Here is a 72,089-nt window from a genome sequence, read left to right as displayed (position 1 = left end):
AGAAATGTGTAGAGAGTAAGAAACCTAAACCTTATATTGTAAACTCATACATAGTTAGAATATATTACCTATATGGTAAACCTACATATGGTTAAAATCTATTACACAGTAATAATATATTCTACGGTCAACTTAGAAAATACATTAGGAAATATATAAATACATTAGGAATACATAAATACATTAGGAAATACAGCTTGGTTTTCATTCAACTAAATCACTTCCTTTATTTCTTTCTCATTAGCAATGCTGATGGAGGTTTGAGCCTTCAGGTAGTGAATTAAATGTTGTTTCTTCTTTGAACATTTTTAGAAAAAAACCAAATATGTAACACCTACGAATAAGCCTAAGCAAATGATGAACATTGGTCTTCAATATTTATCATCCTAAATAGGGTTAAGAACTATTTATGGAAATGGAATGCTATCAACTCCAATCAATATTTAAAGACCACAATTCTCTAACAGACTTGGTGTGGGCAAATGAGCTCCCATCCTTTTTATAGGCAAATGATCTTATAATGAAGGGTTACAATTTATACACGTTGTCTATCCAACCCTAATTTTAATTTTAGAATAGAGTTTTAAATACTCTAAAAAAATTTCTAAGGATATTTACAAGGCTACTATTTAACTCAAAATAAAATATACAACTATAGAATATGCTAGAGAACGTTACACACAAGTCCAAGTCCAAGCACATACAACTTTAAATAAGTGTAGAGAATTTTAGAACATCTTGCAATACACAACATTTTCCATAGAAAATAAAAATATTATAATAATTTGGGATCCCTTGCTTCTTTTTCTTAAGGAGCACATATGTTTCGTTGCAATGTAGGAAATGTGAGAAACATGTACTAAGTGGTTCGGCCAGCAAATATGTAAGTCCCAAAATGGATTAATTATGATGTTCTGTACTTAGAGAGAGAAGAGGTTTGAAAACATTTATATGTGTGAACGTTCCTTAATTCCTTAATTATACAGACACATTTTAAAAATTGTGAGCACAAAAAAAAAAAATAGTGCAAAGTTGTCGGTATCTACACAAATTCAACAAGTTCTGACAAACTTTTTTTTCTCCTCTATTTTAGTTTTTCTACTTCTCTCTTTCCCCGTCTTCTTGCGTCCATCATTCCTATTTTCTGTGTCTTGTAGGTTCTAGGACTGATCAACAAGTGTCTTCTAATGCCACATCAATTTAATCTTCTTGAAGATTAATACATATCAATGAGCTTTCAATTTAATAGTAGAGCTTTTTATTTTTTATTTTTTATTTTATCATGATGTTTATTTCATTTTGTTCAAATGTCACATCTCACTAGATATAGGATAAAGTTAAATTCTTTTATCTGTGCGTGCTTAGGATGTCTTTTATAAGCATCTTATAGGTCATTTTTATATTAAGAATATATATATGACACTATTGAACGAAAATGTATAGCAGATTACAATATTTTTTTAAAAAAAACTATACATACAAAGGGCGAGCGAGATACTTCAGCTCTTGGTGTGGAAAAGTAAGTCTGGCCAAGTTGACTTTTTTCTCACCTACACTGGACGAGCCAGATTCTTCGGCTCTTGGTATGGTGAAAGGGACAATACCTTGAGAGCGAGTGTGCTTGAATGTGCGACTGGTATGTAATGTCAAATAGTATTTCAAATGAACAAGGATATATCAAATCAAGATTGTTGAAAGATTAGAAATCACCCCTTTCTTAAGGTTCTTTTAATGCCGTAATCCAGACTTGACACTTTCAAGCACAACCAAAAGTGAATATATGCAGCAAGTGCAACCGAGACTTTATTGAATTAATTTCAATTAATATTTACTACAAGATACAAACAGAGCAACCAAACACAAGGATAGACAAAATGATTAAAAGGCCTTTGAATTCAATATATATATATAGACAAAATGATTAAAAGGCCTTTGAATTCAATATATATATATATATATATATATATATATATATATATATATTCTAACTTCCGAAAAATATATATATATTTTTTATAATTAAGAGAATTATCAACTAGCATTGTCATATTGTTATCAAACATTTTCAATCAGACTCAGGTCATGAGCACATCAACATTATCAACAGGATTTTTAAGGGCTTAGATTATAGTGGGGATTGTCAATCCATCAGACTGATATTAGCTGGGTTTCCATAGATTGAATTAATGTTTGAACCCTTCAAAAATTTATTAGATGGTTCTGATGATGATTGGTCTAATTTAAATTATGTTCAATTTTTATTTATTTATTTATTATTATTTTTTTTGTGATAAATAAATACAGGGCCTAATTTTTTAAAATTGGAGAGTCTAAATTACACTAGATCAAGTGTTACTCGTCCGGAACTGTCTAATCATTTATCCCATTGAGTTGTCGCTAAGGGTTGAATATGGGTGAAATTTAAAGTGGATTTGGTTCCTTTTCTATGAGCTTCTTTTCCCTTTAAATAATCTTTAGACTGAATTAGAAGATCTAAATTAAATTTCAAAATTACCTTTTACTATTTAGCATTAGTAGAGTAATTTACATTGACACCTCTTAGGTTTGGGTTTATTGTAACTGGCAACAATTTGGACACTATTTGAATAATTAATGAGACCCCCAAATTTGTAAAATTGAACAATCATTCCCCAACTACTTTGACACAAGGTAAAAGTACATTATTGCCCTTTAACTTCTGAATCAACTTGTGAGTCCATTGGAATGTTAAATTACCCATTTAACCTTCTACCTATTATTAATACACCAAACTAAGGTCTTCATCACTACACAAAACATATATGTATATAGAAAGAGAGAGAGAGAATGCTTCTGTCGCATTGACATATTTTTTTGGTTTGATGTGTTGTTGCGACTTGCCTTGTGATTTCTATTTATCTTTTGGACTTCTGCTCAGTGTTTGGCAGATGATGTCCTTTTCTATGTAGGGGTTTCTTGTGATTGATTGAATTATGATTCTGTGTCTTCAATTGGATTCAGTCTAGATAACAAATCAAGTAGACCGTGACATGAGATTGTGATTCTATTTTCTTATTTGGCAAAGACTGAATCAAACATTTCCTTCCATTGTTTTAGAGCTTTAAAATGATATGTAGTTCAGATTATATATGCTCACCTATATATGTGTATTGTTAATTTCTTCCGGAGCCTCTTCAAATCTCTGTCTACTTATCTAAATTTAGGCAGGTGATTTTTATTGCATTGTAACGGAAACCAATACCCTAGTTACTTACAAGCTTTAAAAAAAAAAAATTCCCTGGCAGAAGAAAGTACATTGAGAGGAGTAAACCAGAGGGACATCGTCCTCAACAAAACGAACGAGCCCCGAGGGCAACAAATTCCAATCTGACGCAGACTGAAAGGCCTTCTTAGCAATGACATGGGCAACCCTATTACAAGCCCGAGGAACCCATTAGAACTGAATCCTCATAAAAGAATCAGAGAGCAGAAGAACATCTTTAAGCACCCTAGTCGACAACTCATTGGTAGCTTTCCTCTCGGCAATAGATTTACAATCCAACTCCACAACAACTTTGGGACACCCCAACCGCAACAGGGACCTAACACTCCCCCTTAGCATGAGAGCTTCCGCAACTTCGGCGTTGGAGATGACAGGGAAGAAGGAGGAGGATAATAGTGGACCACCATGATCCCTAAGAATCATTTATCATTCCTCCACCTGCTGCAAGGGACCGAGAATAATAGGAAGCATCACAGTTAAGCTTAAAACTATTCAAAGCCGGTGGAATCCAACAAAAAGGTCGCGGCAGCGGAGGCGGAAGAATGGATAAGAGGGTTTCTCAATGACAGAAAAATCTTTGAATTCATAAAAATTCGACAACGCTTTATCCAAAATGGCTGGCGGATCCCATTTGGATTTTTTGAAGACCCATTCATTCCTGATTTTTCATAATTGCCAAGCTAAAAATGAACCCTTGCTAAGGACATCAACCGAGTTGTGGGAGTATTTGGCCATGGTTAACAACCAAAGGAAGACTTAATTACTGCAAACGCTGCAAGTCAAGTTGGGTTTTTAGTGAAGTACCAATATACCCTGGTACTAATCAGAGCGTACTATATCACAATAGTGGCAAAAAATATATACCCATGATGTATATATGTTCATTGAAATGATGGCTTGAAACAATGGAGAAAGTCTATTGTGCACGGGTGACTGGCATCTTGTCACCAACCGATTATATTTTGTCACGTAAGAAACAATACATTCGGTGTTCAGTCTCGGTGTATAAAATTAGTCGTTGGGACCAGTCAGTATCACCTGATCAAAGTTCTTTGGATAATTTGGCTTTTATACAGGAGGATCACATTTTCTTTGGATGTCGCTTCTTTGTCATTTTGGAGGATGTCTAAAGTTTGGGACCCATTAACACGTGAGGAGGGTGCATGTTGTCCATTCTACAAGGGAAACAGATGGTCATTTTCAAATTAATCTTCACCAATCCTTCTCCACCAACTATGATCTATCTCCTGGCCCCAACCCTTTGCCTCACACACTTCCTAGGTCATTCATTGTCCATTATCGTACTCACAAACTCACTCTTATGTGTTGTTTATACGTTCTATTCCTTTTGAAGTGTAGTGTGTTTGTGACAATCAGAGATATAGTATCATGGGAGACTCCTCTGCTTCATACATACACATGGTAATTGAAATAGGATTTTAGTACGTATTCATTTTGATCATTTATGTCTGATTTCTGTTGATTGCTAATTGTTTTTCTTCTTCTTTGATAACCCTGGATGTCACTGGTTTTGCCCTGACTAATAATTCACGGGACCCGTGCAAGGTGCCCGCATTCGGATCAAGTAAAGCTCGGACTATAAACGAGGGCGTGTTGTTTACACCTAGGAGGAATCGATCTTGAGGCATGATGCTTCATGAAGCACTAGAGTCCAAATCTTTTCCAGCTAGGCCAACCCCTTGGGTTTACTATTAACTGTTTTTATTGTTGTTAAATTCTTAATGCGTCGTATTTCCTGTTTTGTAGTTGCAGCACCTGATAGAGAAGTGTCTGACCTTCGGCATGACAAAAGAAGAGTGCATGGAAGCCCTTCTTAAACATGCGGACATCAAACCAGTCATCTGGTTAATTACTTCCTTCTCACCTCTCCTTTTCAGATTCTCTTGCATTTCTAGTTTCCATTTACTTATCGGCGCACACATGCACAGATACACACCTATGTTTTATTTATTTTAATCATAAACGTTTGTATCGATTATATCTCTATATAAATTGCATTCATGCTATCTTAGTGATATGTACGTTTTCATGTGTATTATGTTTGGTTCGGTCATACATATTCTGTCTTCATGCAAATTCATGGGCTTCTTGTTATTGTTTTATACGTACATTTAAGTCTGTTCTTCTGGACGTACTTCTATAGAAAAAATAGTCATTAAGACAATACTCATTATTTATGTATGATAATTTAGAAAAGTTACTTACTAAGACGGTACAAAACAAAATATTGGGTGGACTAGCATTTTTACACTACCAAAGGATATGTTTTTTAATTTCGACAGTAATGTATACCATGAAATGTGTTTTTTTAATGTTTTTTTTTATTTTTTATTTTTGAATTCTACATTTTATTTTTATATAATTGTGATGATGTATTTTATATTGGTCAGTTCTAACTAGCAAGTATATGTTTTATTATTATCAAAACTATATTGATAGGAAGAATATACATATATAGGTGACGTAAAATTGAAACTTTCTTTTTCAATGTGTCGCTCATGCCGTGGAAAATAAATATGATTGAAGATGATCAGTCTAGGGGTACTTTCTCACATTTTAAAATAAAATATCCAATAGGAACAATTCGGGTGTATAAATTTCAACAAGGGAAAAAAGAAAAAGAAAAAAGGAAAGGTGCTCATGGAAAAGTATGAATTATTAGATGTGTACTTCCAAGAGAAGTTAGCATTTTCATGCTCTCCAAAGACAAATGAAAATACGAAGACCAAAAGTCTTTTTGGTTGGTCTCTTTGACTAGTTTTTTATGCATATATAGCACCCTCATTTTCTTTATAGTTATGTTCTATATTGTTGTTTTATTAATTCTGTTTATGAATAATTGAATGGGTTTTCAATGCTTCTTAGAAATCTGCAATTATACAAAATCCCCCGACATATATATATATGTATATGAGTTATATATGTTGAATGTTTGATGCAGTGTGGAACGAGCTAGAGAAAGAAAACAAGGAATTTTTTGAGGCATACAATCAATCCCGGAGCAAAGACGATCGAATGTCCGAGAAGGAGATGACCCAAATGATCAAGAAGATGATATCAGAATCCAAGTCCGATGACTGAGAAGCTATATATATATATATATATATATATATATATATGAGGTCTGGATTGTGGTTGGATAACATGGTATGGCAGGCAGTTAGTACCATATCCAGCAGTCAAACTCAATTCAGTAGTACTTAGATAAGTATGTGGTCCTCACTCAACTTGAATCTATATGGTCCATGTATATTAAGTACTGTATATCGAGTAATAAGGAAGAAGAAGAAGAAGGTTAGCCCATCGTTTACGCAGGTGGTGATTCGAGAGTTTCCATGACCGTCTATTGGTCTCGTACCACATGTAAGTACAACCTAGTTATTATATACTTTCTCTTGATTATTTGGAGTACTTTTTATAGCGTCGTGTGTTTTATTGGACTAGACTGGACAATAACTATGTTTGAATCGAATAAAAGTAGGGAAACCTTTGTTTAAGCAGTTGATCATTAGAGAGTTTTCATGATGATCTATTAACCGGGATAACACAAATAATTACTGCCCAATTATTATATACTTCTCTCATAATTATCTGAAGTACTCTTATGTTTTATTGGACTGGACTATGTTTTGTTTTATGTATAATAACGATCTTGTCTACATTAGAAGGATACACTTAAATTTTCCATGTAAATGAGGTTTGGGCTCCTTAAAATTGTTTTGCACGAGGGTCCCAATTCTCTTTGTGCACAAATTTTTGTATTGTATCTTGTTGTGTAACCGGTAAAAAAATAATAATTTGATGGTTAAAAAAAATCTTGTTGTGTAACATTTTTATTTAACACTTTAACCAAAAAAAAAAAAAAAAAACATTTTTATTTAACAAATGTAACATTTTCATTACCTACCACTTTGCTATGAGAAGTAACATCCACTTCTTACAAAAAGTTATTTGTACAAAGGAGAATATCCTTTATTTGCATAAACAATATTTGTCTCCTTACTCATAGAGAGGAAGTTATTTTGTATTTGGATTGGAAAAAAAAATGAGGAAGTTAAAATTAATTAGCTAATTTGGGATCCATTTTGTAAATTTTCATTTTGTATTTATAGAATTATAAAATTTCAGACTTGCACTTCTAATCATTACACTCCAACTTAATCTCGCATAATTTTTTTTTATTTATCCATTTATTATTATTATTATTTTTTGTCATCGGTAAGAAATACATCCCTCACTCACACGTTCACTTTATCATTTTGGAGATCGAATCTTTATTATTTACTTTGAGAAGAAAAGAATGGGAAGGTATTTAATGTACTTGGTGCACTGTGCATCAGGCACATCAGAGTCATCCCTGTACAAGAAGCACGGACACAACAAACACATCATGCGAAAAAAAACAAAGGACTCTAATGATTTCGTGCACTATGCAATAGGCATACCAAACCAAATATATTCAGACCCTTAATAATGCCCAATCCAAATATATTCAGACCCTTAATTAATCTCTTATCATTGGATACTCTATATCTCCATCTGTTACTCTCTTTTGTTTTTGGTCACCATAGTAGATACTCAAGCCACAAGACCAGTAGTTCTGTCTAACTACCTTTCTCCAACACAAAATATCCTAAAGTATTTATGATTGTACGACACAATATCTTGAGTATCTACAATGGTGACCGCATTCGCAAACATACAATCAAGTCATCTTTTTTTCTTCCTTGTATCACAATCTCTAAGAAGAGACGAAAAAAATCTTAAATACAATATCTTTGTCTATTTACATGAAAATCATGAATACTAGAAAAAGGTGAAGACCCATATTATAAAATGCGAATTCCCTTATTTTGCTTGGTTTAATTAAGTATCAATTAGCTTATGATTTAGAGAATATAACAAAAATAGTTAAGTTTTCAAATCAAAGATAGGTTTCATTCATTAATTTTTAATTCTTGTAAGAGAGAATTTTTTAAATTTATTAAATCATAATTAATTTAAGTTATTGAATTTTTTTTTTCCAAACATTATTCATTATAAGAGGAAATGAGGGATATAATAGAACACATTCACATATTTGAACTTTTTATTATTATTATTTTTTATAATTGTACTGTATGACTTTTATATACAATAATATTAATTCCTTCAATTTGTTGAAAATCTTGTTTAATATAAAAATTCATTAAGGACAATTATAAATGTAATAAAAATATTATCAATCAATATTAAGTTCTTATATTTATTATTTTAATTTTTTTTATCTTCAATTTCTTTCATCTTATTACTTTTCAACGTTGCCCCCTCAATTAAATTTCTGGCTCTATCACTCTAATTAAGGGCTTATTTGGCGACCATTTTTATTGTGTGTTTCATGTCGCGGGTGATGTATTATATATAACGAAGCAAAACACCGCAACACGGTTGTTGTCATTTGAATGATACTACATTTGTTGTCGAAAAGAGACCAAAATAGAAAATATCAAATTGGTATTTCCTAATATTTTTACACTATAGCAAAAAGTAGAAGTGAAAAAAAAAAACTAAATTGTAGGACTTTTTTACCTAGCCATTTTATTACCTAAAATTGTAACATTTTTTTGCTGACACATTTTTTAATGTTTTTACTTTAAAAAATCTTATAACAAATTTTATGTTATCGAACAAATTTTCAATTACAATTTATAAACGAATACACCCACAACAAAAAAGCGTTGTTTCTGTTTTAAATATTAACAAAATTGCAAAACTAAAATGGTTGCCATTTGGCAAATATCTAATGTATGTGTTTGTGTGTGTGTTTCTTCAAAGAGTCCAATTATATGGTGACACGTCATTGGTCCCAAGCATGTACCCCAACGAGCGCGTGCCCACCAGCGAGTGCTTCATGTCTCAATTGCACGCTTGCGATGGGTTCGTGAGGACACGAGAAGGCACGGTGGGCGTGATAACTCGACGGGTCGCACAACCTTCGTGCCAGCGACGCATCATTCAAATATCTGTCCTATCAACTTTTGATGGTATGATAGGATAGTGCCGTATTGTTACAGGTGTCCCACGTCGGATCCGAATGGGAGGTGAAATGGGTATAAACGTGTGGGTATGCAACATTATCCAATAGTTTAAACTTTTGGGTCAGCAAACAAATGTTCACCCATTACAGTTGATATCAGAGATAGATCTATTTCTTGATCTATCGTCATGCCAAGCGCCCGACCCGAAGGAGTCCGGATTGTCACCCCGACTAGTCAGGGTGTCCCGATCACAGTGAAGGCGTTGCGAGTTCGGGTAATGGGTGAGTATGCAACATTACCTAATATTTTAAACTTGGCAATTACCCACCTGCGCGTGACACCTACTATGGTGGTGATGGGTGGCTACCACATCCAAGGCTGGCTCACCCATCCGTGACACCTACAATGGTGGTGAGTGTACGATACGCTGAAGTATACATACTTTTGTAGCTCGTAGTTTAATATTTAAGTTTAGTTCACAGTTCATTGTTTGAATCCTCCGCTGTTAGGTGTTATAATTTTTCAAGGCAATTATATTTATGTCAACTACTTAACCCACCAAGTTAAAGCCTTAATTATGAAGGGGTTACAGGTTCGAACCTTTTCGCTAAATCCTTTTGATCGGTGTTTGACCCAGTTAGCGCTGATCCGATAATACTTGCTGGGTAGACTCTGCACGCCTGGGTCTCATCCTCGGTGTCCAACGCCATTTCCGGCTGGGTTTAGTTGACGTGCTTGGTTAGACCCTTAGTTCCGACGAACAGGGTGGACGTTGGCATTGAGAATTTTTCGGGCTTTGGGGGATTACCAGATTTCTTTTGTGAAGGGAGATTCTACTATCCTATTGGACGACCGGACGACCTCGTTGCTTACCGGAGGTGCCTTTTGTTCAGTTCACTGCTTGTTGGTGGGCTTTGTTTATGAGTGCTCATTTCTCTTTGACGCAAATCATCGAACATCTTGTCTGCAGTCGATTCCTTCCGTCGTGAATGAACAGTCTCAACGCGTTCCACCTCATCTTCTAGTTCGAGGCTGCTGAGCTGTGGGTCCATACGGATGGATCCTGCCTTTTCTGCTCTCCGGTTGACGTTTGTTGTGATAACCCTGTGGGCGGGTGTGCCGTGGGCAGGTGCGAGACACTGACAGGCTACCACACTAGCGAGCTACGAGTGCACAATCTCACATCGCTTGGGAAAGGGAAAGATAAAGTGCTTATATGTAGGTGTGTCATTCCAATTGATATGAGACCTTTTGGGGTAAAGCCCAAGAGCAAAACAGTGCGGGCTCAGGCCCAAAGCGGACAATATCATACCATGTGGTGGAGTGGGTCATTACAAATGGTATCAGAGCCTGACCCAGCCGAAAGTGTTCCGACGGGGACGTCAAGCCTCCAAGGGGGGTGGATTGTGATGACCCTATGGGCGGGTGTGCCGTGGGCGGGTGCAAGACACTGACAGGTTACCACACTAGAGAGTTACGGGTGCATAATCCCACATCGCCTGGGAAAGGGAAAGGTGAAGTGTTTATATGTAGGTGTGTCACTCCAATTGGTATGAGGCCTTTTGGAGTAAAGCCCAAGAGCAAAACCATTCAGGTTCAGGCCCAAAGTGGACAATATCATACCATGTGGTAGAGTGGGTCTTTACATTTGTTGGCTTCGCTCTCTGATCTGCTGCTAGTAGGCGAGGGAACGGCGACACGTCCCTTCGTTCTATCCTAGATATGAGCTCGGCATTCTCCTGTCGCAGAGTCTCAATGACCTGCATCAGCTTATCGTGCCTCACCCACTGGTCCTTTTTTTGTTGGTGGGAACCTCCTTCTCTGATCATGGTTCCCAATCGGAGTTGTGTCATTCGTTATTGAAATCGATATATCTTTCCTTCGTTCCCACAGACGGCGCCAGATGAAGATGCAAGAAATAGTTCTCTATATTATAAAAGAATTTTCTTACATTCCAAACAACCTGCCTTTCGTTCCCTCTCTAACTTCTATTTATAAAAGTTTATATTTGCCCTAAAATCCCTCTCTTGGCTCTCTAGCCTAAGCCTTTTCTGGGTCGGTTCCTCTTTTCGGGCCACGAAGGGTGCGAAGCCCACATGAGATACGGGTGAAATTGGGCCTGGTATTGGCCTGATAGTGACTACGGTTGAGTGGGCTGATCCGCTGGAGTCCTTATGAGTCCCTGGACCTTTGGTTGGGTTGACTCAGAGCCAAGAATAATCCTTGGCCTCGTTGACCGACCCAGGGTTACACTTATGGTGGTGGACTGGGTCGTATCCAGCCCAGTGAGATTTCTGCCCTTTCACAGCCAATCTTCACAATCATCCTTATCAGTTACTTTTTCGGTTTAAAGTAAGATTCTCATGGTACCAAGGCATTAGTCTAATTGCCTCCACTTCACTCCCATCAGTTACTTGAAATATATATATATATATATATATATATATATATATATATATATATATATATAACGGAGCAAACAGATTTTAAAAAAATGGAGTAATATTTTTCCAACGGTGGCATTGGAAACTCTAATTGTTCTATAACTGCAGAAAGAAAAATGCATCAGTTCAACCTCAAACTAAACAGATCTCTAACTGCTGTAAGCGAATTTCCGTACAAAATTGGCCGCTGCAAATTCATGCCAAACAATAGGAATATATTATTGTAAACAAGATTAAGACATTTCTTATAGTGTAAAAAAATCACTTCATTTATGATTCAATTTGATCAACAATAATTGAACAACACCGTTTGTAGATGGATGAATCAAATAAAAGGTCTATGATAATTCGAACCTTAATTAAAATGCCCATGATAAAAAAATAATAATAAAAAAAAAAGAAATTTCTCTTATGCAACTTTTTGAGTCTAGTGTAAAGACATTTCCAGTAGCACCAGAACCTTATCTCAAGAACAATTCCTGTTAAATTTAATCAATCAATGTCACTTACAAATACTCGGAACTAAGAAAAGTAGTTGCAAATTAATTATGCAATTTTGAGTCCAATGTAAAGATCTTTGTGTATTTTGGTAAAACTAACTAACATATCTTTAACCTCAGAAGTGTTATTTCTTCAAGACAACCAACATTTTTAACCTCAAAAGTGTTGAGATTGAAGAGTGATGCTAGAGATTATGGACATGGCTGCAATGGAGGGGTCTGAATGGTGCTTGAAGAGGTTGCCATGGGCCTCATGAGGAAGTCTTATTTTTGTGTTTTGGTAGCAAATAGCTGTTGTCAAAGCGTCTAGCACTCTGGTAGACACTACTTAAGGATATGAAAGTAGTCTTGCCGCGCTCAATTAGAAAGGCCATAAGGGGTACCCCAAGGAGGAAGTCCATGAAGTCCTTAATTCCGACCTCTGCAAACTGCAGCACCTTCCTCGAATTCTTGTAGCTTCAACTTTATTTTTGTAATTTTTTTTTTTCGGTGAATAGCTTCAAGATTATTTTTGTTGTTGTGCCCATTTGAGACTGATTGGTGTTGATATACGTGCCGCGACGTCTACTCGAGTGGCACCATATCTGAAAATAAGCACACTTGGCCAGTACTTATCTGGCGTGCTCCTAAAAGGACTAAGTATTCTCGAGCTACTCGTCCTATAACTGAACTCACTGGCCGAGGAAGGGGTCGTTACCCCCCCCCCCCTTTTTTTTTTTTTTCCTAGTTGGGACTCACACACACTACCTCCACTAAGGTTTGAACCCCTGACCTTCTTTTGGAAAGTAGGAGCCTTGTACCGCTAGGCCACAGGCCTGTTGGTGGGTCACTACCCTTCCTCTCCTGTGGACTCGTCCTGCTCGAGTCGGATGGGCCCCCCCTCCCTTCCTTTCCAAGGTTGCTTCCTGCAGGCGTAACCTCGGGCATTTTTCTCTTCTCGAGCTCCCTTTTAATTGTAGGGACCTCAAGGCGCAAATCCAGGATAGAGCCTACGGGGCCGAGAAGGCGGAACCCTAAGGAAGGCTCTTTCCCTATCTTCATTTGCTAGAATCTGAGTATCATTGGTTAGGTGGCTGAGTTTCAAGGAATCGCCTCACTTCGAGGTCTACACAAGAGGCCAGGAGAAAATGTTTAATACCCAATAGCTGAGCTCCAGTAATAGAGACCACATAATACATTAAATATATATCTCACAAAATGACCATTGGATAAAGAGGGAGTTACCATCGTAACCAAGGGTCTTTACCTACGTAAAGCGACCATTGGATAAAAAGGGAGTTAGCTTTCATGACCAAGGGTCCTTACCCAAATGAAAGTAGTATAAATAGGGCTTAACTCTCTCCATTTAGGAGGTGGAAAAAAAATACATATGCACAACCATAACGATAGAGAATGGTCTTCCAGGGCTCGAGCTACCATAGGGTGCTAAACAAATCTGCCTTCTCAATCTCAATCTCCTTTTACAGAGAATCCCTTGTGCTAGCTTGGAGCTCTACTCAGCCTCTGATCTTAGCATTCCCGACAGACGTAGAATGATCTCCTCACATCATCAAAAACTACCTTCAACAACTGGTTAGCAGATATTGTGAATATATGGATTGTTAGACTACTAATATTGTTAGGGGAAAGGAGTGAGCTTGGAGAGAACATGCACTTAGCAATGTCCAAAATAGGGGCAGAATCTATCGTTTATATAGTTTTGCAGCAACATTTGCTCTTTAATATATTACTGTGCCTATTGTAATTTTTATGTTTCTCCAAACAATAATGTTTGAAGTGCTTGCCACAGCTTTATTACTTCTAAAAGCCACATGTTGATTCAATTTTAGTACAAGTCCTATTTGTCAAATGTGTAGACTGAAGATTGTAGAGCAAAATTCACATGGCATCCTAGGAGAAAACTTGATTGTTAAGTAAAATAAAAATAAAAAAAGAAGTAAAGAAAAGATAGCAACTCCTCTGGTATCAGAGCTTAGAGCAATGTTATTCAAAGTGAATAGTGAATAGTCAGGGGCGAGTAGTTTGACCTAATTATTACTATCATCAGATGTGTTAAAAGTTGGTTCTATTAGAAACTTACCTTAATACATCTTTAGGTTACATTTATATTTAATATATCTTTTTATTTCCTTGATGAATCAGAGTGTGATGGATTTCAACCTTGCGGAGAAGATGATGAAATTAGAGAAGATTGATTGGTGAAATCGATTCGTGACTATTGTTTTGTGTCTTTAGTTGATTCAGTTGATATATATACAATATATACACACTGACACCGAGCTACTTCGTAGCGATTTTTGTTTTGATTCATTCTATATATCTATATATAGATGTGTGTATGTGTGTATTGACACGGCCCGAGTTCATGAAAAAATTGACGAGCTAAGCCCAAGCCTAGCTAGGTCAAGCTATGCGAACTGAACCCGAGTAAGCTCATTTGCAGCCCTACTAGCAAGACTGCCAGGGGTGATCTTTGAAACATTGGCTATTCGGCCCCATTTTGTCTCACCTTCTTTGAAATACCGAACTGTTTTATGGGACGGGTCTAAAATCCTAAAGGCCCCATCCAAATCAACTTTGACAACCAAATGGGCCAACAAAATCATAATTTTGAGAACCCAATCGACCAAGCTTAGGTCAAGGCATTTTAAGTTCAAGAAAAGTCAATACCAAGCTTGCCTTTGTGTCCATGAAAAAGCCCAAAAGAAACATACCCTCGTCGGTTGGAGGGCTATTTTTTCCTTTAAAAAGGGTTTTTAATGAAAATATTGACAAGTTAAGGGGTTTTTATGCAATTCATTCAAAAATATAAATAAATAAACCTAGTAAGACACAAAAAAAAAAAAAAAAAATAGTTCGTTCAAACCCAAATTGTTCATCCCGTTTCTCTCGCGCAATATAATACCAAATTGCTCTCATATTTTCTCCATCCAATAAAACAAGCAAAATTGGTCTGTTAATGAATGTGCCTGTTTGTTTTATAGACAAAAATCCTCCCTTTTTCCTTCTGTGGTGGAACAAAGCAAGCGATTCTGGATATCTCTAATCTGTTCATCTTCTCCTGCTATCTCTCGGATCTGCTGATTTATGGAGAAAACCACGAGGCCCAACTGGATATTTAAGAAACACAGGGTAAACCATCTTTACTTATGGTTGAATTTGTTTGTCTCAATTTATTTATTTTTAAGTGAACAAATTGTTTTACAAAAATTGAGCTGTACTGTGGAGTTGTTTCTTTGTTTTTAATCACACTTTCTTTTAGTAATTATATTTTCTTTTACCTTAATTGCAATAATGAGAAGGTTCATAAAGAAGGATTGTGTTTGGAGGATCAAATTAGCGGGCTTCCTGATGAAGTCCTTGTTTCAATATTGTCACTATTGACAATGAAAGAAGCCGCAAGAACTAGTCTTCTATCAAAGAGATGGAGGTATATGTGGACACACATTAAAGGTTTGAACTTTGATGCTTTACATATTATATATGAAGTGCTATTGGGAGATAAGGAACTTGAAGTAGAAAGGCCTTTGTATTTGAGTTGGATAAATCAAGTTTTGAAATTGTACAATGGTCCAACTATAGATGAATTCAGAGTTCAATTTAATCTTGATGAAAGTTGTGAATTTGATATTGACAATTGGGTTAATTTTGCAATAGAAAAGAGAGTTAAAAGGCTTGAGTTAGATTTCTTTGAAGGTCGGGGAAGGACTGAGGGTTACAATTTTCCATGCACGGATAGTATTACAAATCACCTGCATTCATTGTCTCTTGGGTTTACTAGTTGCAACTCTCTGACCAATCTCCTGCTGGCACACGTGAATGTAACTGGACAAGTTCTCGAGTATTTCTTAACTAACTGTCCATTTTTGGAACAATTGTCTGTGCGAGACTCTGGCTCTCTCGTAAATCTGAAAGTTCCTGATTTATCACTCAAATTGAAGCGCTTGGAGATATTATACTGTTTCAATGTGGAAAGTATTGAGATTTTTGCAATGAATCTCGTGTCATTTAAGTACTTCGGACGAAAAATAAACTTGCCATTTAAGAGTGTCCAAGAGCCTGTTGAAATGCGTATTGGGGGTGATTATTGCAAACATCTAATTTATAACCTTGTGGGGATTTCAACCTTTCTTTCTAAGCTAGAGAGCCTTACGTTGGGCTTGACCTTCCCCAAGGTTAGCAGTTTAACTAACTCACTTAATCTCCTTCTCTTCATTTTTCTTTTATTCTTTTTTCACATAATCTTCAATCTGTGGTGATTTACTTTTTCTTTGGTTTATTCAGAGTAGCATTCAGTTTGCTAAATTTCCTGTATTTAAGAAGCTCAAGCAACTGGAGTTGGTAATTACCGCACGTGATGATGCAAGCCTTATTGACTTTGCTCCCCTGATAGAGGCATGCCCTTTCTTGTATAAATTTGTCTTGCAGGTAATAAATCTTACTTTATAACCTAACTGCATGGTTTATTGCTTTCACAATTGAATTTTCAAATGGAAGATTTATTTGGACTTCGGATGAAAAGCTTTCAATTCCCGAGTAATTGTTTCTTTAGGGCTATTACAAATTTCAATATTACGAGTAATAGGAAAAATGCTTTTCTCAGTGTTTAGCTTGCTCTATTCTCCCGATTGTTCAAGTATTTTGCAAATGAATATATATCATTTTCTTGTTGCTGTGTTGGTTTAATATTTTCTAGTTTTACATGTTTGTTTAATATGTTACTCGTACTTAGATTGCTTTGTTCTCATGATTGTCCAAGTACCTTCATGATTGAAACTAATCAATTACTCAAAAACCACTCCAGGAGTGGGATCTCAAGTGTATTCAGTCCAAGAATTCTGCCTTAACTCTTCGGTCCAAATATCACTACTCTTAAGTCTTATTGCTCTTCTGAACAGTGTAAATTCATCTAGAATGCAGTATTTTCTTCTTTTTGTAGTTTAATTCGAATATGGTTACTTTAATCAGATTGTTGAGTGATTGCTCAGCGTTATAAAGCATTCTTGCTTTATCTTCTTGTGTCCAAATTGTATTGGACCTTTGGTTTAAGGAGTAATTGAGGATGTGTCTGATCCCATGTTATTTAGGCCCAAGCATACATGCTTAGAATATTAAGGTACAATGTCCATTACAAGGCAACTTTGGTATTGTTTCTTTTTCCTTATAATTCTACTGGTAAGAGAACAATGTTGTGATAAGGAGATTGCAGTATGGAAGACAGACCCTTCAATAAATTCATACTTGCTCTGATCAATTATGGTGTGAAGGTATTTTAGTTTGTATGCTAATGGTTTATTTTAATGTCTAAAGCACTATATGACTCTGTTCCTCCTTGTTACAGTTGCATTGGGTTGATCCCATTCTGAGAAGAAAGCGGCGAAGGGTTGCATCTTCGCCCCATCTGTACCTTAAGGTGGTGGAATTGATTGGGTTTGTTGGGCGTACGATTGATGTTGAGCTTGCAATGTATTTAATCAAAGGTGCTGTCATGCTCGAGAAGATTACTCTTGATACTCGCGAACCTCTTCTTGAAGGAACTCCATGGGAGTTTGAGGAGACCAAGAAGAGAGTAGCAGCGAGAAAGCGTGCCCAGAAGCTTGGAGCCGAACTTCCTGCTGGAGCAACTTTATTAATCCTTTAATTATTTGATGGTATGTCGTAAGCTATTGTTTGTACATCCTTCTCTATAAATTAATTTGCTATTGTAAGTTGGATAGTTCAATTTTTGGGAAAGCTTTAGAGAGAGATTTTAATTATGGTAATTCTTTTAGCATTAACAACTTCTTGTATACAATACCATAAATTTTATGAAGCATGCTTGAATCGTATGCAGCAACGTCTATCAACCATTCTAGAGTGGCAAGAAAGTCTGCATAAACTAATCAAAATGTCCTAAAACTAACTGAAGAGGGCTTCTCCATGGGATTTTTAAGAAATGGAAATAGAAAGAAAAATCAGATTTGCAGTTTGCTTGGAGTTGCGACACTATTAAGAAATGAAAAGAAAAATCAGATTTTGGAATGGCCCTGGCTGTTAACTTTGAAAGCTTGAGATCTTCAAATTGGGTATGTTGTTATTAATCTGAACATTTCTCTGGGAATGAAGAATTAAGTGTAGGGCTATTTAATTACTAGACTGGAATGGACCTTTCTCTGCCCTTGAAAAAAAAATGATCAAAAGGGAGAAATTACAACGGATACATCCGGACCATCTATGTAATATATGTGCACAGTGATGCGCGATTGAATGTGCTTGTTGCACCGCAACAAGGGAAAGGAAGCTTTCTCCCTAAAAGGGGAGTCTTGAAATCTACCTTTTAGTTACTCACGTACATGCAAGTTCAATCAAAACATTCTCCCACATAAGTAAAACCAAAATTTAGCATTTTCTGTCGAAAAGAAAATAACAAAACATATGCATATGGAATTGAAAAATATATGGCATAGGCAATTCTTAGGAGAGGATGACTGAAAGGTAAATCCCAGCCTCAAACGTAGAGATTTTCTGATTTCAACTGCAGAAGAAAATTCTATTAATTTATCATACATTTCAAAAACTGTTGAAAAATAAGGATCAACAAAACACGAGTATTACATCAAACTATAAGATAGGTAAGTGTCCATAATGATAGGTGACATGGTAACTGTTGTATACTAGATTTTCACCAAAAAAAAAAAAGACACAATTTGCAAGCATCTTGAATCCCCCTAACGAGACATTAAAATAACTTAAAACATGGAGCAGTACTCTCAACTGGTGTGAGGAGAGGATACACTCTTTCAATTCATTTACAGTGCAATTCATCAACAAATATTTACATGCATCAAACAAATCACTACAGGTCAAGAATTGATTTTACATTGGCAATTATTTTGTGTAAGAAATTTAACAACCAAAACACACACACACACACACATATATATATATTAATTACTCATTTCATAAAGCCCCTAAATCACTCTCTTCAATAATTCAATCTTAGACTTGCAATTTGCAGACGATCCTTTATAAGGGAAATAAATGATTTCGCATTCTACATCATTCAACAATACTAGAGATCCGGGACAAAAAAATAATACCAGAGATAAAATTAACATTTGGCATTGTTCTTACCCCGTGAATTTGAACATTTAACATGAATATATTTCATTAGAACAAATACTATACGTTGGCATATTTCTAATAAGAACTTGGCTGTAAGTTGATTTGATCAGATGTGATTCAAAATTTAAGAATGAAGATCAAAGTAAAACTGCAAAGGTGAATTGTTTCCAGAATTTTGATCAACTTGAATTGCACATAACAAATGATGTCCGACTAAGTGAATCCTAAATAAAGATTAGATCATAACTAGTTGGCTCCAATGGACTTAAATCAACCCACTAAGTCTTTTCGTATGTTTATAAATAGGAAAACATGTTTTATTGGAAATAAATAGGAAAATATGTTTTATTGGAATTGTTGTTTGCAAATTTATTGATGTAAGGTTGAGTATGATCTAACCTAAACATAGAAGGCTCAATTGCTCGAGTGTAAGCTTGATCAATCAATATCAGGACTTAGAGTTTTGAATGATCGAACCTGGCTTGACAAATTGAGATGGCCATGGTAAGCATGGATCAATCCAACTAAGGTTCAAGATCAATCAATATTCACAAATTTTAAAACACTATTGAGTTAGTCTGAATTTAGTCCTTTTTTAAAATTATAACTTGGTCTAAACTTTCTTAGTTTCTACATAAACACACGTGAACATTCTTTCGAAACATTAAAGCATATGAGTGAATTTCATACATTAGCCAGTATTCCTTCTAAGAGATTCATTGTGTTTGAGCCTTCAACTAGACGAAGTGTTACCATCACATTTTTAGTTTGATATCTTGCTCTGTCTGCAAATATTTCAAACTAGAATGTGCTGTTCATGCTTACAATCACTATGGAGAAGGCAGGTCATTTAGGTCATTTCGCCAATGAGATAGCTAATGGACTCTGACAACTAATGGAACTAGACATAAATGTATAGCCAAAATGTAAACGTAGTATTTTCTTGCATAGTCAATCCATTATTTGTACAGGTACATGCTTTCTGTTATATAAATGGCATTGATACATAAACAATTCCAACTATATACTGGTGTTAGTAGGCCACAAACAATTAATGCAGTGGTCGCATGGCCATGATACATTGCAATTACCAAAGGTATGTGTTCTATGATCAAAGCATTTTTAACTCTGGCCTAAGTATTTGTCTTTGCTCAGTAGTGCCACTCACTCAAGGTACCTCGAAGGAGCTTCATAAGAGATCTTTGAAGAGGTCCATAGCTTTTTAAAGGCATCTTGTACTCACGAGGACCAATTCTCCTTAGACAAGTCTTGCCATGAGGACCTGTTCTCGTCATAAAATCCTCATTCACAGCCTCAATGAAGAGCTCTTCTCCGCAAGAGCGGACCAACTCAAAGACCCCAGCAAGGAATTCTCCTCAATCAAATCTAGGACATAACGCACCTAGGGGCACAAGAAATGGCACATTCGTATCACGCAATGATGCAGATATTGAGTAATACCCTTGTCGGACAGCTCAGAAACAATATTTTCATCTAACATACATAAATACACACACACACGTGTGTGTGTGTATATATATATATATATTGATGTATATTAGTCTGCATATATGAATATGCAGGCATACGTGTATGATGTCTTAAGAGGTTGGGCAAGATAGTATTCTTCATTGTACATAACTGATCAACTACTCCAGAGATATAAACTTTAAGACTGCATCTGTCAGTGCAAGATCCTCTGACGAATAACAAAGCACTTCTAGCTAATAATTAACAATTAAAAGTTTGGCATCTTCCAAAGCTGAAAGAACAAGTGTTATTTACTGCATATGTGAGTTAAAGATCTGGAGTATATGAAAATGCATGATCAAGAATGTCATTTACATATTCTGATTACATATAAAGGAAAGCAAGAATGTTATCTAGTAATGAATTTCATACCTGGAAAAAATTTGCAAGAGGTGTAGCAGATTTTGACGAATTCTCTAATCTATTAAGTATGATATGATGGTTACTTGGATTTTGTCTGCACTCTAAGCATAAAAACTTCCACAAATGTTGCTCACAGAGAGTCATTTAAAAAGGATCAAATAAAGTAGTACAAGATAATCGAGGTAGTCATATTCTCAACATAACTCAAATAAACACATCAATGTCTCTAGAAAGCTTATACGATTTTTAACTCCTCCATAGAAGTAAATGATGACCTATCATTACTTTTTGAAAAAAAAAAATCATGAACAAGGTAAGGGTTAGCATCAGATTCTCAAGAAGCCTTTAATTACATGCCTGGCATTTGAGAGACCTGTCTGGAAGTCCAATTCCACACCAGGAAGAATGACAGGCCGAGGTACTTCAGTTAGGATTTTTTTAATGATGGGCATGGTTATTTCAATCTAAGTTTGATAAAACTAGAGCCCATTATATGTTTAAACTAGAAATAGGCCTCACAAAACCCACTCCAGCTAGGAGTGAATCTTTTAGTGTAAGTTTCAAGCCTTGCAGTTGCAATGTCTTGGGTATCAAGGGCTGTCATTTGTTGGTCTTTTTAGGCTGGAATGCTTTGAAATAGTGTGGTACCTTTTGTATTAGTAGTGGTCAGACCTCTAGTTTGATCCTTTTCTATCTTGTTTCTGTTCTGAAGTTTTGCCTCTCTGCCCAATGGCCCTTTTGGTTTCTGCCCTTTCTTTGTACAAATATTTCTTCAGTTAATACAATACTATACTTATTACTATTATTATTATGTTGAAAAAAAGAAGAATTATACAAATGGCACCTACTAGAAAAGAGTGAGTTCAAGGTTAGGACATCTCATCACGGAGTGTCATCTAAGGGCTAAGAAATAATCTTCCTAGAACAATGATATTATTATACAATTTTAGGCACAATGATTAATTAGAAATTAGAAATGCAATCTCGAAAGTATTAAAGGTTTGTGCTCATAAATACAAACAATATAATTTCAAGAAATTCAAAATGCAAGCTCTTTTGTAGCAATTTCATAAAATAAGAGACACAGACCACATCAAGGATGTTTTTTTTTTAAATGTACTTTATCTGTGTTTGACAACATATACCAATGCAATTTTCAAAGTAAACACTAAATTTTAATCAATACTCCATATGGACGATGAAATGAAGAACAGTATTTCAATCAAGACTCAGTGAAGTCAATGAAACAGAGCCTTACCTGATATACAGAAACCAAATCAGATATCTCAAAAGCGAAAGATGCATAAAGCACTTCTACCATAAAGTTGACCACGGGCCGACAAGCAACGTGCGTACACTCCTCAAGGACACAAACATCTTTCGGCCAAGGCCTCATTTTTCCACTGTACAAATACGCCAAAACAGTGACTAACGAATCGAAGCTAATCTTGTGTCCAATGTACTTAAAATCACCATCAACTTAAATAGAAAATAAATCATTGAGTCCAATGTACTTACATATTATAATGTAAGTTTCTTTTTTATATCAATCACAATCACCTGGAATATTTTTTTAAAAATGTGTGCCAAACTCTATTTTAACTCGAATTAAAGTTGACAATTATGAACACTCACCAGCTCCCTTGACCCTTTGTTCTCTCCTGAAGCAATCCCCCAATGTACTTCCTGAATTCACTCACAGTACACTAATTAATCCTCAATTCCTTAATCCTTACCCTCAAAAATAGTACACTAGCTAATTACTTGAAAATTAATGAAAAGATTATTGTATATAACAAACATTTAAATAACTAAAATCATCACAGAAAGTAGGCAACTTACACTCTTGTAACATTATTCTCACTGTTGCATATAACATGAAACCATCATATGTCCTTATATTGCACCCTATACAACATATATGCAAGTGTTCGTCCTAAATGGATGCAAATATTTAATAAAGTAATCATGCCATGTTTTCAAATTCTTTGCCCCCCAAACTACAAGAATAGATGTGTATCTAAATTCATCGTCTGGAACAACTTAATACTAAAGCTTGAAAGATGAGTAAAAAAATTGCGGTGGAAAGAATGGGAAGGGAACTGAATGCAGTGCCTCTCTCTAATGTCTTATACTGAAAAACCTATAGCCTTATAACAACTCTAGAAAAGGAAGAAATGTTCACAAACAAAATACAATTAGTGAAGTGAATAAAATAACTATATGGAATATAGTCATGCGCTACATATGAGACAATTTTACCATATAACAACTATGTCCTCAAACCAATAAAAAAAAACTATATACTATATTAATCACTACTATTCGGTATATGACCCAAGTTCCACAAAGACATTTGACTGTGAAAATCTCCTGTTATTCTTGAATTGGCTATTAAGAATTTTATTGGAATTTAACTACAAACCATTATACCTTCAGCAGCAAAAGGGAATTTGCAGGGAATAGACTCAAAGTTAATGCACCTACTCCCAACAGTAATGGCCTTCTGTTGCAACTTCCTGAAACTTGTCATATGTGAAAAGAACCGCTATCAAAAACTTTATTTGATTATAAAAAATTGCATTGTCTATAGATTCAACCTTAAGCTTAACCAATATTATTGTTCCAATATACTACTAAATTTTAGAATTCACCAAACCTGAGCTAATCATTAAGTAGTCAAGAAGATTATACCAGCCAGTTTTGGTCTTAAGTGGCCAGGGGCAGTCATTGTAGTCTTGAGAAAGGAATTTTGTAAATGAGCCCTAGAATTAAATAAAACATCATAGAGATCACCAGATTTTAGATAAAACCAATTGCAGAGATCGAGAAATCAAAAAAATTATAAGATCACAATATTCACTGCCAGTGGAGTCATTCGTAATAGATAGTATTGCTATTCCAAACCACAATATTCAACTCTCGAAGTCCTTCAATCAGCGTAAACACGAATTTCCCTTGAAACGTAGGATTTTTGCCTCCATCTTTATTTAAAAAACCAAATTAGTTGTGTCTAAGAATTAAGTTCAATTAATCATTATAAAACTTGAAGAAACAACACAAAATAAATCTAAATATACATACATATATATACACAAACATATATATACACACATATAGAGAAAGGAAGAAAGAAAGAGAAAGAGAAGGACCTGTGGAAATGTTAAGATCTTGCCTTGAAATCCACTCTGTGCCTTTCAATCTGTTATAACTAACGACTGCAATCAAACTTCACCGATTACAAATTGAAGAAAAGAAGATGCATGTATATTGTTTAGAGAGAGAGAGTGGAAAAGATGTACCACTGATTTCGAGAAACTGACCCTGAATACCAATAATTGACATGGAAGGGTAAAGAGACGATGGAATTGAAGAATGCCGACATATTGACCAGCGAAAGGTTCTTTTAACTATGTAAAGAGACAATATTGGTGGATATAGTCATGCTGATAATTTAGGCTATGTTTGGTACGCTGGGTTCGAAGGGAAATGATAACATTAGTTATGAGAGAAAGGGAAGGAAAGGAAAGGATAATTTTAACCCTCTATCGTATTTGGTTGATTAATAAAGAAAAAGAAAGGGAGGTATAATAATCATGTTTGGGAAAATTTACTATTATACCCTTTTCTATTTTAAAAGATAAATATATATATTTTATCACCTATACATTTAACACACACAAACAGGTACATACCCATTTTACATTTATGTATTTAGTACTAAAAATAATGCAATAGCAAAATTTTAGCAACCTCCTAAAAATAAAAAAATAAAAATAAAAGGTTAATAAATGGCCTCTGTGCGCACATGGATGATAGGCCACAAGAAAAGAAAAAACAAAATTTAGGGCAAATCATTTCAGCCTCCCCAATCTCTCCGCCTCCATCTTTATTCTCGCAACTCTGAACTTGCCCTCTCTCTCTCTCTCTCTCTCTCTCTCTCTCTCTGCACTACAAGAATCAGAAGTTCAAAACCCATATATTTCAGTTTATCTATCTGTCTGCAAGAATCAAAAGTTCAAAACCCGTATCGATATATCATTTCAGATTGTTCAGAAAATCAAAACCCATATCTTTCAATTTCCATCGCCCCTGTTCCAATTCCGGTTCGCCGTTCGCAAGCTTCAGCCACTGGCCCGCCGTCTCTCACTATCTTTGCAACTGCTAACTTGTATGTATATGTAATCTTGAGGGCAAATTTGGCATCACAAATAATATATCAACCCTCCCCTTCACTTTCCTTCCTTTTCCTCCCATTTTTGGGAGGATAAGCAAAACACTATTTTGAGCTTTGACTAACCTTCCAAACCCTTCCCTTTCCTTCCAACAATTTTTGCCAAACACAAATTTTTAATCCCCATCCATCAGCTTCCCTTTCCTTTCCTCCCTTTTCCATTGCACCAAACTGACCCTTAGGGAAGAGAAAGGGGAAAGGTTGTAACGACCCCAGAGGGTTCGCAAAATGAATCCATTACCATTATATACATATTCTAAAATATATTCAAACATGCCCAAAAGAATATGGTTACATTTACAAGGTCACAATCTATAAGGTAATTACATGTCATTTGCCAAGATTTTACAAAAATGAAATTTAGTTACAAATGATGATCAAAAGGAACTCTACTCCTACGTCTAAGCTCGTAAGTACGCCCTGTACTCCATCTCGCTTCCAAAACCCTGAAAATGTGTAAAATGAGGGGTGAGCACCACTGCTCAGTAGGGTACGCCTAAGGCATGGCCCCTAAAGCAAAGTGAGCTAACACGTAAAGAAATGAAGGTCAAGACAAGGGGTCATGTTTTTATAGGAAAAATAAATAAAAATCATCATCAATACTGGCATTAACAAGAAAATATGTAATTACATAACCACATTCGCACACATACGAGTCCATCACAACACCGTTAATGAAATAAATGCTTATGACATGTCATTTCCCGAACCAATCCCAAGACCTCATCCTAGACACTATATACTTGCCTAGCCAATCCAACTCTCCACACATAACCAAACCAATGCCCACAACCTCCAAATGGCACAAGGCCACATCTCCTCCACCATTTGGGTCACTGACTAGCTATCCCTGGCATAAGACCATCGCTTATCACCATTTGGGCCTAGCTACCGAAATCTCGGAAACAAAACTACCGTTTGTCTTCCGTCAATCACAACCCTTCTTTAACCTGAATTTCATCCATCTCACATCACCCATTCATCCACACAATCTCTACCCAATGCATGAGCTAAAATGCTTCCATCTATAGCACAAGGTTCAATACTTCATTTCTCATAGTCAATTCATCAAGCACCAAGCATGCTTAAAATCAATGAATATCCACTCTAATCATGAAACATATAGGCTATATCATATAAAATTTGTATATCATGTTCTCACATGGGTAGCATGTAATTTTCTCAACTAAGCATCATCAATATTAACACCTTAGCACCACGGGCTAGTGGCCTAGCGGTATTAGTCTTTTACTTCCCAAAGGGAGGTCAGGGGTTCAAGTCTCAGAAGAGACATGTGTATGTGAATACCAACTAGGAAAAAAATATATATTAACACCTTAGCATACCATTATCACATCCTTACCATACAAAGCATGCTTTTCACATTCCTATACAAGTAGCATGAAATTTTCATAATTAAACATCACTTATGCATGTTAAAGTTTTAAATTCATATAATTCAATAAATTTTCTACAACAATTACATATGTCCATGGCATGCTATATCAACTAATTAACACATAGGGACTCACACACAACCAAGGACTCCATGAATTAGACACCTCTATCTCAAATTAGGATGAAAATCCTAATCCCACCAAAACCAAAGTGCCCCTCTTGCAAATCCGACTCCGTAGAATGAAAGAGTAGACAAAGAAGAGCAAGAAATCCTTATACGGTGCCTCCAAAATCCGTACTTCACCTTCACCTAAAAACTCCAAAGTGCTCCAAATCGAAATCCGAAACTATAGGCGCGTAGCTCTCGACACGCTCGTCAAACTTCCCTTCTACAGCGTCATCAAAATCCTACCCGAGCTAGATGATAATCATGCTTGAAGCGTGTAAAATGAAAAAGGGAAGGGACGAGAGAGAGAGAACCTGCGGCTGAGAAAGATTGAATGATACGAAAAATGTGGTAAAAAGTAACTTAAGCCCCATTTATACTAGAGTCATTTATGCAGGTCCCGCCTCCCACTTAAATGCTTAAAATAGTACGTTTGAGCTCTAGACAGTCGCAAATAACGCAACGCAACACAAAATGAATAATACCAGGGTAAACGAAGAACACAGCAATGTCGAGAAATTTCTCGAACACATAAATCTGCCACGGGCACCTCCCGGCCACAAAAACCAAAACAGACCGAAATGAACCCAAATGAGTTTCTAAGGGTTCTAAACCCGAATAAACATCCCACACAACTCCCGGAACATCATGACACACATCACCGTGAACAAATAAAATTAAAAATGGTCGAAAAATATCAAAAAATCCAACTCACAAACGTAGAGAGAGAAACTTCACAACGAAAACTGATTTTGGAAAGAGATGAAATTGGGGTGAAACTTGGGAGATGGAGGATCGATCAAGAGGGTGGAGAATGCGAAATGAAATTTTCAAGGCAGTGAATGAAAGAGAGGAGAGAGAAACGAAAGGGGTATTAGAGAAAGGGTCGATGAGAGAGAGTATGCCACACGAATTCATGTTTGAAAAGGCTTTAGGTGGCGGCTTATTCTTGACCGCCACCAAATTTTCGCCGGTGGAAGTGAATTTTCTTGTAGTGTATGCAGAAAAGTATCTTAGAAATTTGCACTAATAGCCAGAAATTGTAAGTGTGCTTTGACTAATCCAGAAAATCATTGAAACCACCGTACTTCCACAAGCCTAAAAACAGATTCTCAAACATAAATGCACAACAATTGAATATTTAACATTACTCAAAATTATAATAAATATCTCATATGCCCTCACATTTTTATAGTAGAACCAGAAAGGCTTGCTTACCGAAAAACGTAATATTTTGACTGTATAAATTAAACATGTCAAGGATGCTTCAATTCACATTATACTTAGTAATTTAAACTATCTAGTCCGTGTTGTTTACAAGAAAATGCTCGTGTCTGCAACTTTCCGCTTTTATTCATCCATTAGTAGCCACCAGCTCATGTCTTCTAGTCTCAAATCTAACAAATCTAATTTCCACTTTTATTGGAAAACCATAGTTCTTTTTTCATGCAAAACCGAGGTATTGGCATCATCATCTGTACACCCTAATCTAATCCTACAAAGCAACCCTTTTCTTTTTCCCCCTAAATGCAACCCTTTTTTTAATTGTAAATAAATAACTCAACTTAGTGAAGCCCTTCCCAACCCTAATTCATTCACATATTCCTAGCATTTGAGTAAGTCTGAATAGAACACTACAAGACATTTATATTATTATCATGTGACCAAAGCAGTACACATGCCATTCACATGGGTTCTTTGGAAGCAATTAAATGTTTTCTTCATTGTGTATAAAATTGTGGTTTTTTTTTTTTTTTTTGGGTATTAGAAGGTAAGAGTATTTCTTATTTGGTTTAGAATTGCGGCATTGGAATAGTAAGGAGATTCAGCTTCAAAATAGAGAGTTCAACCACAAATACATTTAGAAATAAAGAAAAATGAGTTCTGCTTCAAACACACTCACATAAACAGAACATAAATTCACTCCCAAAGACACAGGACTCATTGCAACTCTCATAAATCAACTACACAACCCTCTGGTTAATCTTCCAACTTACTCAGTTGGATCCTTTTATTCATTGTTAATTGTTGGTGTTCAGAATGAAGCAAGGAAGAATAATTTTACAATGAGACATTAGTTACATATACACAATTGTTAATTGTAATGGCAAATAACCTGAAAATCCAAAGCTCAACATAAAACATCAGTTTAATATGATTATCATTTTAAGTAGCAATATGCACCCAAACTTAATCAGTACAGACTAAAAGCCAATGAAAAAGCAAGCCTCAACAACCTTTCCATATTAACAAATTCAAATCCAGCATTCTATGAAAGGAAACAAATTGAGCAAACATTAAGGTACACTAAGAAATAGAAAAGAAAATACATTTGGACTGTTTACAGGATACTATAAAGGCAACTTAAGTGGTAGCTCGCATCGAAGAACACAACCTCTCTCCCATACATGCTTCCGCAGGATTTTCTTCATGCAAAAAACCGCTCTAAACTCTGATTTCCCATTTTTCCCTACATTATCATCACTAGCAACAAACTCACCCAATTTTCGAGAGGCATGACAGACTCACCAGAAATTCGTTCCAAATAAAAATTGGTTCCAACAATTGGCGCTACAATAACAGTAAAACCGCTCAGTAGCAGTGTTCGAATTATACAGTAAAACCACTCTGGTCATAAATTATTCAACTGAATTAATTATACAATCAATAGATACATCACACAGACATGTACGAGTGTGTATAGATGCCACACAGACATGTATGAGTGGTTTGAATGATGAGCAAATTAAAATTCTTTCCAACAATTAGGGCCAATAACAGCAAAACCTCTCAGTATCCTTGTTAGAAGATCATCGGCTCATAAATTATTCAATTGAAAATCTATAGATACAACCAAATGGGCAATAACCCAGTTGGTACAAACTCACCCACCTCCCCAAAGGGGAGCTCGAGGGTACGAGCCTATTTGGAGGCATGGGAGTGTGAGTTTGCTTAACCTTCCAAAATCTATAGATACACCAACGCATACATATATATGTGCGTGTGTAGATGCTTATAGTATATGGATTGTTGAGAAGGTTTGAATGAAGAGTACCTGATTATTTGGAGTGATCTGGAGAGGATTGGATGTGAGGGTGTTGACGCATCTGAAGGTGCAGAGGATTGTGAAGAGAGGGGGAAATGGCTATCCAATCTTTTCTCAACAGTTTGTTATTGATGATGTTTTGATTTCTGGTCTTCGTCATCCGTGAGTGGAGGAGTGGTGATGAGATCAGTGTATACTCTCCCATTTGAGAAAAGAGAAGTGTACGCACAAAATTGAAGTTACATACTCCTAAATATACGTTAATGGTAGTAGCTTTAATTAGAGTGGAATAGTGGATCACTGCGTGACAATCAAATAAATTTTCAGTTTTTATTGTAGGCTCTCTTAATAAATGAGTTCGCACTAAATTTTCTAAACAAAAGTGGACTGGCTCGTGTAGATTATCGTACATGTTTTGAAACTTAGGTTTATGTAGTTACGGACACCGACACAAGACACGGGTACGATAGGACGACACGGTAAATTTAAAAAAAATAGGACACGGCGGGGATACGCCTATATATATATATATTCAAAATATAATTACTAGAATCTTGCACGTTCATTTTTTTTAATAACAAATAGGTATATATAAATACAAAATTACAAATAAAATAACAACAAATAACATGACCAATTTCAATAATTTCATTTTTGTTATAAGAAAAATATAGATTAGACAAAATAGAAAATAAATAAAAAATTAAAGTTGATCTAAATTCCAAACGAAGATGTGCAGAAGAGACATAGTTATAATGGGCTAAATATGTGCATGAATAAACATATATACTTTCAGTCTTTCAAAAAGTCTTGTTCATATAACTTTAAAAAAAAAAATGTTTTGTTCATGTAGAGAGATAATTAAAGAAGAGGAGAGACCGAGAGAGGAAGTGAGAGAAAATAAATTTACTGTGTAGTACTGTATTTGTTATTTTATTTTTTCAAAATTTTACTTTTAAACTTCTAAAAAATTACATAAGTTACCCCATTTATCTTTAAAAAAAATTACAAAATATACCCCGTCGTGTCCGAGCCGTGTCCCCCGCGTGTCCGAGCCGTGTCCACCCGTGTTTGAGCCGTGTCCGAGCCATGTCCACCCTGTGTCCAATAAAAAATAATTTCTGAACACTTCACAGAGTGTCGGACGTGCGTGTCCGTATCCAAAAAGTGTCCGATACCGGTACGAGATCCTTAGGAGGAGTGCCCGTGCTTCATAGTTTATGTGTGACTCGTGCATGCGTTCATAAAACATAAAAATAATTCATGAATGCAAGTTCATGAACACATTGTATAATTCTATTTACCTTCATGAACAAGCCAAAACGATATTGACTATGGTTTCAAATCAAATCTAAACGAATATTATTATTAAACAATTGAAGTTTGAGCTTTTCAAAATAACGAGGAGTTAAGTTACTAACGAACAAGGTAAGTCTGAACAGACTCAAATTCAATTCGATTTGGTTCATTTACAACCCTAGGTGTTTAGCCACATTATCACGCAATTTGATTTGAGAAAAATTATGTGTATAAAGCTACATCATAAATTTAATATTTTATTTTATTTGGCAAGTAATCTATTAATTGAGGAAAATTATGTGTATAAAGCTACATTATAAATTTAATATTTTATTTTATTTGGCAAGTAATCTATTTATTTTGAAAGTTAAAACGATTGTATTTGGACTCAGTGTGTTTCAGAGTAAAATATTTTTCTCGGAATTTTTTTTCTTCTTTCAGATAAAATATTTATTTAATTTATATTTTTTTAGTATTTGACAAAGGTTTACGTTGAGATTGAAGTCAAATCCATCCCTATATTGAGATCAAATCCATCGTAGGGGCGTATAATATAACTTATCGAAAATTGATGACTAAATTAATTTTGTTATATTTTATTATATATTTTTTATTCTTAAATATTTTACGATAACTCGACACCAAAAAAATATAAATAAAAATATAAATAAAAATATTTTATATCCAAACAAAATAATATTAAAAATGGCCCAACATTTTTGGTCCAGTTAGCCATGCAAAAGCCCAAGATGACCCAATAAAGAGTAGCCCTGGGAAATGGCCTGAGACCATAATCAATAGATAGACTGAATATTCCGACATGGGATTGAAGCATTTTTTATTAGTAAATTTAGTTTAATTTTAAATAATGTTTTTATTTAATTAAATTATTGATAGACTGAATATTCCGACATGGGATTGAAACATGTTTGATTAGTAAATTTAGTTTAATTTTCAATAATGTTTTTATTTAATTAAATGTATTTGATAAAGTAATTTGTCTATTAGTGAAAACGGTAAGTATAAATAAATTATTTTTTAAATGACGTGGACCTAGAAAAAATATAAGGGGCAATTGTGAATTTTTTTATGAAATTTAGACATAGGGATTGCTTCTCTACTACTGAAAAGCATTTCTATACTAAAAAATTGCGGTGCAATGCATTTGGTGAAAAAAAAAAAAAAAAAAAAAAAACTCTTGTAGATAGTAGATGTTAGGTCTGGAAAGCGCTTTTAAGTGAAGTTAGGAATCTTAACATTTAAAATTGCGTTAAGGTAGAGGTCCATATTTTTAGGTAACTACATTTTTTTTTAGATAATTTAATCTCTTTATATTTTTTATAAATACAATTGTATCCATTCTACAAACAAATAACAAACAATATGGAATCTATAACAAACTAAAATCCCAATTTATTTTAAGACTCTCTTGTCTTCCAATCTCAGTTTATTTTGGGACTCTGAATTATATAATTGTTAGATGTTTAATTTTTAATAAATTATGATTTGTAATTTATTTTTAAAATAAATATAATACATTTATACTATTATCTTAAATAACATATAATAAGATTATTAATTGTGGTTAAATTGTTTAGTTTTATTTTATGAAATTTTTTCTATATTATGAAATATTATATTACTAAATTTCATTATTAGATAACATATGAACAAATTTGCTTATTTTATTACTGAAAGTCCCAAATAAGATATAAATTAATCATCATTAAAATATGTTTAACTCATTTATATTTTACTACTCAATACAAATCCAATATCATAAACAAAATATTTAAATTAAGTTGATCATTATAAATTATTGAACTCAATGAAATTTTATAATATTTAATATTAGGAAATTAATATATGTTTAGTGTAAGAGTAATATAATAAAATTAGTAATAAAAGTGCTTTTAACAATATTATTACTAAATAAATTTAAAAGTGTTTCAAGTATAAAAAAATGCTTTATACAATATGTCACCAAAGCTTAACTGTTTTTTACTAACACTACGTTTATTTTATTTTAACTAAACACTAAAAATTTTTAAAAAAATATTTATATTTTAATTATCACTTAAAACCTACAAAGGCTATAATACTTAATTACATAATTTTACCAAACAACATCTACTTATGAGAGTGGGACCGTGGGAGCGTGAGCTAGGGCAAACTTCAAAAGTTCAAGCGCCTATGCCATACAGCTTGGAGTACAAGGATTGTGTGGCTTAAGGTTACAGCGTTGGTCTTTCAGTCTATCGACCAGTTCATCCGCTGGCGGCATCCGGTGGTCTTGGTGGAGGCTGACGACGGGATGGATTTCCCATTCTGCGAGTTGATCAGTGAGTCCATCGTTGATTGGAAGTGTGGAAAGTCTCTCAACAAACAGAGGAGCAAATATGCCTCATCACAGCATTATGAGAAGATGGTTTTTGGCGAAAAATTCGTGCATTCCTTTCACTGCATACATGGCAGACTGTAGAAGAAAGAGCAATTTTGCACATTTTACACCATGGTAAGTGACCCTTCCAATGCTCGACACATGGTCCGAATGAAGCTCCAAATGGAGAAGAACAAGCATGAATGGCTCTCTGCTATGGATTTTGAATATTGAGAAAAGAAGTGCTGCCTTTGTCCACCGTTGGAAGCTTTGATTGAAATCACCATTGGAAGCCATCCAAAGTGAGAGATATTGTCTTGGGATCTCTTTGGACTTCCTGATCAGGTTGAACCAGAGGATATTTGGGAATTGACCAAGGATATGGGAGATAGTGTGTTTGAATGAGTAATTCCCAGAGGGAGAGGCAAGTCATTGGAATGTGTCACTGTTCGTGGTTGTGGTGGTGGAAGGTGGAGAAGCTCGGGGAAAACAAGAGTAATGGAATGTGGAAAGGACCAGGCACCTCCATGAATGAAGTGGCTGACCTTGGTTTCGACCCTTGCTTGTCTAGCATGCTTTGCTTTGCTACTTGGAGAAAAATACATCCCATGGTGACTTAACTGGTCCATAATTTTGTCATTCTTAATTTCTCAATAAGAAGGTCATAGATCATCTCAATAAAAAAGACCTAAATTTAGTTGTGTCTTGTGTTAGAAACTCAGAATTAAAAATTCTATTATTTTAGAGTCGTGCTATTCAGAAGAAATGGCCAGTCTGAAATAGCCGATTGAGTGATGCTATCTTTGGATTGAAAGGGGTAGTGGTATCGTTGGATTGAGTGATTTAATTAAAAAATTGCTTGATTTTTCACAAATCTCAATTTGTTTTAATCCAATGTATAAAATAGTGAGAACACTTGCTCTTGTCATGTTAGTAGATATTGGGTGCGCCAGACATACCAGATCAATTGTATGCCCCACCAAAGAAAATCAATATATCAGTTAGTTAGTTGAGTACAGTTTTCAAACTCCTTGTCTTGGGATGGCTCTCTTGGAAATTGGATGTACATTTTGTGTGTGTGTGTGTTTGGGGGGGGGGGGGGGGGTGGGGGTTTGTTGGGGTTAGTCAGTATTGCATGCCTTGCAGATGTGATTATATACCAATAAGTATGAAGATGTTTCCTTCTCTTGGAAGAACATTAACGTCTTTCATGCTATGTTTTGTGATTACTTGAAATTAGAATCCGAGAAAATTTACTTTAAATAAACTAATTTTTGTTCATCTGTTGCTCCCCAATTCAATCTACTAATGGGCCATTAGACAACCAGTTCTCACTCTAGAATCTTGTGGCTGAGCCATTTCCATTTTGTGCCTAATAAACTACTTGGCAAGTGGTCTTAGTTGCAGAATCTTCCTCCAACTCCATGAGCAAGACTACAGAATCTTCAATTCCGAAAGTTAAGAGTCTTTAATCAGGTATCCACTTGAACCAAATTCTTTGCTGATCTTCATTAATTATTTCCCAAATATGTTTCATAATGAATGCTCTGTGAGAGTGGCAAGGTTTGGTTGCCCCAATCCACCTGCTTTTTTCGGTCTGCACGCAAGGTTCCAAGCAACCTTGGCTCCAGATTGCTTTAGTTCAGTACCAGACCAATAGAGCTTTCTAATGATGAGATTAAGTTCTGTGTTAATTTTTTGAGGAAGGATGAATAAACTAAACCAGTATAGATGACTGGCTATAAGCACTGATCTTATAAGTTGAAGTCTTCCTGCATAGGCTCTTGAAGGACCAATGGCAGATCCTAGATGTAATTGGTCAAGAAGGCATCTGCAATCAGCTGCCTTAAGTTAAAGTACTTGTTTTGAAAAATATTATTTTACATTAAATTCTTTTTAAAAACTATAAAATAACCAATATTGAAAAAAAAGTGCCATAAACACACCTCAACTTGTTAGCTTGTTGCAAAATGCACCTCTCAACTATTTGCAATTAACAATCTCTTGACTTTTAAAGGTGCTCACATTGTACCTTCAAAATTCATGATTTTTAGGTTTAACTGTTAAGTATGATGCGTGCACAGCATGTCACATTAAAAACTTCTTTAGAAAGCCAAATACCATTCATAAAGAATAAAATAGAAAATTTCCATTCTTTTGGAAGTGTGACAAACCGAGTCATTTTTCTTCACGATTGGCTATCTTAACTAAAAATTTTGTTGGAGGGAATAATTATCCATTGATGGTGTTAAATAGTGGGCACTTGGAAGAGGAGCAATATTCTTAGACCAAAGATAGAACATTGCTTGGGAATTAACAATAACACTAATTATGGGCTAATATATGAGAAACATGACTACATGGTAATTTCCACAATCAGTTCTCGCAATTCAGGTTCTGATATTTGATTATCTTTATTGCTATCAATGCTCTGAAATAACCTGAAATTCAATAGGATGATTGATCATTGTGAGAATATTCTTTAAATGCAATGCAATTGAATTAATGAGAAATTAATTTCATGACTAGATACTTATATGCCTAATGTAATGACATAGTTTTCTTTCTTTCCCTCCAATTTTTCTCAAATATGAATGGTATAGGTTTCTTTCTTTTCCTTTGTTAATCAATCAAACTACCCTTTTCATCTTTTTTCTTTTCTGGTGTCTATAACAAACGTAGCTCAACTGTCACAAATTATGTTGTGTATGACTTGGGGTTTTTTGGGCCAACATCTATTTACAATTGTGATCTCTGCCATCATCATCTCCGATACATTCAACTTCCCCTAAAACTAATATATACTATGTTTGTGTGTCTTGCAACTTAGTGGTGTTTGAAATTGTGTTTGGTCACTAATGACAAGAGTAACTTTAGGGTTGATGTGATGCTAGTTTTGTTGGTTCAATAAATTGAGCGATTGGTTCGGTGAATTTTAATGCATTCCAAGTGTTTGTTTTAATGCCCCACAACTCGGCCGGTTATGCATGTGATTGTATTTGTTTGATTTCTTTAAATTATTTGTTATTATTATTATTATGATGATGATGGTGAATTGTTCACAAGTTTAGGAACCTAGGTAATAGTACCAATGTTAAGGTATTCTTCCTCTGGAATTAACAGAGACCCATTGTGTTTCCTGCAATATTTGCCCGGTCTTTTATGTTTATTAGAAGTAATTAGTATATTTATTAGAATTGTTATAGGTTGACTACTGAAATCATTTTTTTCTTTTTATCAATCGTTAACAAAAGTTTTAGTAGACCAAAACTTCACATCTTTACATGAATTTAATTTTTAGCTCGAATTCTTTCAAAACTCTTTCTCTAATTTTGATTTATTTGAGTTGTTTATTGTCTTATTTTGTTCAATGCCCAGTGGTACAAGTTAATGACGCTCCCAGAAAACCACGGATTCTACTTGCTGCCAGTGTAAGTGTAGCAGCAATAAAGTTTGGAAACATTTTTCTGATTGGGCAGAAGTAAGAGCAGTTGCAACGAAGGCTTCTTTACATTTCATTGACAGAGCATCACTTCCTAAGGATGTAATTCTTTACACGGATGAGGATGAATGGTCCACTTGGTCGAAGATAGGTGATAGCCTCCTTCATATTGAGCTCCACAGTTGGGCTGATATCATGGTTATTGCCCCAGGCAAGGTAATAAAATGCTCAATCTTTTAGACTGTTTTAATTTTTAGAACAATCTTTTTAATTCTTAATTGTTTCAACTGCGAACAAGAAACTGAGTTTGGAGTGAAGCCGCTGAGAATAGAACACATTGCTAGTAATAGATCATGAAAATGTTGGTATCCTTACAGAGTCACATCCCATTGCTTCCTAGAAAGAGTAATGAAGGAAAAAAATTTACTTACGAAATGGCTTCCTTAATCATTTCGTTTTATTGGCATAATGGTATTTTATGAAATCCTAACAGTAATATGATTTAATTAAGCATGTTAAACAAATTTATGGAGCCACTTGCATGTACCAAGCTCTAGCTCAGTTGGCTTGGGGAAATGTAAATTTCATGATTGGTCACTTGTGTGAGTTTTTTACCGGAAAACCAGTATGTACCCTCTGGAAAAGATAAACATATATCTTCTATCTCAGTCTCACTTTTGGACTGAGTGAACTTGCCAGGTCACTTCTACCAATTTAGACCATGGTATATCTATGTTCTTTCTCACCATTTTAAGCAAGAAAATACCGTTTCATCTTCCTATTTCACATTTTACAATTGTCACGCTTTTTGGATACTTTTAGCTATCAAAAATGGGGAAAAAATGCATCTTATTTATTGGTTGATATGGGAGCATTTGTAATGATGATCCATCAAATGATACTTTTGATCTACTTAGACTTTGTTACTTGCCTAAATTATGATTATTAATTAGGTTAAATACCTATTTTATTTGGTATAATATGTCTAAGGTTCATTGAGTAAATAGGGAACTGCAGCTTAGGAGTGGTGCTGCATGGACCTAGCGACAATAATCTGGCCAAAACACGCGTATGGGAGTTATTGCATGTTGACTCATCTTTGTTGTATCCCATTGATGATTAGTTCTAGTTAGTAGGTGTTTGTACATTTGAGGGGGGAGCGAACATGGAATAATGAGTCATACCCCTCTTATGGCACATTGAATACATTCCATCTCATTTGTTTTCTATAAGATGTGTTCATGCCTTACATGCACAAGGATGATGATGATGTATCATGCCTCAATTTTTTGGGGTTAAATACAAATTCTTTTTAAAAGCAACAAACATATATACAAATGTATGTAGTGAGCATATTGGGCAGTTTATATTTCTGAGAGTGTCTCCCCTTGGTTGATGGCCTATGATTCAAGACCAATAAACCATGTACGGCATTGATACAAAAACAATAGACTATGCAAGGGACGGAAGACAAAGACGAGAGTTAACAGCCTGTTTGTAGAACTGCAAATGAGTTGAGCTCTGTTCAAAGCTTCGTTCGGGACGAGACTAGTTCAAGTTCACTTATCAGGTTTGTTTATTAAACGAGTCGAGCTTGAGTAATATTAGGTTCGGCTTGTTAGACTCACGAACTCAAAGGCCCATTAGTAATACCGTTCCACATTTAAAATGCTAGGGTATAAGTTTGGCCCAACTTACCACATTTCAATAATAAGGCCCAAAAGTTATAATTCATTAGTCCATCTTCCAAAAAAGATTTCACACTGATTTAATCCATCTCAGGCAGCCCTCCACATGACATCAAGCGGTGCAACATATCTGTTGATACACGGTGCAAGTATCACTACTCTTGGCAAAATGAAACCAAGCAGGTCATGATTCTGAAAAAGTTGCTTCTAAAAAGCTTCGAGGGAACAAAGTCACTCATGTTGATCTCTATTGGGTATGGATACACTGTAGTTAAAAGAGCAAGAGTTTAAGAAATATTAAAGTCATTGATGGAATTAAAGTTGGAGTATGCATACATGTGATCCACCATAAATATCCAAGTCGTTGATGGAAAATTGTTAAATTGGTAACTTGAGACACATACCACGTCAAGAATGTACCTTAGAACCAAACTAGTTAAGGTTGAAAAATATGTTTTGAAACCGCCATTCATTCAAACATATTAGGTACAACCCAAAGCATGCAATGATAAATCACAAAAAAATAAAAATAAAAATAAAAATAAAATTTACACCACCCCCAATATTATATTATGATGGTTGAGTAACACATATCGTTTCTAAATAGCAGTTGCCAACCTTAGCAGCTGGATTTTTAAACTCAGCAGCGCATTCCATAGACAAATTTCGTACAAACCTAAAATGTTCATCTTCTTTCTCTTGCGCAATGTAGTATTTATTTGCTCTCTTATTCTCTCCATCCAATAAAACAAGCAAAATTGGTCTGTTTAAGAATGTTCCTGTTTGTTTTATAGACTAAAAACCTCCTTTTTTCCCTCTGTGGAACAAAGCAAGGGAGTCTGGATATCTCTAACCTGTTCATCTTCTCCTGTTATCTCTCAGATCTGCAGATTTATGGAGAAAACCACGAGGCCCAACTGGATATTTAAGAAACACAAGGTAAAATTTTACACTACCTGTACTTATGTTTGAATTTATTTGTTTCTTTTAGTAATTATATTTTCTTTTCCTTAATTGCAATAATGAGAAGGTTGATAAAGAAGGGCTCTGTTTGAAGGATAAAATTAGTGGTCTTCCTGATGAAGTCCTTGTTTCAATATTGTCACTATGGACAATGAAAGAAGCTGCAAGAACTAGTCTGCTATCAAAGAGATGGAGGTATATGTGGACTTACATTAAAGGTTTGAACTTTGATGCTTTACATATTATATATGAAGTGCTACGGGGAGATAAGGAACTTGAAGTAGAAAGGTCTTTGTATTTGAGTTGAGTAAATCAAGTCTTGAAACTGTACAATGGTCCAACTATAGATGAATTCAGAGTTCAATTTGATTTTGATGAAAGTTGTAAATTTGATATTGAAAATTGGGTTAATTTTGCATTAGAAATAGAGTTGGCTTGAGTTAGACTTCTTTGAAGGTTGGGGAAAGAAGCCCCCCAGTCAGAGATCAGAGATCAGAAAATCAGAGATCCTCCAATAACTTAAAAGCTAAGAAGCCCCCCCGTCAGAAAATTGACTCCATTGGAAGATCTGAAGAATGCAAGCCAAAGACAAATAACATACAAATCGATTATTGCCTATATAAAGAAGGAGAATGTGAAACATTTAAGGTTGTAACTTCAAACTTGTAAAGTGATATCGGCAGAAAATTTAATACAAACCAAAAATTGATTACAAGTATTAGACTTATTGATTAAAGAATTGAAGGTTCAACAAATAATAGAAGGACGTTAACACGTAAAGTTGAAAGCCATATCAACCACAAAAGTAGTTCTCAACAGTGAGGCAAGCCATGACTACCGCAAAAAGTAAACAATGAACCCCTTATAAAAAGTGTCTTATAAATACTTGCTCCAACTTCATTCTTTTCTGCATAACATAAGCAATCTCAGACACTACAACCCATTTGCAATAACCCACATTTTGTTCTTCAATCTTTGTTTTTTTGAATCATAATTAGAATGGCTGGTGAATTGTTTTTCTTGGAGTTCTGGCCTAGCCCTTTTTCACAGAGACTGAAAATTGCCTTGGCTGAGAAAGGCACCAAAGACAAGAACTTGTTTAGTAAGAGTCCTCTGCTTCTAAAAATGAACCCTGTTAATAAGCAAATCCCAGTTTTGGTTTTTTGTTGGCTGTCACCTAATTTTTCAGAGATGGCATCCCAAAATGCATCTAAGGGTGCTAGTCTTCTTCTAGAAAATTGTACACCTAAAGGTTTGAGTTACATTGCATGCGCCACAGAAAAGCCTCACATTGCATGCGCCACAGAAAAGCCTCTGTATGCTTATGCTTTCACCAAGTCTATATATGCAGTAGCTGAGTTTTGCAAAGATTTGCATTGAGGGGAACCGTAGTTGCACATTTCCTGCATCTTTTAAATTCTACATGGAAGATGATGAAGAGCCTATCGAAATTCAAGTTGAGTATGTTTAAATGCCTAAGCTTTGTGCTTAGTGTAAGAAATTTGACCACACTTCTCCTCGGTGCCCTATTAGTGTATCTAAGGTTTGGGTTCCAAAAAAGATTGATTCTCTGGCCATCTAAGGCTAAAAACTCTATTAATGAGTGGGAAACGGTATCAAGAAGAGGAAAGGAAGTAGTGGTTGAACTTTACATTTCAGTTGATGTTCCTGCTATTCACACTGAAGTTGAGATTGGAGAACCTTCCAAGCAGTTACCGGTAGATGCTTTAAACCTGACATAATCATGGATTCTTACAGCAAAGAAGGCTATTGCAGCCAAGAGAACTTTAGATCAGAATCATATGATTAATGATTGTAGCTCTAACAATCAACCAGAATTGCAGGCTAATATGGTTCTCTAGCCAAGATAACATCCTCTCTCGGTATAATCAATTTGAAGCTTTAGCTCCTATGGATGAAAATAAAACTCATCCTCCCTCTCCATGAATTTTGCGAGCTGGAATGATCCACTTTCTTTTTTCTTCCCGAGAGTATCCTGCAGTGGCAGAAGATTAGTTTATCTTTCAGGGTCTTTAGTCGTTAAATTGGGACACTTTGGCGATGTGACTACTGATTAGTTAATCCATATGTTGTCATTCCTAAGCATTTAAACTTGTCTTGATTTTATTTTTTAAACGTTTGAGGAATTTTTGTATGGATCATTTAAAGGTCTCTTAAATTGCATGTCCACTCAATCATATGTCTAAAGCAGAATAGTTATTTGTGGTTGCTACAATAAGCACAAAAAATAAAGATTTTTTTTTGAGACATGTATAACAGCATGGCGTTCAATCTTCGTGGAGCATTTGGAGTCTTCTTGAGTCGTGGTTGCCACAATAAGTCGTGATTCTAACTTGCTCTGAGCAATTATGATGTGATGGTGTACGTATTTTGGTTTACTATAATGTCTAAAGCACTATATAACTCTATTCCTCCTTGTTACAGTTGAATTGGGGATAGCCCATTCTGAGAAGAAAATGACGAAGGGTTACATCTTCGGCCCATCAGTACCTTAAGGTGGTGGAATTAATTGGGTTTGTTGGGCGTACGAAATCAAGAGTGCTGTCATGCTTGAGAAGATTACTTTTGATCCTCGCGATCCATTTCTTACAGGAACTCCATGTGGGAGTTTGAGGAGAGCAAGAAGAAAGTTGCAGACATTGGTGGTGAAGTTTAGAACATTACTGGCCGAAAAAAGATTTTTGGCTGGCTACACATGCAATGTCATTTTTTATTTTTATTTTTCTAAATATTAGTTGGTATCGCCATTAATCTCAATAACAAAGAAATCACACTATTGATGCAGTAAGTTATATGTAACTATAAATTACATGGGAACAAGGAGCTGAAAGACAGGAGTGTGGAAACAGAAAAATTTCAGATGCTATAAAAACTCATCTCCATGCAATTGTTGCAAATCTGCAACATACCTTTTATGCAGGGTGGTGGCTAGGGTGGAGTGACACGTTGTTCCCTACATTATTGCTTCGACTCCTAAGATATGTGTTGAATTTATAGTTCCTCGGAGTTTTGAATTCCCAGAAGAGCTACCCCATTCTGTGGCAATGGGGCTTGCAATCTAAGTTCTAGCCATAGGTGCTCCAACCGAGACAGAGATTGAAAGTCTCAGCACTAGACCAATCTTAGAAATTCATTTGAACGTACATTTTTGGATGGCGTGTGACTTTGTGATGTGTACAGTTGAACATACGCATACTTGTTTAAGCTGATCCTGTGTGCAAGTTTTCATGTAGAGTATGAATAAATTGATGAAAAGAAGAACCAGAAAAGAAAACAAAAGCTGAGAGAACGCAGAGTACTAATCCACTGTATTTCACCTGAATCATCGAAAAAAGTTGGTTTTCTCAACCCAACTCTAGATTAGTATAACCAACCAGTAAACCATTAATCAGAGACGTAACCAGTGAGGCAGTCATCAAAACTACGCATTTGAACATACGTAAGAGGCCGCATCATTCCATTAAATGAGAAGAGCTAGTGCATACTCACTTCCATAGTTCAAGATACCACCGTATGACAATCTCTTGAAGCATTTGTCAAGCTAGCTTTAATCGTACATACTAAAAAAGTGTCAATCACAAACACAAACTCAAGAATATCCTCTAAGTAGCAACATAGCAGAAAATATAGCAGGTTACTTGTATAGTTGTAATTTTCTTATGTGGCATGTGTAAACAAATTCTACATATTCAATATGAGCAGATATGTTTTGACATGTATATCATTGTTGTCTCTAAATTTAGTTGCAAAGCTCAAGCATATGCTAGTTAATTGATTACCCCAATTGGACACTATTTTTTATGGATCAGCACAATTTTTTACGTGAAAAACACAGTTACTTGGGGTTTACTGTACCTGCTGGAGATCACACCCACAAATCTGTTTTTTTTTTTTTTTATTATTTTTTTTTTTTGTCATTTCTCTTATATATTTCCTACCGTGTTTCAAATCAATTTCTGAGACTGGATTTACGGTGTTGAAATCGGAAAAGAAAAAATAAAGGCGTCGGTTAAGAACATCATTTTGAAGATTAAAGGAGATGAGTCATCTAATCAAAAATTGATTCACCGTCCTAGAAATTTTTAGAAGTGTGTATAACTTGACTAGTAATCTAAAATATATTTTTCTAATATATTTTTTATAGATTTTTCTAAACAAATCACATGTGATAAATGTGTATAAATAGTATAGAAGCAGAAAATACTAGAAATCATGTAAGTCTAGAATAATCTATAGAAATTAATGAGTAAAAATGAGCTATAAATACTCAACTAGAGCAAGTAGCAAGCTAAGTCTTTCAAACAGTTAAAAATTAGTAATTGGAAGTAATAGAACTATTAGGAGGTATTATTCTATCAGTGTATATGTGTGTGTATATATATATGTGTGAGAATCTGAACTTCTCACTTTATATATATAAATATCAATCTGAGAATTTACGAATTACAGATCCAAAGTAAACCTAATACTAAAAAAATGAACAAACACATATATATATATATACAATATTGTTCTTCTTCAATGAAAAGAGATGTGAAAATTCAAAGAATTCTAGAGAGAGGGAGCCGACCTTCAGACTTCAGAGCGTTCAGCTTGCAGCGTGCTCTATGACTACGTGCTCTGTGAATCTTCTTGTATAACTGTTTTTGCGTCTATAAATCTGATTCGTTGGTGAAATAAGCCATGGGACGGTTCTCAATCAACGAGCTAAAGTGATTCTACGTCAGCAAAATTTTAGCGGGAGAAACGAAGAGAGCATGTAAATGGGGAATTTACTATTTTGACCCTATTCATCCATAAAGATAAACAACTAATCAAGTCTTAAAATTACATGAGTATATGTTAGGACCAATACAAAAAAAAATTTAATTTTTTTTTTTCATTTAAGTCCTAAATATAAAAATAACATAATATCCTCAATTTAATGCAACATGTTAGGTCTACAACCAAATAATAAATAAAAGAATTCAAAATTAGGGATGGCAATTTAGCAAGTCTCGCTTAATAATTTTGTACGAGACGGATTTTAGGGTTAAAAGCTCACTTGGGTGCAGGACAAGATAGGAGAATGTCACCCATCCTATTAATAATGCAAAAATAAAATAAAATAAAATTGCTAGTTTACCCTTATACCTTACCTTATGTTCTATACAAAAGGTTTTTTTATTTTTTATTTTTACTGTAATTAAATTGAGAATGCAGCACTTTGCAATAATATTAAATCAATGATGCAACACTGTTTAAAGTAAGGGTGCAACTACCATGTAAATGTGTTGTGTTAGATTACAAGTTTACCAATTTACCTACCACCTAGGTGTTTTTGCCCACTACACATTATCATGTATGATTACGCGTACCATATTACTATTAATAAGTTACTTGTTCACCACTCACATTCTCACAACCTTCTCCTATATATATAACTTTATTGTACAATTTACATGTAATACAAGATCTTTTCAGTCGTCATTTGTTCTCCGTGCCTATTCAGATGCAGACTGGGCAGGAGATCATATAAATCATCGTTCCACCACAATCTTTTGTTTCTTTTCTTGGCGATTCGTTTATCTCTTGGCGCAGTAAGAAACATACTGTGGTTGCTCGATCTAGCATAGAAGCTAAGTACATGGTACTTGATAATACTACTTCTAAGCTTATGCGATTGTTTTAGCTCCTTCAGGACATAGGAGTTTCTTCATCAACTGTCACTCATATCTATTGTGTAATAGGAGTGCAATCCACATTGCACAGAATGATGTATCTCATGAGCGCACCAAACACATTAAGATCGATTGTTGCTTTGTTCGTCATCATCTTCTTCAGAAGACCTTATAGTTGCGGTCCATTATTTTTCATGATTAGATAACAGATATATTCACCAAATCGCTTTCGTCAAGTCACTGCAAGGTTATTATTTCCAAACTTAAGATGGCTTCATATAATCCACCATGACTTTTTGTGACGTCCCGAATTTTTTGGTATTTTTCTAATTTTTTATTTTCATTGTTTTTTAGCACCTCAATTTGCGTGTCAGGCACCGTTTAGCGTGCCATGGGAGTCCCGAGAGTTGATTAGGGCATTTCTAAGAGTTCTAAGTTTAGAACTCTTAGAAATGCATTTTTTTTGCCATTTTATCATTTATCGGAATTTCTGACCGGGACGTCCCGTGTGGGTCTCACGCCTGTGTTTCTCGTGCTCGAGGCTACTTCTCCGGGTCACTACATTTCATTATCATTATTTGGAGTGTATCTATGTGCAATGTTGCACTTTTGTTGATGTGTGTAGCATGGAGGGCATTTTGGGTAGTTAGTGTGTATGGTTGGGACCACTATTATCTTGGGTGACTATATAAGAGACCAATATTGATTTTAGCCTCATTTCTTCTCCTCTCTCCACCAACACCTTCTCTCTCTCCCTCATTCTTCTTCATTTTTCTTTTCCTCCATTGTTAAGCATATATATAAGCTTGTGTATCATGCATCTTCCTTGAGATTCAACTTGAGCCTTAGTGGAAAAAGTTGTAGATCGAGTCAAAGGGAGCAAGATTATGGTTCTAGATTTTCCTTTCGTGAATCTTGATTTTTCGGACCAAGGCTAGAGCTTGGATTTTGGGGTAGCTTCAAGAGGGAAAGTGGTTATTCTCTTATTCTTCTATACTTTGGTTGGCTTAGATTGCAAATTAGTGGAATTTCAAGTTAGAGCTAAACTAGGGATTGACTTACTTTGGGGTAGGGGTTGTCTAACTTGTGTAGTCCTAGGTTGTGGTAAACTATTTCTTATTTTTTCCCTTTAAAGCATGCTTATTAAGGTGTAATTTGAGAAAATTGCGTTCTATGATTTTCAAGCATAAGCTTTAATTGCTAGATTGTTGCTTAAATTGAAATTTATGCTATATTATGTGTTATAAAGCACGATGATTATGTTGCTAATTGTGCTAATTTGGAAGTTGTATTTACTATGTGTATGATTGTGTATTGTTATGTGGGTTAATTGAAGTAAATGTCAAGTGTTGTGATTTAAACTATGTATAGCATGTTTATTACATGACTACCTACTTACATGAGAATGTCTCTTCCATTGGAATTTGAATGCTATGTGCTTTGGTGGACAATACGACCTCTTTGATAAATTATGAGCAAAAACATGTATATTGTTTTAATTGAAATTGTGTGTTGATGATGGAATGCAAGGTTGTCTTAAAAATTATTGTAATGCATTTTCATGACATTCCCATGGCATGTGGTTGGTGTAGGTAGAGTGGAGTGTAGCAAGTTGTAGGCGAAAACGGATTTCCGCAAAGTTGTGAAATAAAAGTTTTTCTTAAACCGGGATTGGGGAGGTACCCCTTTAACAACGATACTAATAGGTCATAAGGATGGAAGGAGATACCAGAAGTCCGGCCACTTAGTACACTTTTGGTGTGAGTATGTATGAGTCAATTGTGTGTGTGGTGTAGTCACATAATGTTTGACATTCTTTTGTAGTTGAATCTTGCTTATGTGTTTGATGGTTGATTGGCGATCAAAGTCTTCTGCATAATCCCTCTTCATCTTTCTCTGTTCTTATGTGTTATGTGCTATACTTACTCGACTTGAGGAAATGCCATTTAGGCATCCTTTACTGAGCGATGGTGTTCATCCCATTATTTTAGGAAAACGGAAAAGATGCATTGAACGATCCACAACCTCTTCTGTGGTAGCATCGTGGACTTCTTTTATCGATTTGATGTTAAACTTGTTTTAATACTTGTAAATTTAATGTAAATCGGATCTTGAAATCAAATTTGTATTCAACTGTATTTTAACTTATTGCAAAACGCTACAAGTCAATTTGGATTTTTATGCAATTCACTTATTCTTAGTATATGCTAAAACAGAGGTCGGCAATCCAATGGGTTTATTTGAATGGTAAGTCCGGCAATCTGAAGATTCGTCTCCCTATTATGCAAATAGTTATTTAGAGTTATATTCACGAATGAAAACCTAATCTTTAACCGATCCATGTGGTGGGGTTGGTGTCCCGAGAATTTGCCCCGCATACCCCGGTAACCTAAAAAATCGAAAATGAGAGGTCGGGCAATTAGTCTATTACTTCTATATTATAATGACGGCACAACTGACCTATAGTGATATATGATTGGTGGCAAGTGATGAATTATGAGCCAGAAGATGCATATGACAGCATCTTAGTTGATTTAATTGGAAAGTCCAAAGTTGTGGAGTATTATCAGAAATGGTTAAAATATCCCTCACAAGGGAGTGATGGTGAACTGATTGCAAGTTCTGAAAGAAGAAAAATAAATTAATTAATTAAATAAATAAATGGATTGATTTATAGTGTTTTTTTTTTTTTTTTTTTTTTTTAAATATTATAAAGGACACATGGTCCAATTGTGTTAAGATTTTCTACTGACATTTAAGAAGGCAAATAATGTTTAAAATGAAATTAAATCATACCTTGCTTCGGATTTGGAGACACAATTTAAGGATCTTGAATGAAAAACACTATATGCATATAATGTATAACTCTCTATATGTTTTGAAAAAAAACCATAATATTCAATTTTTGAGCAAAAAAGAGATTTAAATGCTGAAAAGACTAAAGTATTTTTTTTTTCTTATTCTTATATATAAGGGCATTATTGGAAGAGAAAGGGGTATTTTTGGAATAACGCACTTATATATCCAAAAAAAACCTTAGGAGTGATATTTGTTCAAAATTTAAATATTAGAGGTGTTTTTCCCGCTCACCATTTTATTGCAAAGTGGATTAAGAGGATTGAGTTTGATAGGTATTGAGTTTGAATTTTAATAATAGCTCTGCGTAAATAAAAAAATTGAGTTTTTAGACGGCGTTTGTTTCGACGTAAAATATATATATATTTTTCCATGTAAAATGTTTTTTTATTTTTACTTATTTGGTTTTCATCATAGGTTTAGATTGAGATCGAATCTATCGGACGGGAAGTGTAAAATAACTTGTTGAAAATTGATGAGTAAGTTATATTTGTTAGATTTTAATTTTTCTTTTTCATAAATATTTTACGACAACCAAATACCAAAAAATAAAAATATACTTTTTAAAAAATATTTTACACCTAAACAAACAAATGGAGCCTAAAACATGGGCTATTCAGCCTATTCAAAGCACCAAAAACCTCTTCAAAATTTTTAACACTCTATCTTGTTTCACTATTAACACATGGCATTTCTCCAACAATCACGTTCTTTTTTACTTGAAACATAGTTTCTCTTTTTTCTATATATTAAAAGATTAGTTTTTAATATTCTTGCTGAAAATCCCACAATATCTTTCACAAATTTGGTTAGAATTAAAGGAAGTTCAACCACAAATATTGAAAAGTTACGTAGCTTTTGGTTCAATCAGAAATTTGTTTTTTCCAATAATAATGTTATTAATAAAAATGTTAGTTTTCCAAATATATTATATATGTAACAAACCACTTGCCAAAAAGAAACTTCCACTAAAACCTTAGTGCTAAGGGGGTTACAGGATAGAACAAACAAGAAAAGTTTATCAAGATAACCTCTTGCCATTTGTTGTTCTGAGCTTCCTTCAAACTTCTGAAATCACTACTTACAAATTAAGTTCTTACATCCCCAAAATTCATTCTTCTGTTTCATTAATACGGGAATTTTTTCGATCACTGCCTGGTGTATATATGACGGGATTGCATAAGTCGGTGGTAAATTATGAGGTGTTCTAAGAAACTCAACATTACCATCATCAATTAGTCCTCCCACTTTAATTGTCCTGTTTTGAAACTGTGACTCACAATCAATTCATGTGAGTCACTGTTCCCAAAACAGGACAATTAAAATGGGACAGAGGGAGTATATACTTATATAATATATATATATATATATACATGCACACTTCATAACTATATGACTTATATTATTACACTAATATTACTTAATATAGTTTTTATATTATCTAATCATGCTAACACTTGAAACGATTAACTAACTATAAAGTATCAAAATGAAATAATGTTGAAATTGTCGCCCTCTTTTTCCTGCCAACTCCTATGTTGTGCTTCTGACTGTTTTCTATGTGGCCGTAATATAGGCTTGTGGTGGTTAAGACCCGGGATGGTGCACCCAGACACATTTAGGACGGATGCTTGGTGTAATATCGGATTAAGAACCGAGTCTGACTCTAATACCAACGATTACGAGATAGGTGCTAACACTCAACTCATATATACACATCCATTTTTCCATCTAGCACATTCATTTTTCCATCCAGATCCAATGTGTGACAATTAGACTAGGAATCGATTTAAGACCGGCATGGTGCCATCATGGGGCAAAAAATTGGGCTGTAAATTTGACCCGTGACCCATATTAATAGGGCTATTTTCAAATTCAAACCCCAAAAATAAAAAGAAAAAATTCACCCCCAATAATTTTAACGTTGCATCTAGGAAATTCTTAGAACAGACACTATATCATTGCTGGGCGGTAGACAATCAATTAATATAAGCACCATAGGGTGCAGGAAAAGGGTAAACCACCGTTAAATCAGGGTGAGAATAGGAATTCATATCGAGATCCAAATATACACTATTGGAATAGTATGACTCTTGCTAGATCATCATCATCAACATTCATGCCATTTTCTCATATGGATGAGATGACCGGATGAATTCTATTTTTCCATTTTCTTTAGATTTAAGTTCTTGTCAGCCTCTTTGTGGCTTACCTTCTAGGTAAACAACTCTTCCTCTTCTAATCGTTGCATCGTCTGGTCTCCTTAGATCCAATGTAGGGTTTGCAAACGTCAAGTCAGAATAACAGCAGAACAATTTACCAGGCAGAAGAACCTTGCACATATTAGCCAAATACAGCATAACCTTACATATTGATTGCAAATACCATAGGTAAAATAGATTCATACGTAGACAGATACATTTATTAAACATAGAGGTTCATCTGATTCCATTCTAGTCCTAGACACCATGCATAGGTTCAGAACTCTTGAGCGCCAAAAACATTTGTAGTCATAATTTAGACAAAATTCACGCATTAACCTTTGGCTCCCATCCTGCAATTACATGCTCTTTCGCAGCCTTGGTTTTCTCAAATGACTCCCGAGAAAAAAGCAGCTGTTGAACAAGAACATAAATATCATTAACATTAGACAACTTAAACAGCATCCATTTTCATATATATAGATAGAGAGAGAGAGAGAGAGATACATGTATGTATATACATACATATATAGAGAGAGATGCTTGTTATTCCAATTCCAGCTGTAATAGAAGTTTTATATGTAACACAAATTACTTTAGTTTATAACCAAAAAGGGCTCATCCTTAATTTATTTGGATTATTTGCGAGTGTGAGAATTAGCCTGTCATCTGTTAATTTCGTATCCATAATGTTAACGAATCAGCAGCTAAGAAGATCAGAAGGATCTTCCATATGTCTGAGTCAGGAGGGACTAGGTGATTCTACGAGAAAATCTGGTAACCTAGTTGTAAATTTCTCTCACTCAATGGATTTTAATCTACCAGACTAAGTTCCAAGGTTTGTCCCTCTTAGGGTTTTTTTTGCATAAATCTAGTGCATTTTTGTGTGATTGCTTAATTTATTTATATTTGCCTATACTTTAACTAATTCACATTGCTCTGTCTTAGATCAATTGTTAAACTTAAATCAATTGTTGATAATTAAAATTGAACCAAACCCATTCAGCCCCATCTAGATCTATTTTGGTCTTAGCGCATTTAGACATATCAAATCCTTCATGTTTCTAGGAAGTCAGTCCTTGCCCATGTCAATCACATAATTGAAGCTACCACAGATGCTGATTAGGCTAGAATTTAATGAAGACGTGAAACAGGAATGGAGTATTGTACATGTAAACCTAATCGGTGTTACATGGCCTCTCCTATTTCTTTAACGTACTTATGTCGACGAGACACGACATATGAAATACGTGTCCAACACACGTTTCCAGATTCTGTAACTTTGAGATGGAAGAAGAAAAGATCCAATTGTATATCTGTTCGCGCGGTTTTTGTTCCCTACGCCGGTCGATGGACTCTTCGTGGACGTGCCAGAGTATTTGTACAAAATACCCAAAATATGTAATTGAACACCAGCCTATCCCTTTTTCCGATGGCTGACTCTCAGGCGATTGTGTGGGAGAGAGACTAGTAAGAACTCCCAGCAAGGTTCTTTTATGCCTTGTTTGTAGCAAGGACTTTTAGAGTGTCTAAAGAAATGCAACAGCTGATGAATGTTTGAATGGATGGAATGGCCGAGTGAAGACAGGCGGCAAGAACTTAATCGATCGCCGGCCGAACGTGATGGCGAGAACTTAATCAATCGCCATCAGCCAAACACAATGGCAAGAATTTAATCGATCGCCACTGAAACGTGATAGCAAGAATTTAATCAATTGCCATCAGCCAAGTAATGACAAGAATTTAATCAATTGTCACTACGATTCAATGGCAAGAATTTAATCAATTGCCATTGAATTGAAAGCCTAACTAAAATTGCGTAATTAAAATTGGCATAATTGAAATTGAAAGAAAGTAAATGGCTGAATTGAAATAGTTGACAATGATCTAATCAATTGCCATTAAATTGAAATAAAGAAATTGATAGGAAAAAATGACGTAGAGTCAATTGAAAACATTTTTAGTTGAAATGCATATTTTGTGGTGGTGCTGGACGAATTGGAAATGGAATACAATACTTCTATTTATAGAAGTTCTATCTCAACTTATTTTCCTAATTAATTGCTAGAAAATCTCTTTACTCCTTGATTTTCTTCACTTTATTACTCAAACTAAACCACGTTCCAGTAGTCTTTTGCGTCTCTTCTCTTCTTGTTTCAATAGGAAAGTCCTTGCTGAAATCTCTCCTTGATCCAGTCAAATGCAAGTTGTCGAATTGTTGCTGAAAAGTTGCTAAAGAAGTTGCTAATTTTTAGCAACTTCTTTCCTTATACTTGGTCACCGTTTCTTCTCTTAAATTGCCCAAAAGCCATTTATCGCTTTTATATTCATGACGCGGCTGCCTTTTGTATTTTTCCTTGTTCCATCTAACTAGAATTCCTATAAAATAGGAATTCAGTTGTCTGATTTCCTTAAAACTTTAGTCTTTCCTTTCCTGTTAATAACCCAACTTGAATAAAGTCAAATGTTTGTTGCTATATTTTAGCAACTGCCTTGTTAATGAAGTGGCTGAATAACTTTCTCCAATACTTGCTCCTGATATTTCTTAACTGGCTGATTCCCTTGACGCCATGTTAAAAATACTTATCAGCTTTTCATTGGTCCACGTCATCGCTGAGATGGCTGCCAAGTTTTGGTGCCAACAAATGCCCCCTAAATTTCAAATGTCTTATCGGCCACTCAGGCCGATTAGATTTTTGGAATTTTTAAAACATGAAAGAAACTTGCAGCCAACAAGCTTCTAGACTTTATTTCTTCCGAACCACCTCTAAGTTGGTCTTTATTTTGCGTCAACCAGGACTGGCCGATCCTGGTTCTTCTATTATTCCCACAAAGATGGCTGATACCCCTCAAAATATTGGCCATTTATAAACCTATGATAGACCTCACCATTGAAGTTTCCCAACTCTACTAGTAAGGCATGATCGTGATCGGCCGGGATCAAGCAGTTATGTAATGTCATTTGGGCCGATCTAACTGGTTTCTGTTTTGAAAGAACAAAATTTTGCCAGTATGGAGCTTTTCTGATGGCTGATCCTCTTGAATTTTTATACTCCCATGGAGCTTCTGAAAGTACGCCATCCCATGTTTTTGAATAATCATTTTCTTTGATGACTTCAGCTATATTAGCCAAAAATACCAAAAATAGTATTTCTTTTGTGGCAGATTTTTTATCTGTCGGGTAAGCTTTCAGAATGTCAGCAGCCATGTTGGCCTGACGACTCCTTAATTCTTTATTTGGCACCTCAACAGCTAGCCGATGAAGCATTATCCACGGCCAAAATACCTTTCTGATTAACCCATCAGCCAGACTTCTTTTCATTGTGGCCGATAGTGGTCGCCCCATTTTATTTGTTCTTAACAGAACATGATTCTCTTTGTGTAGCACTGCATCGGCCATGCAAAATTTTGCATTAATTGGCCGATTCATTTTCTTCCGCGAATTTCTTCTCCACTTAACCCTTTTTAGTTTCCATCCCCGCTTTCTTTTCTTGAAATTCAGTTGAGGACGACAAGCTAAAAGAATTCTCTCAGCCAATGATGATTCTGGCTGAGGATTAGATACCACTCTCGTTCAAGCATTCTGGTAATCTGGCCGATTTGATCCTGAAATTCTTTTACCTTTCCATTTAGGGCAACAATCATGTTGTATGAGAGCCTTGACATTCGGAATGGCTGATGGTGTACTCTCGGTAACCTTAGGCTAATTCCCTTCATCAACCTTCCTTTTGGGAGCCTGGCCGATCACATTACTACCTGGTAAGAAAATATCATTGTCGACCTCCATGACTTCATCATCTGCTCCCTCTTTGGCAGATATGGTAGATGTTTGAGTGTCGAATGTGGCTGATTTTGGCTTTTTGTACATTGGTCGACCTATTCGCTTAAGGCCATTACCATATTCTTGCTTAATAGGATCAGCCAACTGAACCTTATCGACCGTCGTTGGCTGATTAAGATAATCAATGACCGGTCGATCTTGATTTACCACCAGCGGCTGATAATAATTCGGCCAGCCTTCTGGCTTATCATTGATCATTTTTTCAATGATCTCTATTAAAATTTTGTTTGAAGATTCGGCTTGGCCATTTGCTTGAGCATAGTATGGCGTAGAGGCTGACATATGAATATTCATGTTATGGCCGAATTGTAGTACATCAGTTACCCTAAATACTGTTGCATTGTCTGAAACAAATGTTTCTGGAATCCCAAATCTGTGGATGATGTTTTGTTCCATGAAATTAATCACTGTTTGCTGATTAACCGCTTTGCATGCCTTGGCCTCAACCCATTTAGTAAAATAATCTGTGGCAACAATCACCCAGTGATGGCCTTCGCTTGATGGTGGATTAATTTTACCAATAAGGTCAAGGCCCCAACCTCTGAATGGCCAAAGTTTGATTATTGGCTGCAATTCTTTTGCTGGTACATTTTGAATCGGCCCGTGTCTTTGACAAGCTTGACAACCTTTTGAGTAATCTATGCAATCTTTCCTCATTCTCGGCCAATAATATCCATACCTGCGAATCAGCCATCTCATTTTAATCCCAGCTTGGTGAGCCCCACAGCTGCCCTCATGTACCTCAGCCATAACCTGAAGTGATTCATCCTTGCTTATGCATTGTAGTAAGAGCCCATCTTCTAACCCTTTTCTGTATAGATCCCCATCTAGAAGCACAAAGTTGATCGCTTTTCTTTTAATACTTCTATCAGCCTTGATGTTTGGATTTCGAAGGAACATTATAAATGGTATCCTCCAGTCATCGTCGGCCAAATCTTCTACATCAATTGTCCAAGTATCAAACATAGTATTTCTCAATTCGGCCGATGGCAAAGATCTTCGTATTATCTTTATCAACTGATCTTCTATTCCGGCTGGTACTCTTATTCCAGAGGCTGCTTGAGCCATGCTGTTGGCCTCCTTATTCTGCCCTCTCGGCCAGAACTTAAGTTGAACATTATCAAATTGATTAATTAATGAAGTGGCCAGAGAATGAAACGGCCTTAATTGCCAACTTAGGCACTTAAAATCTTCAGAAATTTGGCTAAGGACTAAGTTTGAATCTCCCAAAATCTTTACATCTCTAACAGCCATTTCAATTAAAATCTCCAGGCCGATTATAAGCGCTTCATATTCGGTCTGGTTATTTGAACATTTAAAATCTAAAAAGAAAGAGAATGAAGCCTTTCTGCCAGCTGGCGAAATAATAACAATACCTGCTCCTGCTCCATCAGCCATGCTTGATCCATCAAACATCAAGATCCAAGGAGTTAAGAATATAGCTGATGACTCCAATTCATCATAAACCCATGGATCAATATCAGTTGAAGGATGATCGGCCAAAAAATCAGCCAGAACCCTTCCTTTTACTGATTTTTGTGAGACGTAGATAAAATTGAATTCCATCAAAGCCAAAGCCCACTTACCTATTCGGCCAGTGATCAATGGCCTTGATAGCATATACTTGATTACGTTAGTCTGACAAAGAATGTAAACATCAACAGGCCGCATGTATACTCTTAACTTCATGGCCGAATAGTACAAAGATAAACAAAGCTTCTCAATTGAGGAATATCTGCATTCTACATCAGTTAGTACTCTACTCAGGTAGTAGACAGCCTGCTCCTTTCCATGTTCATTGTCTTGTGCGAGCATACTACCAATTGATTCTTCTGCGGCCGATAAATAAAGCTTTAACGGCCACTTCTTTCTTGGAGGCATTACAACCGGGGGGTTTGCCAAATACTCTTTTATTTTGTCAAAGGCCTTCTGATGGGATTCGTCCCAATGAAATTTCTCATGTGACTTTAATTTCACTAAAGTCGAAAAGACATGCACTCGGCCAGCATGGTTAGAAATAAATCTTCTAAGAAAACCTACCTGGCCGAGGAACCTTTGCACTTGTTTTTTGTTGGCTGGGGCCCTAGCATTTATAATAGCTTTGACCTTGTTCTGATCAACTTCAATACCTCGTTTATGTACCAAGAACCCCAAGAAATTCCCGGCTGAAACTCCAAATGCACACTTCAATGGGTTCATTTTCAATTTGTGAATCCTCATCCTTTCAAAGGCCCTTTTCAAGTGTTCCAAATGCTGTCTCTTGGCCGATGATTTCACAACCACATCATCTATATAAATTTCCATGAATCGGCCAATCATATCATGAAAGATAGAATTCATTGCCCTTTGATAAGTAGCCCCGGCATTTTTTAGGCCAAATGGCATCACAATCCACTCAAAAGTACCAATTGACCCAGGACATCTAAAAGCCGTTTTATGAACATCCTCCTTGGCTAAATAGATTTGATTATAACCTGAATGGCCGTCCATAAAAGACAATATTTCATGTTTAGCGGCCGAATCAATAAGTTGATCGGCCACAGGCATTGGATACTCATCTTTTGGAGTGGCATTATTTAAATTACGAAAATCCACACAAACTCTAAGTTTGCCATTCTTCTTCATTACAGGAACAACATTAGACAACCATTCAACATACCTAACTGTTCGAATAAATCCTGCCTTAAGAAGTCTTTCAATTTCTTCTTTAATTTTGAGCATTACTTCCAAAGACATCCTTCTTGGTGGTTGTTTATATGGCTGAAAATCTTTCTTGATCGGTAATCTATGTTCTACCAATTTTCTAGACAGGCAAGGCATCTCTTCATAACTCCAAGCAAAGCAATCCTTATATTCATTTAATAATTTAATCAAATCGGCCTGGAATTTAGGCTCAAGCAAAGCACTAACAAATAATGGCCGATTATCTTTTTTAGTACCAACATTTATTTCCAATAAAGGATCTTGCACCTCTGCTTTATTATCTTCCATCCTGGAAGGGGCTGACTCCAAATCTTCAAGTTAGATTGCATCCAGTTTTTCGAAACCTTCTTCAATTATATCGGCCGTGATGGCCGATACCTCTTCATATAGTTGTTCTTCTCTGGCCAGTCTCTTCTCAACCAGATATGCTTTCAGTCTGATGCAAGCAGCCCTGAAAGCTTGCCGCTTCTTTTCTTCATTGGTTTTGTGATCCATCAGTAACATCTTCAATGTCCTTGATGGTCGACCTGAAAATATCAATTTTCGGCCGAGCTGCTTCTGACAATAATTCTTTAATATCAGCATTAATTAAATTCTTCTTCATTGTTGCCGCTGCTGGTCGTCCCATCCTGTTAATGCCAATAAATTTGATAGGTACAACAGTTTCATCATAAAGTGCAGCCTCAGCCGAATACACCCTAGCTATAAAGGGTTTGTTATCGGCCTCAACAATTTTTACCTCATTTCCATCCCAAAAAATCAACATTTGATGCAAGGTTGATGGGATGCACATGTTAGGATGAATTTAATCTCGGCCTAAAAGGAGATTATAGGCCGCGGTTGAATCAATGATAAAGAAAGCCGTAAAGGATGTCTTACCGCCAATAGTAATTTCCAAAGGTAGAATACCTTTGGTGTTACTAGATCCTCCATTAAAACCACTGATGGCCACGTCCGTTGGAACTACATCATCCATGGTTTTACCCAATTTCTTCAAAGTAGTTGATGGAATGACATTCACCACCGAACCATTGTCAACCAAAACCCTATTGATTGGCTGACCCTCAACCCATACTTTAACATACAACGGCCTCAACTGCTGTGTCATGGACAAAGGTGGTTTTTCAAAAATGATTTTATCGGCCTTAGATGGCTGATCCTGAGAGATCAATCCTATCCCGGCCGATGAACTTGTCGAATCGTTCTTAATTTCTGAAGATTCAACCTTTTCCTCCTGCTTGGCTGACTCAACATCCCTGTTCACCGTTGGTTCTATCCTTGCTTCAAACACAGAAGGCAAAACAAATACCATGTTACAATTTACCTTATCCGGGAGAGAACCAAAACGAATTCTGTACTTGGCCGCATGCTTTGGATCCTGGTCGGGCTGATCATCTTTTTCTTCATAAAAGCATGCCTTATTCTCAAATGATGTAGCGACCTCCATGTCTTCAGCCACCACTGGTTCATTTTTTCTTTCTAGTTGATCATGGTCGATCTTGTCTTCTTTCCTTTTGAGTTCTGCATTTTTCCTTTGCATCCTCCTTTTTTGAGTACGTGTAGGAGGCTGCTTAGGAAACTTTGGGTGACTTACTCGAGTCCATCTGCCATGGTCAACCAAAGGAGGTCTAACCGTTCTTACACGACTAGATTCTTCTCCTTTTTGAACCCATATTTCTGACTGAATTGTTGGTTTCCTTTTGAAACTAGGATAAAAATGTTGTTCTGGCAGGACTCTATCGGCCATCGATGACCGAATGATTCTCACTGCCCTCGGCCCATTTTCTCTAAATATTGATCGATTGATTTCTTCGTGATTCTGTCTAGGCTGATGGCCTAACCTTTCATGGACACTGCGCTTTCTGGTTGATTGGAAATAGCCCCTCTTGTCTGAGTCATTCCTTCGACCTTTGCAATTTGGACAACAACCATGGTTGATGAGGGCAATTTGAGCTTCTCTTAACTGAGTTTCCAAGTCCTTAACTTTCTGCTCATCATTACTGGCCGATGAACTACCAAGAACTTTTGGTAATCTTTCCTGTCTACCATTATCAGCGGCTTTTTCAGTTGCCAGGCTGATTACATTGGTACTGACAATATTAGGAAATGGATCGCCATCGACCCCTATTACATCTGGCTTCTTTTCAGGGAATTTCAATACACCTTCATCGATAGATTTCTGCAATACATTTCTAAATACATAACAATTGTTAGTAGTATGATTCCATGAATTATGAAATTTGCAGAACTCTCTTCCTTTTAAATCATTGGTAGATGGTATATTGTGTCCTTTTGGCAGAACGATTTGTTTGTCGGCCAACAAATGATCAAAAATTTGTTCTGTTTTGGCCAGATCAAACGTATAAACCTTACCAGTATCAGCCGTACCCTTCCTGGCTGATGAAGTCGATGGCTGAGTACCACTGGTGGATACATTTTGTTTTGTTAAAGCATCACATACATAAGGTTTCTTTAGAATGACTTCGGCCAAATTAGCTTCAAAATCTTCCTCTTCGACCATATCAGTTGAATAAACTTCATAGTTGGGGTCCCTATAGTACGTACCTTTAGAGGAATTTTTTCGTTCTTTCTCCTCTTTGAGAACCAACTCATACCTGGTAGCTTTCTCGGCCAGGTCATACATGTCACGAAATGGAACTCCTTCAAACCTCTTCCGAAGTTCAAAATCAAGGCCGTTCAAAGCCAAACGAATGTACTCCTGTTCTGGAAGAGGTACACGACATCTTAATCTTGCTCTCCTGAATCTTGCAATGAATGTCTCGACCGATTCACTAGGCAATTGACTTAGCCTGGATAAATCGGCCAGAGTAGGTTCTGTCTCCGTACGGTAGAACTGATTGTGGAATAATTCCTCCATCTGTGGCCAATTAAAAACAGAGTTAGGAGGTAGACGAATATACCACGAAAAAGCTGCCCCTGTCAAAGAGTTAGGAAAAAGTCTCAATTTCAACCACGGGCTAACACTGGCCTCTCCACATTGAACCGTGAATCGGCCAATGTGTTCCACGGTCGATTGAGTCCCCTCTCCACTAAAGGTTACAAAGTCAGGGACTTTATATCCTCTAGGGAACTTAACTTGGTCTACCACTTCTGGATAAGGAGTTCTATAAATTGGTCGGCCGGCACCTCTAAGTTCCAAGCCATATTCTTCTGTGAGTAAATCAGCTAATTGTCTTCTATCTAACATGACTTGAGGTTGCTGATTTAATATTGGTGGTACCTGATTAAAAACTGGCGGCTGATTAGCCGCTGGTTGATAGCAATTCGGCCAATCATGTGGCTGATTAGCCATATTCTGCCCCTCGAGCCCTAGCTGTGGCGGCACATAGGGTTCGGTGGCCTCCACCTGATCTGATTGCCCCCCGAGTTCAAAGGCATCCGAGGAGGGTTTAGTAGAATTACCTGTGGCTGCGAACCTGCTACTGGTGGCTAATTAGAACCTGCCAACGTAGGCTGAGGATAGCTTTCTACCCAGGTGAGTAGCGTATGAACCGGCTGACTTGATGTTGCAACTGGTTGGAGTGTCACTATTGGCGGCCATGGCTGTGATGTTTCAATGGCCCTCTCTGGCCGAGCAGCTTGGGATAGATTCGGCTGAGAAGCCGATTCCTGATTGTTGGAGCTGCTAGCTTGAGTCGGCTTGTTCAAAATAAAGGCTGAGAGTTGGGACATATTTTCATGCAAGTCGTTGTAGCGTGCTCCCATCCTTCCCATTGCATCTACCAAGGAGCTAACCTGTGCTTGAAGTACGGCTAACTCATCAGTAGGACCTGCTGCAGAGTTCTCAGCCTGTACTGGCTGATCGCCTTCCTCCAAATCTTCATCAGTAGCCACGGCCTTAGAATTTTTTGTGGGCCGCGGCATATTTGCCTCTTTTATAACACTCTAGTAGCGGTCCCACCGGGCGTGCCAAAACGTGTTCGCGCGGTTTTTGTTCCCTACGCCGGTCGATGGACTCTTCGCGGGCGTGCCAGAGTATTTGTACAAAATACCCAAAATATGTAATTGAACACCAGCCTATCCCTTTTTCCGATGGCTGACTCTCAGGCGATTGTGTGGGAGAGAGACTAGTAAGAACTCCCAGCAAGGTTCTTTTATGCCTTGTTTGTAGCAAGGACTTTTAGAGTGTCTAAAGATTTGCAACGGCTGATGAATGTTTGAATGGATGGAATGGCCGAGTGAAGACAGGCGGCAAGAACTTAATCGATCGCCGGCCGAACGTGATGGCGAGAACTTAATCAATCGCCATCAGCCAAACACAATGGCAAGAATTTAATCGATCGCCACTGAAACGTGATAGCAAGAATTTAATCAATTGCCATCAGCCAAGTAATGACAAGAATTTAATCAATTGTCACTGCGATTCAATGGCAAGAATTTAATCAATTGTCATTGAATTGAAAGCCCAACTAAAATTGCGTAATTAAAATTGGCATAATTGAAATTGAAAGAAAGTAAATGGCTGAATTGAAATAGTTGACAATGATCTAATCAATTGCCATTAAATTGAAATAAACATTTTTAGTTGAAATGCATATTTTGTGGTGGTGCTGGACGAATTGGAAATGGAATACAATACTTCTATTTATAGAAGTTCTATCTCAACTTATTTTCCTAATTAATTGCTAGAAAATCTCTTTGCTCCTTGATTTTCTTCACTTTATTACTCAAACTAAACCACGTTCCAGTAGTCTTTTGCGTCTCTTCTCTTCTTGTTTCAATAGGAAAGTCCTTGCTGAAATCTCTCCTTGATCCAGTCAAATGCAAGTTGTCGAATTGTTGTTGAAAAGTTGCTAAAGAAGTTGCTGGAAAGTTGCTAATTTTTAGCAACTTCTTTCCTTATACTTGGTCACCGTTTCTTCCCTTAAATTGCCCAAAAGCCATTTATCGCTTTTATATTCATGACGCGGCTGCCTTTTGTATTTTTCCTTGTTCCATCCAACTAGAATTCCTATAAAATAGGAATTCAGTTGTCTGATTTCCTTAAAACTTTAGTCTTTCCTTTCCTGTTAATAACCCAACTTGAATAAAGTCAAATGTTTGTTGCTATATTTTAGCAACTGCCTTGTTAATGAAGTGGCTGAATAACTTTCTCCAATACTTGCTCCTGATATTTCTTAACTGGCTGATTCCCTTGACGCCATGTTAAAAATACTTATCAGCTTTTCATTGGTCCACGTCATCGTTGAGATGGCTGCCAAGTTTTGGTGCCAACAATATCAAAGAATTCCTACTTCTAAGATAGACAGAATCTATATTTTTCCACCATATTCACTTAAATTCCATTTATTTTTAAGTATATTTTACAGAATAACAGCATCATATGTTACACTTTTATATAGCATATTTGTTTTTAAATATGAAAGACGTGTTCAAATACCCGTATCCAAATTTTAGACATGTTTCAAGCTGAATCCACGTGTCCTAAGATTTAGGATTCAAGGAGGTCCAACAATTAGACACACACTCGCACTACATGACTTAAGTCTAGGTAAGGTAGATCCCATTGATTGTAATTCTGACAGTTGATATGCTAACTTGTTCATGAACATGTAACTTCCGCATAGCACTTTTGAACACAAATACGTATGGGCATGGACCAATCGTCCCTTTGCTAGCCCATCAGCCACTCCTTACCTCACAGGAAAGAAAGAATAAAGGAAAATAGTTGAACAAAGTCTAGAAAAAGGAAACAAAAGTTCCCAGTTGATGAAGAGCCTAGAGGTATCACCACAACCCTGGCTAATCCAGAAATGCACTAGTGCAGCGACATTGACCATATTTTGTACAGATAACTGCAGATCACTAGAAAATTGACACACGACAGTGATTTGAACTTAAAGTGGCTTCGATATATCTTTCAAAATATTCTTTTTAGATGACAAGTGCAACCAGCTACCCAGATAGTACCATGTGCCATAACACAAACAGAAGCATCAAATGGTGCAAATCAGTAAAGTGTTCACGCATATGCTAGATGTGTGTGTGCGAAAGGAGAGGGGGAGAGAGGGTATTATAACGCCTAAAATAAGCCAAGAACGGAGAGTAAACAACACTTCTATAACATTAGTTTGAGGGGCCGCAGGGGGAGGGGGTGGATTCGCATCTTTAATGCACATGTTGCAAAAGAAAGTGTTATGACAAATGCAACGAACTCAAGTTGAACCAAGAATCATGACAGAAATTAAACACGCCACACAAAGAACATAAAGATTTATACGTGGTACGGCAACAGCCTACGTCCACGGTTGGGATCCGGCGAAAGTTTTCACTATATGTAAAATCGGATATTACAAGTTTTCAGCCCCACTCTGTTTCTGTACAAATATTCTCTCTCGTCCACCACTCCAAACCCTAAGCGCCCTTACATATCGGGCTACAAGAGACTAATTAGAGTCCACGAACCATGAGCAAAAAATGGGTCAAAAATTTTCCTCGGCCTCTTGGGCCCACACAAAGCTCATCCAACGGGTTGTCGGGTTATAAGACACCAAATTCGGGCCACAATATCACAGAAAAAATTGCCTGAGTATGTTCCTACTTCAAAATTCAAATAAGCCGTCCAAATTGCACTCACAAACTTTAAGGAATGCCCAACCCCGTTTGTATTGGATAAAGGTAAGGATGATGATGAAACTTCCCACACAGTTTATTGAACTAAAGTTATGTTCAATATAAAGTTTGTAATTCTTTTTTTTTCCAGATTGGATGAATTTTGGTAAAAAGTTCTCCAAACATGGATGTGCATGCACATGCACACACACAAAATAAGAAAAAATTTGCAATGACAAGAAACTAACTGCATACCTTCATGTAATTACGGACATGAACCAAGCTTTCAGGGACAGTCCACTTCTTGAAATGGCCAAGAGCCACCTCGAGATGGTACAGTTTCGGTGCCAAACTTAAATCAACAGCGGAAATATTTTCCCCATTTATGTAGGGTCCCTGAGTATATCAACTAATTAAGAAGTGCTGATTTCTAAAGCAAACAATCGAGTCCAAATTTTGACTCCTTCATATATGATACTTAAATGCTTTTGTCTACACACTTACATGTGCCTTGAGATGTTCATCCAATGCTTTCAACTCATCAAGCAAAGCCTGCTCTGAACCATCGCTGGGATCCTTGCTCTTCAAGAACTTGACAAATGCAGGGAATATTTTGGACCCTCTACAATCTCTCAGTAGGCAGATAAAAAATATCGGTAAAGAAGCATTCAAAATTCAGATCAAGCCCCCAAAAAAATGACTTTGGAAAAGAAAACACGGGGCTTCTTTGATGGCAGTTTCTGAAAACAGGTATTTGTTCTTCAAGAAATATTGAAGTAAAAAGTTAAAAAGTTATTTGGCTCATTGTTTTTCAATTCTATAATTAATTATTATTAAACTGATTAAGATTGGGGAGGGCAAGGGGGGAATCAAGTTCCTGGAACATTAGTGAAATTTCTGTTATCTGCCTTCCGTTTTCCAGTTAAAAGTAGTAAAATGAGTTAAAGCTCAAAATTCACTAAGCCGAACAGGATTTCAATTTCCATACAGCAATTCCTTTTGCTGACACCCAAAAAGAAAAGTAACTTATGAAATAACAAACAAATGCAGGATCAAAAGATATCCTAAAGCATGAAACTCTGAGTTCTAAGCAAAATATGGATTCGTGCTGAACCCATGACAATTTATAAAGAAATAACTATGAATCTACTTTGAACTTGGAAGGCTAAAAGAGGAACGTATAAACAAGGACAAAAAGAGATAAAAACACCAGGCCATTCTACCAAGCAGGACTAAGGGCCCGTTTACTAACAAGAAGTAATTCGTACTTTTACTTTTTTCAAAATCAAAATTATAATTTTGAATTCTTGGGTTGAAACAGAAAGTAAAATAAGGTTTAGTAACGCTGACTATTTTCATAAATTTAAAAGTAAAATAGAGAGAGTGTGTTTAATAAAAATTGTGTTTTGGCTTTTGTTTCCTGACTTGGGAATATAGTTAGTTGTATTTAGAGACTTAAAATACTTGCATATTATTTGTTAGAAAATTGAAATTTCATGTAATAAACCTTATAATAAGAAGTTAAAAGTACAATCAAAATAGAAGTGTATGGATAATTTGAACTCCAATCCCCAAGGGGTGTACTAGTTGGGAAAGACTTGAGGCCTAGTGCCTTATGGAGCTTCAGGTCTCAGGATCGATTCTTGCTAGGTGCAAACAATTCCTTGGAGGGAGTGTGTGAGTACCAACTAGGAAAAAAAAATTAATAATAATTTGAACTCCAATTAATTGAACCATACCAAGTATTGGTATGATCATGTCATGATAAAATGTTTCATGCCTCAATTTTGCATCCGATGGTAAACAAGGAGACTCTCTTTATACTCTCCATATGTGACATTAGCTCTCAAGATTGAATTCCAACAAATCAAATTCAAATTGCACTCAATTGGGGTGGTTTCAAATTCTTCCCGAGTATTCTCAATCTGGGAGGTTTCAAATACTTCCCGACTATCTTCAATTTCAGTGGTTTCAAATGGTATTGCACTACCGTAGAAGTGATCAAAGAAATTGAAGATTTCACTGTGGGTGTTGGAGAAGGCTTGCCTTGATCTGGGTTCGATTATGGTGATTAGTTATAGAGACCCAAAGGCTTAAATTTAATGGGTAGAAGAGTTTGGGCAGATGTAGATATGGTGGGTTCGAAATGAGAAGCCTTGAAGAACAAACATAAAGAATGAAGGTTATAAGATTTTTGAAGCCTTCGGTGGCGTCGTCCATCACCGGTGGTTGAGACCAACAGTGGGAGATGAATAAGGCTAGAGAGAAGAATGAGTCCAGACGTTGCTGGAATGGAGATGAGAGACAGTGATGTTGTTGTCAAATTGTTAGTGGTTGTCTCCAGTGGTGTTGTCCGTCGCCGGTAGATTCAGGGATGAGATACTGGTTCGAAGAGAGAGCGTGGAGAAGATAGAGTGGTGAGCACAGGGAGAAGAGAGCAGATGTTATAAACGAGATGGCATGCTTAACTTAGTCGATTTTATTTGGGATGAACAGTGTCCTGTGTGGTAACAGTGTAGGAATCAATTTCCTGCCAGTCGAAAGTATGGAAAGCATCAAAAAGTCACTTTTCACTTTCTTCGTTAAAACTGATTTCACTTTCTCTTTTTAGAATTCAGAATCAGTATTAAACATAATTTTACTTTTATTTCTACTTTTTTAGAATTGAACAGGCCCTAAACAAAATAAGCATATTTGTTTTGAAAACCAGCTCTGAAAATCCTGAGAATTAAAAGCATGACGACCATGTTCTGGTTGTCTTAAGCTTACTGTTGAAAGCAAATAAAATTGTTATACATAGTTGCCAGGAAATGGTCTTTTATTGCGACAATTTTAAGAAACCGTTTTCAAACTGGCTTTCAGTTTTTCATTTTTTAGAACAAAAAACTGTTTCTAGAAACAATAACATCAGACTTAATTTTTGCTAGATCCACCAATACACATATAAAATTAAAATCATCAACTAAGAAGATTATGTCTAAGAACTACAAAAGGACATTATGGTTTAATTAACATACAAATCCTCTGGAAATGGTCTGAGATTATGTGTGTGTGGAAAGAGTGAGTTTGTGAGTGAGAGAGAGAGAAGATGCATACACAGAGGACAATTCTGGGGGAGGAGAGAGAGGAGGGTCGGGGTGATTTTCTTCAATAATTCCAACAATGACATCAGAATCAGGAACCCATTTGTCGTCGGATTTGATCACTGGCACTTTCCCTTCTGGGTTGGCCTCCAAAAACCTAACAATCACCAATCACAACAGAAATAACACAAACCCAATAGTTTAATACACATTAAAAAAAACACACACACACAACACACAAACATGTTTTCAGAAAACAAAAAAGCACTCAAATTTACCACTGGGGTTTGTCGCTGGTATTGATCAGATGAATCTTGTAAGGGATTTTCTTCTCCTCCAAAGTCAGAAGTACCCTTTGGCTAAATGGACCTAAAACCCAGAAACAAACACATCACGCACAAATTTGTTGCAAGATCATAGAAATCTAACCACAACCCATGAAACAATTGATCATGTATATATTATATGTGTGTGTGTTTATTTGTGTGTATGTTTAGCTGAAACTCAGAAAGCATCACATCACCCACAAATTTGTTACAAGAATCACATATATCTAACCACAATCCACGAGACAATTGATTATATATATATAAATATATGTATGTTTGTTCATGTGTATGTGTGTTTGTTTGTGCACATTAGATAGAGAGCTGGGTGAGAGATCTTACAGTCTCCAAGAATTTCAGGAGCACCCACTGCAGCCTTAGCACAGACCTCCACACCCATTGTTGAGAGAGTTGTTCGTAGTATCTGATGAAGTATAGGAGAACAAGAGATAACATGAATCCCACTATCACTATATAATATATAGATTGATAATGTAGATAGGGAATGTTACATCAATAAATGTTTTTTTGTCAACAATCAATAAACATTTTGTTTTTTTATTTTTATTTTTCCCTGCTAGAAGGTTCTGGTATTTCCTGCCAACCACAAATTACAAAAACAGAGAAAAACTTCCGCAATAAATTGTATCTATATTTTAAGTAATAAAAAATCTCTGTAAATATACATTTCATGAATCACGACTAAAAATAATAAAGCTTAATATACATGAAAAATGAATAAATCAATTCAAATGTCTATTCTGAATTGTCGCCTTTTTTAAGAAAATCGTCCAGCATTAATAAACATATTTTTTGTTTTGAAATCTTTTTTCTAATAATGATAAAATATAAGAACATATATATAATTTTATTTTTAAGTTCAAACAAATGCATACACTCACAATTTTATCCATAACAAAATTTAAAGAAGAAGAGATTATACTAAATGAATTAATAATTAAAATGTTATTGACACTAAAATAATATATATATATTAAAATAGTAGTATATTAGTATAGATAATTATAAGCACATTTCTCATTTTTCTATAATCAAAACATCTTTTATACTATAGTTGGTTGGAAAGAATGATTAAGAAAGAATGGAAGAAAAGGGCATCGATCATCCCGCTTAACACCTGTTTTTGTAAAGTTTTTTTATTCCTTAAAAATTAAAGAACAGAGGAGGGAGTAAAATAAAAATTCTCCTGCAAATAATGTCAATTTTAACATTTAATTACTTACAAAATCACTTATTAAATCTTACATAAATTGTTTTATATCAATAATAAGAATATAGTGATAAAAAAAATACTAATAAAAATTATTAGGCTATGTTTGGTTGTATGAAATTGAAGTTTTAGAATTGAAATTGATAGAATTTTAATTAAAAAATTAAAAGAATTAGTTCAATTTTCTGATTTACTTTTATCAAATTTCACCAATTTTAATTTTAGGATCTCAATTTTATGAAGTCAAATGTAGTTTTATTTTCTTCTTAATTTTTATTATTCATTTCATTCAATCACACAAAAAGTGATGGACATTTTTATTTTTTTTAAATGCCTCATTCATTCCTTCCTGAATATATATATATATATAACAAATTAAAATTGATATATCAGTGTAAATCAATGTGCAAAACAACTGAATTGTGAGAGTCTAAATGGAATGAATTATACATGTTTGAATCATGAGCCATTTTGCGTCCAGGTTCACTACTAATGAAGCTTATACCATTCTCTCTTTCTTTCTTAATTAAGGGCAATGAAATTTTTTTTTTTTAAATCATGTTTGAGACTTTTCATCCACATATGATGGAGGTTAATGCCTAAAAATAAAAACTACTTTTTTTTATAAAGAAAGTAAGAAAGATTAGAAATTAAATTAGTAGTTAGTAGATTTAAAGAGTCAAAGTTTATCATTCTAAGGTTTATAGAAGGTGCTAACCCACTAAATTATGATTAGTATTTACTTAAAGTATAAATTGTGCTTAGGTCAATATTTTACTCCAATCATTAGAATAAAGTGGAACGTTTTACAAATGTTCAATTGACTTTATGGTGTCACTTATTTGGGGGTTCTCAACATATGTGGTTGAAATCAAACGGTCCGCATTAATTTTGGGGTCACCTAATTGTCAACATGTGTGAGAAAATAAGTTCACTTGTGTACATTTTCTAACACTCAATTATATATTCCCCTTTTTATAATGGCATGACAATACTAAAAGCAAAAGCATGAGAATGACGTGCGTCTCCACTACTTTAATTCTATCACATTGGAATGGTCAGGCCAAAAAAAAAATAAAAAATAAAAAAAAGTCACATTTGAATATACTAAGTAATATCTGCCACTTCTTGTGTGCCGTCACTTATCACATTTTAATCACCTTTCCTTTTTTTATATGTTATATTCCTTCCACTGATGAATATATTTCAACACTTTTTACTTGCTAGTCTTTAGAAAATGGAACCTCTGCCTATTAGTGTTGCCTACACACCCCAGTCAACATAGAAAGTTTGTTGAACAAAGTATGTGTGGACTTTCTCAATTCCCAACTCCCAAGTCTCAAGTAGTATAGCATGTTTGACAAGTGATCGATCCGTTCGTAATCATTAAAATAATATAATAGTGCAATATATGTGTATCTTCTTAAATTAACTAGTTTGATCGATTTATATTAATATTCTTTTAATATCGTTACATCGCAATTATAAGCAATATCGTGACGGTATGATATTGTGACTGCGAAGTGCAAACCATGAATACCATAAGCTATAGCCTCCATTAATAATAATATACAACCAATTTATGCTAATGCAAGACAATTCTATGAGTTGTGCCACAAAATTTATTCTTGTATGATAATTTTTCATTTTATATCAAGTTAAACAACTTTTAGAATATTTTGTTGTTTTTCCCTGTGAGTGCAAATTCATTTTATAGGTCGAAAATTTTGTTTTATTTGGTAACCTTTTGATTTCATGAAGAATAGTGATAATCACATATAACAGTTATAATAAATTGTCTAACCGAATGATTTTGAATCGTTACTTATGCAAAATACAAGCAAGTGAAGGGTTCCATTCGATTTTGAGGCTTTTTCAGTTCATACGGAGAATCATCTATTTTGGAATAAAAACTAGACTCTAAAACCACTTTCCTTAGTTCAAGATAGCGGTTTGCGAGTGATCACTCAAACGAACAACCAGTGGATGCATCGATCCTACTAAGTTTCATCATATATAAGATGAATGATATCGGGCACCACGTGCATCGAAACCCCTAGATGACCAATTAAAAGTAATAGGTCTGACAATTCACTACAACTATTTGACGTAAAAATCATTTTTCTTTCACAAATGAACAATATTTGCCTACTAACCGGTGAGTAAGTCTCCTGATTACAAAATTAAAAAGTAAGGATGACATACTCACCAGCAAGTAGACAAGTATTATCCTTCACAAATTTTGAATGTTCAAATAGAATTCTTATAATTAGAATACATGGAATTAAAAATGGGTTTTGGATTTGATGTTAGGAATAAATTAACGGAACTTGATGGGATCTGAAAAAATAAATCCAATAATTAATTTTTCTCTTTCCAGTCCTAGATTCCAAAGCAATATATTTTTAACTCAAACTAGCAACACTTTTATTGTCGTCAGATCACTCTACCTATCTGGAATAAATTCGTTGAAAACTTGACATGACATTAAATGAAAGACTAAATTCTAAAGGAAGGAACGTTGGTGTAATGTTACATATCCACCTAGACCATCTAACACAAGTCCAATTGGAGAACATCTAAGTGGTGCAGTCAGTCCCTTTCGTTCTCCAAGTGGGCTTGCAAATTGAGTTTAAATTGCTTTGGAATTTTTCTATTTTTAAATTTAAATTTATTTATTTTTTACAAGCCCACCTAACAAGTTTCAGGGATAAATCCAAAATACATCAGCAACAACCATACAAATCCCACAAAGATCAATTTGAATTTATTTATTTTTTACAAGCCCACCTAACAAGTTTCAGGGATAAATCCAAAATACATCCGCAACAACCATTAAAATCCCACAAAGATCCAAATTGCTCATTGTTAGGATTCGAACCCAATCCATCACGTACCAGCCCAGGTTCTTGTCAGCGCTAGGTCACATTGATCAAGGCCCAGTCCCGATCAAAGTATTGCGTTGGCCGCACGTGAAGGTGATTTGGCGCGCGTGTCGCTTCGTACGACGATACCTGGCATCAATTTTTTTTTAAAATAACTGAATATTGCTATATCCACTCCCAACTTTCTACATCCAATATTCAATATTCCGTGTGGTCCTATATTTCCCTTTCCCCATAAATTTTCAATTCATTGACCAAAAATTAAAATAGACTGTTTTAACATAGAATGTGATCTATCACTTTACTGAAACATTTTTTTTAATTTTTTTATAAAACTTAAAATTAAGTACGAAATGTGTTGAAGTTTATAGATAGTAATTAAATTATTATTATTATTATTATTATTATTATTATTATTATTTTTAAAATTTTGAACATTTAGTGATAAGTAATGTGTTCATAATTTTATATTTAATCTCATTTTAGATGGAGCCTTCCGTTTTCAATAATATTCAAATTATATCATTAAACGCGTGTAAATTAAATGCTTAATTTATTAAGAATTAAGCGTTAAATTAAATTATTAAACAATAATTATTTAATAACTTTATAGTGACCTAACAATTATTTTTAAGTGCAGTTCTAAATTATAGTTTGCATCGTGTGCTTGGTAAATCTGTCAATTTCAAAAAGCCTTGATTCAAAAATGATTTCCCCAAAGTTTTCATCTTCTAGAATTAAAAGTAATAAATATTAAAGAATATTTTAGATTTTTAACATTTTTAAAGATCTATTTGAATCTCATTTTGTTTGTCATTGTTAAAAAAATAGTCAAGTTATATAATAAATCAA

At 35.4% G+C, this 72,089-nt stretch overlaps 3 protein-coding genes and 1 long non-coding RNA gene across 14 annotated transcripts; 2 read left to right on the top strand and 2 right to left on the bottom strand.

Moving 5' to 3' along the window:
• Positions 1-15,059: 15,059 nt before the first annotated feature.
• LOC132312007 (FBD-associated F-box protein At5g38590-like) lies at positions 15,060-18,006 on the top strand. The gene is made up of 4 exons (XM_059810213.1): positions 15,060-15,376; positions 15,547-16,419; positions 16,529-16,672; positions 17,586-18,006. Exons 1-4 carry the CDS (start codon positions 15,332-15,334, stop codon positions 17,883-17,885), a joined length of 1,362 nt encoding a protein of 453 aa, XP_059666196.1. The 5' UTR covers positions 15,060-15,331; the 3' UTR covers positions 17,886-18,006.
• Positions 18,007-18,555: 549 nt separating this feature from the next.
• Positions 18,556-30,451, bottom strand: LOC132312008 (uncharacterized). Of its 8 annotated transcripts, none has more exons than XR_009483158.1 (6): positions 30,095-30,447; positions 24,544-25,921; positions 24,394-24,459; positions 22,877-24,225; positions 22,500-22,644; positions 18,556-18,758 (listed from the first exon to the last, which is right to left on the bottom strand). It is a non-coding gene; the product is annotated as an uncharacterized LOC132312008 (long non-coding RNA). The 8 variants fall into 8 exon arrangements; XR_009483155.1 differs by lacking the exon at positions 18,556-18,758 and adding an exon at positions 20,037-20,750 and having other exon boundaries at positions 30,095-30,446; XR_009483157.1 differs by lacking the exon at positions 18,556-18,758 and adding an exon at positions 20,037-20,750 and having other exon boundaries at positions 20,938-22,644; positions 30,095-30,433.
• A 3,129-nt stretch (positions 30,452-33,580) lies between these two features.
• On the top strand, positions 33,581-42,777 carry LOC132312006 (putative F-box/FBD/LRR-repeat protein At5g52460). 4 transcript variants are annotated; one of them, XR_009483149.1, is made up of 5 exons: positions 33,581-34,387; positions 35,166-35,240; positions 37,143-37,422; positions 39,777-39,833; positions 39,925-40,268. XR_009483149.1 is itself a non-coding variant. In XM_059810212.1 (5 exons), exons 2-5 carry the CDS (start codon positions 37,402-37,404, stop codon positions 42,371-42,373), a joined length of 300 nt encoding a protein of 99 aa, XP_059666195.1. In that variant the 5' UTR covers positions 34,887-35,240; positions 37,143-37,401; the 3' UTR covers positions 42,374-42,777. The 4 variants fall into 4 exon arrangements, 2 of the variants coding, with proteins under 2 accessions (XP_059666195.1, XP_059666194.1); XR_009483150.1 differs by lacking the exon at positions 33,581-34,387 and adding an exon at positions 42,303-42,774 and having other exon boundaries at positions 34,887-35,240; positions 39,925-40,052; XM_059810212.1 differs by lacking the exon at positions 33,581-34,387 and adding an exon at positions 42,303-42,777 and having other exon boundaries at positions 34,887-35,240; positions 39,925-40,075.
• A 7,939-nt stretch (positions 42,778-50,716) lies between these two features.
• On the bottom strand, positions 50,717-67,605 carry LOC132312005 (glutathione S-transferase DHAR2-like). The gene is made up of 6 exons (XM_059810210.1): positions 67,464-67,605; positions 67,074-67,164; positions 66,809-66,952; positions 64,217-64,334; positions 63,968-64,108; positions 50,717-51,009 (listed from the first exon to the last, which is right to left on the bottom strand). Exons 1-6 carry the CDS (start codon positions 67,519-67,521, stop codon positions 50,923-50,925), a joined length of 639 nt encoding a protein of 212 aa, XP_059666193.1. The 5' UTR covers positions 67,522-67,605; the 3' UTR covers positions 50,717-50,922.
• Between the last annotated feature and the right edge of the window lie 4,484 nt (positions 67,606-72,089).

Source organism: Cornus florida, unplaced genomic scaffold (genome assembly GCF_030987335.1).
Source record: "Cornus florida cultivar Cherokee Brave unplaced genomic scaffold, ASM3098733v1 CherokeeBrave_3.0.0_Hap2_Chr06, whole genome shotgun sequence".
NCBI classification, from domain to species: domain Eukaryota; kingdom Viridiplantae; phylum Streptophyta; class Magnoliopsida; order Cornales; family Cornaceae; genus Cornus; species Cornus florida.
This window is presented reverse-complemented; position numbering and strand designations above follow the sequence as displayed.

Excerpts from the sequence above, each read along its gene's own strand:
- LOC132312007 (XM_059810213.1), top strand. The coding sequence starts at position 15,332 with ATGGAGAAAACCACGAGGCCCAACTGGATATTTAAGAAACACAGG. Across the intron at positions 15,377-15,546 it reads GGATATTTAAGAAACACAGG|GTTCATAAAGAAGGATTGTG; the intron begins GTAAACCATCTT and ends AATAATGAGAAG. Across the intron at positions 16,420-16,528 it reads TGGGCTTGACCTTCCCCAAG|AGTAGCATTCAGTTTGCTAA; the intron begins GTTAGCAGTTTA and ends TGGTTTATTCAG.
- LOC132312006 (XM_059810211.1), top strand. The coding sequence starts at position 37,402 with ATGGTTATTGCCCCAGGCAAG. Across the intron at positions 37,423-39,776 it reads TGGTTATTGCCCCAGGCAAG|ATCTGCAGATTTATGGAGAA; the intron begins GTAATAAAATGC and ends GTTATCTCTCAG. Across the intron at positions 39,834-39,924 it reads GGATATTTAAGAAACACAAG|GTTGATAAAGAAGGGCTCTG; the intron begins GTAAAATTTTAC and ends AATAATGAGAAG.
- LOC132312005 (XM_059810210.1), bottom strand. The coding sequence starts at position 67,521 with ATGGGTGTGGAGGTCTGTGCTAAGGCTGCAGTGGGTGCTCCTGAAATT. Across the intron at positions 67,165-67,463 it reads TCCTGAAATTCTTGGAGACT|GTCCATTTAGCCAAAGGGTA; the intron begins GTAAGATCTCTC and ends TCTGGGTTTTAG. Across the intron at positions 51,010-63,967 it reads ATGTCCGTAATTACATGAAG|CTGCTTTTTTCTCGGGAGTC; the intron begins GTATGCAGTTAG and ends CTTGTTCAACAG.